Source organism: Saimiri boliviensis, chromosome 1 (genome assembly GCF_048565385.1).
Source record: "Saimiri boliviensis isolate mSaiBol1 chromosome 1, mSaiBol1.pri, whole genome shotgun sequence".
NCBI lineage: Eukaryota > Metazoa > Chordata > Mammalia > Primates > Cebidae > Saimiri > Saimiri boliviensis.
Window position 1 is genome coordinate 170500189 of NC_133449.1, and position 72089 is coordinate 170572277.

At 40.1% G+C, this 72089-nt stretch overlaps 1 protein-coding gene across 2 annotated transcripts; it reads left to right on the forward strand.

Moving 5' to 3' along the window:
• Window positions 1-3133: 3133 nt before the first annotated feature.
• NDFIP1 (Nedd4 family interacting protein 1) lies at window positions 3134-49193 on the forward strand. Of its 2 annotated transcripts, XM_039479783.2 has the most exons (8): window positions 3134-3287; window positions 27535-27622; window positions 27940-28070; window positions 32343-32430; window positions 33986-34110; window positions 36255-36321; window positions 40574-40679; window positions 48149-49193. In XM_039479783.2, the coding sequence occupies exons 1-7, from the start codon at window positions 3225-3227 to the stop codon at window positions 40675-40677; spliced, it is 666 nt and encodes a 221-aa protein (XP_039335717.1). In that variant the 5' UTR covers window positions 3134-3224; the 3' UTR covers window positions 40678-40679; window positions 48149-49193. The 2 variants fall into 2 exon arrangements, with proteins under 2 accessions (XP_039335717.1, XP_074237163.1); XM_074381062.1 differs by lacking the exon at window positions 40574-40679.
• Window positions 49194-72089: the final 22896 nt, after the last annotated feature.

The window sequence follows — 72089 nt, forward strand, 5'->3', positions numbered from 1 at the left end:
GTAACAGTAGTAATCCTCAGTGGATAATTTCTTTATTTGTAATATGAAGATACTACCATTTGCTCTTAATGGATCTTATGGTAATGTAGTGAGAATTAAAAGAAGTAGTAAGTCAGTAGAAATAAAACTTCATAGTTTAATTGAAGCCTTTTAAAGATTAACTGGAGAAGTTCAGGGCTTCAAGTGAGATATTGGACTAATGACGCTTTAGTCTAAATTTAACACATTTAACAAAACCTTTTTGGTTACTTACTGAGCTCTGCACTACCTAGGTCAAGCCTCATGTGGCTATGAAAGGCAGAAGGCCACATTTATCCTGGAGATTTGTATCTGTATTGTGTGGGGAAAGGGATAGGGACATGAGCTATGCTCATACTTGTCCATGTTTCTCTTCTCTCTCAGGAGGGATTATTCAGAGTCAGCCATTTATATACAAAGTACTGCACATGGAAAGTATTACTGTTATTCTGTGGGGAAATAAGTTTCTAAGTGCAGCAATCTGAAATTAATAACTTTCTTTGTGGAAACTCTCTTGACAACATCTCGAGATGAAGCCAAAGAGCACAATTTTTATGGTCTTGGATTATCTTCTCTGTCTGCTTGGCTTGTACCAGGCATGGATCTGTAAGCCAGAAATTCAGTTTTCCCCCTTCATTGTACAATTTGCCTGCCAGCTGGAGGCCTAATATAGCAGTGACTCAATTTCTCAATTCTCCAATGTATCCACCCATCGAATCAAGGCAAATAATCTCAATTTACTTATTAGAGGCTTTGGGGAACTCAAAAAAAAAAGACCAAAATCTTTACCGTGACTATAGAACATTTTGGTTGAGGACATAGGAAAAGGAGATTGGAATTTGGAGATCAATTTTCTTTTACTTTTAATGGAAAATATTTCAGTGATAAGGCCTGTTATTTATATTATGATAAATATTTGTGTCCACATGCAGTGAGTATACAGATATTGAGGGAGAAGGTAATTTAGGAAATAGGAGGGTGGCAACATCTTTTTCACAAAAGCCACAGCACTGCAGACACGCATGAAGGCTGCAGTTGTTGATATAATAGTCATATGTGACAGGTCAACAAATTCTTTTTTTTTTTTTTTAAGAGATTGCATCTCACTATGTTGCCCAGGTTGGTCTCAAACTCCTGGGTTCAAGTGACCCACAAGTCCCAGCCTCTCAAAGTGCTGGGATTACAGCTGTGAGCCATTGTGCCCAGCCGACAAATTCTTTTTTATTCTTTCTTATACGTCAATTTAGACAATCTGAACAAAGAAGTCTGGATTTCTACTTTCCACTGCTGAGATTTTTTTAAGATTTCAAATTAGATTTTTGCACCCTTTATACAAGATTACATGGCAGGACATTATGTTTGATTCACGGTACCTGATGACATTTAAAGGTTGTTTTTCTGGATTGAAGACAACAACCGAGGGACAGAGTAAGGAGCCTCTAAATAGACTTCAGAGCTTGGAATGTTGCTGGATTTGTTCACTCTCCCAGCATGTTAATATGGGAGACTAATACTTGGAAATAGTGACAGATATGGAGGAGTTTGGATACTGAGAGAGAACTCAAAGTGAAGATGGTACACATCTAGAGTTTTTATTGATTATAATTTTCTCATATATGCAGAAACCTCACAGTGTGTTCGAAAACACAACCCTCTTTTAAAATACATAGTTAACTAAACTTCAAAATTAGAAGCTAAGACAATAATCATATTAATACAACCTCAACACTGCCAACTTGGAAAGACAATGAAGAAGAAATGGGAATTGCAACAAGCTTCAGAGATGGATGATTTTTTTTCCTCTGAAGGGCGTATGGGTAGAAGCAATTGCAGATGGCTGGGTGTGAAAGAAACAGACCTTGCAAGCCTGCTATATAGCTATACTGTGCTAGATGCGATTGGGAAGTAATAAGATTTGAAAGACAAATAATCTTGTCTTCACAGAGCTTATAATCTAGTTGCGCAAGACTGGTAAAGAAAGTTGGCTTAATGGAGTTGCATTCCAGCTTCACCCCTTAGTGTCATTGGGTGAGATAGTTAACTTCTTTGCTCTGTGTCATTGGGTAAGATATTTAACTTTTTTGGGCGTAACTTCCTCATCCGTGAAACGCTGATAATTGTATATCCTACTTGGCAGCAACGGCAGCCTCTTTTCTGTTCTTCCGCAAGGCAATCTCTCTTTGGACCCACCTTTGCACCCTGTGGCCGGGAAAGCTTTTAGCATGGCCAACCCCTTCAAGTGTTGACTTCCACGTCACCTGCTCAGGGAGCTTTTTCAGAAAATACTGTTTCTGTATTCTCAGATGAGACTGTTAAAATACTAACGGACTGTATAAACACGAGGGTGCTATTATAATCATCCATCCTAAGTAGGATTTGAGATCCAAGGAGTTCTCAAGGATTTAGGGTTAGCAAACTTCTCATGGAAAATGTCAGATAGCAAGTATTCTAGGGTTTGCAGGCCGTATTAAACAAATGCGTGCTGCTGTGTTCCAATAAAACTTTATTTATGGACACCGAAACTTGAATTTCATATACTTTTCACAGTCACGGTGACAGACCAGATTTGGGCCCCTCCCTGTTGCTGGCTGGCCCCTGGTTTATGAGTACGGCAGATAAAAGAAGGGAGTGACTAAGAACCACGATTCTGCGGCCAGACACCAGGGATCGGGTCACTGCTGTGAAGACTGTCAACCTCTCTGGTGGCCAACACCTAGAGAATGGGGCTGTGGTCCCTGCGTCGGGGCGGTCGTGTTGAAACTGGATAAGGGCACGTCGGTGAAGCCCAGGGCTTGGCACGAGCTGTCATCAGCAGCGTCGCCCTCTCTTTGGGCTGCCCTGTTAGCAGCTAGTTTTCGGTGGAATCGAACACAACACTTGAGCCTCGTACGCTCACGTCGTCGGAGGCACCGCGGGGCCGCGGCGCAGGGCTGGGCCGGCCGGGCAGGGCGGCGCGAGGCGGGGGCGGGGCGGCGGCGCAGCGTCGCCGTCGTCGTCCCCGCCTCTTCCCAGGGGCAGCGTCGGAGTCTCGGAGGCGGCGGCGCTGACGGCCTGAGGAGAGCGTCTCGCTCGGGAGCGGCGGCGGCCATCGAGACCCACCCAAAGGCGCGACCCCACCCCGGCCTCCCAGCGCTCCCAGGCCTCAGCGGCCGCGCGCCTTCGACTAGCTCGCTCTCTCGCTCTCCTTCCCGGCTGCCCGCTGCGCCATGGCGTTGGCGTTGGCGGCGCTGGCGGCGGTCGAGCCGGCCTGCGGCAGCAGGTACCAGCAGGTAAGCGGCGCCCGACTCCCGCCCCGCGTCCCGGACTCCGGCCCCCGGGCTCTGCCCTCTCCGCTGGCCGCCTCAGGCCTCGGTGGCCCGCCCGCGGCCAACTCGGCGCCGGGGCTTGTCAGGCCGCGTTGGGCCTGGACGGGCGGGCCGGGCCCCGGGCTCGGATTCGCGGCCGCCGCGGGCCCGGCCTGCCCCTGCGCGACCCCGGGTGGGACTCGGGCGGCGGAAAGCCTTCCTCTCGGCCTGCTTTCCCGCATTTCCCAGGGCGGGCGGGTCCCTGAGTCAGAACCTGCGACCTAAAGGCGGCATCGATCTGAGGCATTCGATTTTCATGTTTCCACCTTTGGTTTGATGTCATTGGAAAAAAAGAAAAAAAAAAAAAGGCATAAAACGGAAACTGGGTGGAGAGAAAAGATTAAAATCTCTGCTGCTGCCGATAGCTCCCCACAGCGCGATGCTATTGCTCAGGGTTTCGGAACCTAGTTTGTCGAAACCCATCCCCCTCGCCTCCGCTTTAAGACAAAAGTCAAAATACGAAGCGAGAGACAAGCCCGCAGTTTGCAGTAGATTTTGGAAGAGGCGACGTTTGGCTGTGGCGATGCCCCGAAAGGGAGAGCGACGGTGAAGTCTGCAGGGCGTGTGCCGGGTGTATTTTAAATGCTTGGAAATGACGTTTTAAGAGATTCGATGGCATCGCTGGGGAGGAAATGTATAGGGAATAATTGGATCATTTTCTCGGGTCTGATTTATAAATTGAGGCCCCCAGGGAAAAGAGCTGCTTGTTTCACTCCCCGTCTGTAGCTTAGTTCCCCCAGGAAATTTAGAGACCTTCTGCATGGCTTTTAGAAGTCTTATTAATGTAACAAACATCGTAATTGTGGGAATTGAGCCAGATGGTAAACGGATGTTGATTGGAACCGCAAATAACGGCCTGTGTTTGTCATGTTTCAAATGCTTTCGGTGCATACAAATGTCAATCCTGGTCTTATGAAATAAAATGCTCTATCTTAGACTATCTACTATTTTGTATTTTAGAAATAAGGAAAGCCAGTACGATTAAAACGTAGATTAACCCTGGTGCAGCCGGGTTTGTTTTGCTATCATCAACCATGTGTTGCAATCCGCCCCCGCTCAGGCTTGGACTCCCAAAATGACTAGTTAAGAATTTCGCTTCTTGGTTTCATAAACACATCCCAAATTGTGGCAATGCAGTTAATCTTTAGGTCTCTTCAGAGCACATGGATCTAGCACATGCTTTTTTTGTATGACCTTGGGCAGCCTGTGGGTTCCTTACTGCTTTAATAAAATGGGAATAACAGATGTCACTTAACTGTCACCACAGTGTTTGCAAACCTCCCGTGTTTGCATATCACCCCTACTGTATGCTGAGATCTGATTTCATCCTTTTCATCCTGACTTGGATAAGGCTAACAAGCAAAAGAGCTGTGGTTTTTCTTTGTACTGCCATCTTCTTGAGCTATTAGGTAATGCTGATATACAGCTAGAATACAGAAAATTTGCAGGAGTATCAAAATCATGTAGTCCTTATTGTGGCATTTAATATTTTTAAATTATTAGAATTGAAGTGTCAAAAAACGAAAAAAATCTTCTGAGAAAAATTGTAAAAGATGAAAGCCAAAAAACTGTAAAACCCTCCCTAAACAAAAACCAAGTAGATCACCAAAGGTAATATTTTAGTGTACATTCTCGTAAGTTTATAGCTATGTAAATATACATAGTTGTAGATCAGTATACATGTCTATAGATAAGGAATGAAGGAAAGCTAATATTGATTTTTTTATGCAACAGTCATAGTACTAAGTAATTTACATCCATTTTTTCATTTAATCCATACAAAACCCTTATGAACTAGGGTTTGTTCTCATTGTCAAAGACTCAAAGTGGCTCAGTAACTTGCTCAAGGTCACAAGCTGCTAAGTAGTGATTACAAGGATATACACACACTCACCTACTTAAAACACAGGCTCACAGTCCAAATATAGGTGTATGCATTAGCAGTTATATACACAGGGGTATGTATTCTCTTATGTACCCACATATGCATATACAGACATATCTTGGTACATGCATGTGTAGTTTCATGAGCCCCTGATCATACTGGCACATACTTTTGCGGATGTCCCTGTGTATCTTGTTCTCAGGCGTGTGCATTTATACATTTGCATATGTGTGTATTATGCACATGTATATACAAAAGCACACTAGATAAATAATGAAATGGGTTCATATTTCTGTTTTTTAATGTACTTTACACAGTGTTAATGTCTTCTATATAAAATATTTTTAATGTCTACATGGCATATAATTGTATGGCTTAATTTAAGTAACCTAACTTTGGTCACTAAGAATGTTTATAATTTTTTTTCATTCACTGAAATTTATTTTACATACGTCTTCAACCGTTTCCTTAGTATAAATAACTAGACATGGAAATGCCTGGTCAGAGAATATACATATTTAAAAGGCTGTTGAATTATAGAATGATGGTGAATTGTCCAGGCAACTTGATAGGAGCATGATACTCTGGTTGTCACACAGGGTTGTTCGGACTTCTATTTGATCTAGTTAATCAAATTGAGCTAGTTTTCTCACTGAGTAAATGTAATGGAAAACTGTATGATTCATTCATAAATGCAAACAGTTTTGTCTCTATGGTCTTTTTATTGGTAGTGCAATATGTGGATAACTTGAATTTAGCATAGTAGCAAACTATGCAGAAAGGCTAGGCTCAGCTAGGTGAAGTGGCTCACACCTATAATCCCAGCATTTTGGGAGGCCAAGGCAGGCTGATCACCTGAGGTCAGGAATTTGAGACCAGCCTGGCCAACATGGCAAAACCTCATCTCTACTAAAAATACAAAAATTAGCTGGGCGTGGTAGCAGTCGCCTGTAATCCCAGCTACTCGGGAGGCTGAGGCAGGAGAATTGCTTGAACTCAGGAGGCGGTGGTTGCAGTGAGCTGAGATTGTGCCACTGCACTCTGGCCTAGGCGACAGAGCGGGACTCCATCTCAAAAAATAAAAAAAAAATTAGGGGGGCCTGGTGGCACGCACCTGTAATCCCAGCTACATGGGAGGCTGAGGCAGGAAAATCACTTGAACCCAGGAGACAGAGGTTGCAGTGAGCCAAGATTGCACAGCTGTACTCCAACTTGGGTGATGCCGTCTCCAAGAAAAAAAGAAATGGCTAGGCTCATAGGTTCCCTGTGGCATTATTTTTTTTCCTTTTTGCATTTTGAAACTGAAACTGTCTCAGACAGTGGAAGCACTATTTTAGAAAGACCTAGGTAGACCCAACAGTGCTGAGAAACCTGTTGTGTGTTTTTCTCCCTCCAAGGACATTTACTCCTGTTCATTCATTCCAAACCCTCTTTGCCTCACTGCAGTAGATCTGTGCATGAATTTTGCCAATTCATTCCAAGTATTTTGAGATACTTGGATTTGAATTCAATGTAAGTGGGTGATGATGACACTGTCATGTTGATTCAAACAGATTACAGAATGTTTGGTTCTGGACTTGTTTCATTACCTGCTAAAGAAGTTGCCCATTTGTGAGCATCACCAATACTCTGTATTATAGTTTGATGACATTATAGAGCAGCTTTTAGAATGGTACATTTTTTATTACATTCTCTCAGGATTATGGAGGAATATTTTGATGAGTGTAAGAATTTCATCTCTGATGGGTCAAACTATATTCATGTTAAATTATTAGATGAAGTAATGACCATAGAGGAAGGAATGATTAGTGCTCATGTGGCTTTTTTAGTTTTCAGTTTCAAAAGAAGTTATAATTATATCACAGAATGCCTCTTAGAAGAATGTTATGTCAAAGTTTCTTAGGTTATATGCTGTATTTGTGGCCTACATGGTCAGTGATCAAAGAAAATTGATAAAAATATTAGGAAGATGGGTAAATTACTCCTTTGAAAAAAAAATTTTTTTTTTTTGATGATTTTTACTCTTGTTACCCAGGCTGGAGTGCAATGGCACAATCTCGGCTCTCCATAACCTCCTCCTCCTGCGTTCAAGCAATTCTCTTGCCTCAGCCTCCCGAGTAGCTGGGATTATAGGCACCTGTGACCATGCCCAGCTAATTTTATATTTTTAGTAGAAACCGGGTTTCACCATGTTGGTCAGGCTGGTCTCAAACTCTCAACCTCAGGTGAGCTGCCCTCCTCAGCCTCCCAAAGTGTTGGGATTACAAGCGTGAGCCACTGTGCCCGACTAAAAACTCTTAATTGTAGTAAAATACACATGAAATTTACCACATTAACCATTTTTAAGTATATAGTTCAGTGGCATTAAGTACATTCATATTGTTGTGGAACCAATCTATCACCAGAACTTTTTTACCTTGTAAAACTGAAACTCCATATTTATTAAACAATAACTCTCCATTCCCCGCCCCTGCCACCCCCAGCCCCTGGAAACCACCATTCTATTTTTTATGAATTTGACTGCTTTAGATACCTCTCGTAAGTGGAATTAGACAGTATTTGTACTTTTGTGACTGGTGTATATCACTTAGCATAACATCTTCAGAGTTATCCGTGTTGTAGCATGTGTCAGAATGTCCTGCCTCTTTAAGGCTCAATAATAGTCCATTTTATATATGTAGCACATTTTGTTTATGCATTCATTTATTGATGGATGCTTGGTTTGCTTCCACCTTTTGGCCATTATAAGTAATACTTCTGTACAAAATGAATCTACAAATGTCTTTCAAGTCCCACTTTCACTTCTTTTAGATATACCCAGAAATGGAATTGCTGGGTCATAGACTAATTCTATTTTTAAGTTTTCAAGGAACTCTTAAACTGTTTTCCATAGCAGCTGCACCATTTTATATTCCCACCAATAGCGCGTAAGGATTCTAATTTCCTGATGTCCTCAACATATTTGTTGTGTTCTTTTTTTTTTTTTTGATTGTAGCCATCTAATGGGTGTAAAGTGGTATCTCACTGCAGTATTGATCCGTATTTCCCTAATAATTAGTGATGTTGAGCATCTTTTCATGTGCTTATTGGCCATTGATATTTTCTTTAGAGAAAATGTGTATTCAAGTTCTTTGCTCGTTTTTGAGTTGAATTTTTGTTTTGTCGTTGAGTTGTAGGTGTAGAGTCATTTCTTCATGACAATTTGAAGTTATATGCAGTCAAACTACTGGTAGTATCAGCTTAGAACAAAATTCCCTGAACAGCTCAACTGGGCCTTGGTTTCTGCCAAAACCGGGAAGCGCTGCCGTGTTTTCAGGACACAGATAGTATGATTAAGCCAAATAAATCTTGACTAACAAGTGGTCACCCGTGGGATCAGGTAAGAAAACAAAAATAGATTAACAGGAATCTATCATTGCTACAAAAAACAAAGCATGAGGCTTGCCAACGGTGAGCCACATCGATACAAAGGACAGTTAGTTATAGATCCACAGCCCGACATTGACAAATCCTGTTCCAACTCCTCACAGATTACGAGAGCGCTCTCATGATATATTCCTCATGTGATATCTTCTTAAAATATTATACCATTTGTTTTTCTTTTAGACATATACATAGAAATATTTATCAATATATGACTTCTAGGATTTGCTTCAAAATAATGTGGTGAATATAAATGGAATAATACTGGCCATTCATTCACAATTGCTGAAACTGGGCGATGGTGCATTAAGGTTTCTTATACTACTCTATTATTGTATGTGTTTGAAATTTCCGTAGTAAAAGGTTGAAAATGTAAATATTGTGAAGAAATGACTCTACACCTACAACTCAATGACAAAACAAAAAAATTATATTTCATTATTTTATGTTATAAAATAAATCGTACCATGAAAATAACTTCGTATTTTTATTAAGAAAGAAAAAAAAGGCTTGAAGAGATTCAAGTGACATATTCAGATTTTTTTTTTAGTGCTTTAAAATAATTATTTTTTAAAAATACGTTCTTGTATTATCTGAAGAAGTACAACAGCTTACAAGAGTAATATTCTTAACAATAACGGACAATTTAGATAAAGCAACTTTAACACTTTAACGTTCTGTTCGTACTGAAATTGGCTTGATGGTTTATCTTTTTTTCAAGTCATTGTTGTTGACAATAAGCTTGGCAACTGGCAAACGTCAAGTATGAAATTTTTTGGGCTTTACATACTTACCAGTGGTAATTGCTTCTAGTGGTTGGCTAGGTGGGGGTATGAGTCAGAGTAGGCTCTGGGTATCCACAGGTTCCAACCAACTGTGGATTGAAAATAGGGAAAAATAAATACAATAATAAATAATAATACAAGTAAAATATACAGTATAACAGTTATTTTACATAGCATTTACATTGTATTACGTGTTATAAGTGAAGAAGATTTAAAGTACACGAGGTGTGTTTTGTGTAAATACTATACCATTTTATGTCAGAGGCTTGTGCATCATCAGATTTTGGTATCTGTGGGGAGTTGGGGAAACAGTTTCCCTCAAATACCGAGGTATGACTGTATGGTAATGTCTTGTTAATTTCACCAAGTGTGATAGTAAAGCATATGTAACCTGATAACACTTAGCACATCCTGCTGTTACAAAAGACTTACTCATTATTTTTCTGAATAACGTAATTTATATTAAAAGTCATAAATAGTAGATTTACTGATCAAGTTTAAGAGCATTCCTAGTGAAATATTTTCTTATTGATTAATGCAGTTCCCTTCATATGTATGTTTCTCTTTTTTTTTTTTTTTTTTTTTTATTGAGACGGAGTCTTAGTCTGTTGCGCAGGCTGGGGTGCATTGGTGCGATCTCGGCATACTGCAACCTCTGCCTCCTGAGGTTCAAGTGATTCTCCTGCCTTAGCCTCCCAAGTAGCTGGGATTACAGGTACCCGCCACCATGCCTAGCTAATTTTTGTATTTTTAGTAGAGTTGGGGTTTCACCGTGTTGGCCAGGCTAGTCTCGAACTCCTGGCCTTCAGTGATTCACCCTCCTCTGCCTCCCAAAGTCCTGGGATATAAGCCACCTTGCCCAGCCTGTATGTATAATATATTTCTTATCCCCGCCCCCCAGCAATTTAGCATAATCTCTGACAGTTTTTCTGTTTTCGTCTTCTAAATTAGTTTATCTCAGCAATATCAATTAGTAGTTACCATAATCAGAGACTGGACAGTTTATGAGTAGAGATATAAAGGTTTAGGGAATAGTGCCTGTTTAGTAATGGTTTCATTTTCTTTATAATTCAATGCTTAAATGTGGTATTTAAAATTAAACATTTTGTATTATACAGTAATTCATTCTTAATATGCTAGATGCAAACAGTAACTTTCTAAAGGAAAACTTGTTTTCCCTCTCCCTCCTATCTTCTTCCCAGAGCTGTAAACTGCTCCTCAAGTTTGGTGTGCATTCTTCAGGCTTTTTTTTTTTGAGACAAGGTCTCACTCTGTCACCCAGGCTAGAGCGCAATGGTGCAATCTCGGCTTACTGCAACCCTCCATCTTCAGGCTTTCTTCTTAACCTTTCCTTGGCTTTAAATTTTTTTTTTTTTAAATAAATTAATACTTTTAAATAGACTTTACTTTTTGGAACTTCTTTCCCCCCTAAGATGGGTTCCTGCTATGTTGCTATCCAAGCTGGCCTCAAACTTCCTGACTCAAGCAGTCCTTCCACCCCAGTCTCTTGAGTAGCTGGGACCAATAGGCATGTACCACCACACCCAGCTGGAACGTTTTTAACTTTTCAGAAATATTGAGAAGACAGTAGAGAGTTTCTATATGTACTATGCCCAATTTCCCCTATTGGCATCTTGTATCAGTATGGTACGTTTTTCACCATTAATGAACTAATATTAGTACATTTTTATTAACTAAAGTCTGTACTTTTCAGATTTTCTGAGTTTGTACCTAATGTACTTTTCCTGTTCCAGGATCCCATCCAGAATCCAGAATGATATAATGTAGTAACGTTACGTTTAGTCATCCTGTTTCCTTAGGCTCCTCTTGGCTGTGAGTTTCTTAAATTTTCCTTGTTTTTGATGAGCTTGACAGTTTTAAGGAGTACTGGTCAGGTATTTGTAGAATGTCCCTCAATTGGGGTTTGTTTGATGTTGTTCTCATGATTAGACTGGGGTTGTGGATTTGGGGGAAGACCACAGGTAAAGTGCTGTTCTCATCACATATCAAGAACGCATACTGTAAACATGACTTATCACTGTTGACAATGACCTTGATCACCTGGCTGAGGTAGTGTTTGTCAGGTTTCTCTTCTGTAAAAATGCTTTTTACTCCCTTTTCCATACTTACTCTTGGAAAGGAAATCACTGTGCACAGTCTACACGTAATGAGTGGGGAATTACGTAACACCTCACTGAGGGCAAAGTATTGACATGAATTATTTGGAATTTTCCTGCATGGGACATTTGTCTCTTCTCTGATCATTTGTTTAGTATTTATATCTGTATAGACTAATAAATATTTTATTCTTCCAATTATAATCCAATAACTGCTTTATTTTATTGCTTATATTGCATACCTCTGTCATTGTAGATTTTTTTTTAACCACTTCCTTACTTTTTGGCACTAGGCTTGTCTTACATATTTCCTGCACTACCCTAGAATCAGGCATTTCTCCAAGGAGCCTAGCTTCCTTTTATTGAAAAATAATACAACAAACCAAGATATGTGCCCCTTGCTGCTGGGGTGTCATTGCTTTTAGGCCTTCTAAGCTGACAGAGCAAGGAACGATTTGTCTGTATATTAACCTGTGGGTAAACACATCCATAAATATTTCTGTATGTACCATCTATCTGTCTATATTAAGCTAACCATAGGTTCATACTAGTATCTCCACCTCTAATTCATTACCATATGGATCACTGTAGCCTACTCCCCTTATCTATAAACTCTCACTCCAACATTGTGAAACCTGGCACACTTCTATCATCCATTAACCTAATTCTTCAGTTCTAATATACATGTATAAGTTGTATCACAATTGTTAATCTGCACCCCTATAGGAAATAGTATTATTTCCACTAGAGGACAAAGCATATGTACAGTTCCTTTTGCCTTTAATCTTTCAAACTCTACTTATTTGCAAAAGTTACTTAGGTCAGCACCTTTACCTCCACCCACTTGAGTGAGATTGTTTCATACATTTATAATACAATTATATTGTTTTGTCACATTTTGCATACCATCCTGGGATCCTCCAGCCACCTAAGTGGATTTCTAAAATTTGTATACCTTAAGAGTCTTTCTTTGTGCTATGAAGTTCTATAAATTTTCACAAATGCATACTGTCTTATTTTTTCTTTTAAACAACACTTTTTTTTTTTTTTTTTTGGGAAATGGAGTCTCTGTTGCCAGGCTGGAGTGCAATGGCTCAATCTTGGTTTACTGCAACCTCTGCCTCCCGGGTTCAAGCTATTCTCCTGCCTCAGCCTCCCGAGTAGCTGGGACTACAGATGCATGCCACCACACCCAGCTTTTTTTTTTTTTTTTTTTTTTTTTAGTAGAGACAGGGTTTCACCATGTTGGCCAGGATGGTCTAGAGCTCTTGACTTCGTGATCTGCCCACCTTGGCCTCCCAAAGTGCTGGGATTACAGATGTAAGCCACCTCACCCAGCCCTTAACACATTTTAAGAAAAATGATAGAACTGATTTTTCTTAATTTTCCCAATGTTCTGTTAATGATCATGTTTGCTTTCTTTTTAAAGCACCTTTAACACCTTTAAAGAAAATTTTATTTAGAAATAATTTTAGAGAATAATTTAGAAATAACTTAGAGAAGGTTGCAAGAATAGTATAACATAACACCCATATATCTATTACCAAATCCATCTTAGACTCATTGTTAAATTTTAATTAACAATGAATACAATACTGTAAAAACTGAAAGCACTACCTTTTAAAAAGATAAAGCCCAAGTCCCTTTGACCATCACAGTCCTTTCTCTATAGAATTCAGTGTTTATTTAGCTATTTGTTATCAAATTATTACTTTTTTTTTTTTTTTTTTTTTGAGATGGAGTTTTGCTCTTGTTACCCAGGCTGGAGTGCAATGGCGCGATCTCGGCTCACCGCAACCTCCGCCTCCTGGGTTCAGGCAATTCTCCTGCCTCAGCCTCCTGAGTAGCTGGGATTACAGGCATGCGCCACCATGCCCAGCTAATTTTTTGTATTTTTAGTAGAGACGTGGTTTCACCATGTTGACCAGGTTGGTCTCGATCTCTCGACCTCGTGATCCACCCACCTGGGCCTCCCAAAGTGCTGGGATTACAGGCTTGAGCCACCGCACCCGGCCCTTTTTTTTTTTTTTTTTTTTGAGACAGAGTCTTGCTCTGTCACCCAGGCTGGAGTCCAGTGGTACAATCTCAGCTCACTGAAATCTCTGCCTCCCAGGTTGAAATGATTCTCCTGCCTCAGCCTCCCAAGTAGCTGGGATTACAGGCACCCGCCACCATGCCTGGCTAATTTTTGTATTTTTAGTAGAGACAGGGTTTCACCATGTTGGTCAGGCTGGTCTTCAACTCCTGACCTAAGGTGATCCGCCTGCTTTGGCCTCCCAAAGTGCTGGGATTACAGGCATGAGCTACCTTGCCCAGCCCAAACTTTCTTTCTGTTTATAAATCTAGTCTACAGCTGTACCACCCTGGACGTGCCCTATCTCATCTGTTTATAAATGTCAGTTTCACTCCTACATCTACCAGTACCTGGTGCCACCAGTTCCTGAGCTTTTGGGAAATACAAAACAGGTTGTTTTTTGGCTTTCTGGTTTAGGATTCAGTTTTCTTGGGTCTGCTGAGTCAGTTACCACTTGTCATACTGCTTCTAGCTTTCAGAAATTTATTGCTGCTTCCTTTCCTGTTGCTTGTTTTTGTAGGTTTATTTATTTATTTTTTTGCCTTTAAACAAGCAACATTTTACTAGCGTTTATATTTAATAGGGTTTCAGGAAGACTAAGAAGCAACTGTGTATGTTCAGTCTTTAATTGGACATTATACAGTAATTGTAATTACTTCTTTGTCTTTAATTTGCTAAACTGCAGACTTAGTGAGGCCAAAAACACCAGCCATGTGTTCTGTCCCTAGACCCCCCACATCAGTTGTGGCCTGACACATTTAATAAGTGTTGTTAAATTAACCTAGCAGTTAAATACTTATAGAGTGAAACATTCTGCAATGATAGTGTAACAGGAAAGGTATTAAATGCATGATGTACCTACTTTTTGGCTCATTGTCATGAGGTCAGGACTTCATGACCAGCCCTGAATCAAGGTGGACTCTCTTTAATAGAATACCTTTTCCTACCCATAATCTCTGCCTGAGTATGCTCTAATCCAGGCTAATAAGTAAGCATAACTTTTGGAACTTCTCATTATTAGAGCTGAGCAGGCTGCAGTCAAAACACAAGCCTGGGTTCTAGGCATGGCTCTGTCACTGTCTTTCAGTGTCTGTATATTTGATTTCCCTGTCTTTTCAATGTGGTATATTTCTTTCTTGGGATATACCATTTGATTGTTTTTGGAAGAAACAATATTGTAGGAATGACAGTGTGATCAAGATAAGTTTACCTTTACATATAACACAAACTTTAATTGAACACCTTAGCACTTAATGCTAAGTGTTGTAGGTTGAATACTAAGTGTTAAACATTTCTCATTTCTAAAGAGATAAAGGTTGAAGATGTCTGTTTCTCCTTTGTGTTTCTTTTCTGTTATCATTTCTTTTTAAAATTGGTAACTACAGAGCCATACTATTCAATTTTATTATGAAATATTGGATACATATGAAAGGAATGCATAGTATATGTGTACCTTATGCAAAATAATAATACTAAATCAGAGACCTGTGACTACCATCCATATCATAGCAGTCTTTTGAAAGTTCGTTTCACATGTATTCTTTTAGACCAATCAGTAGGAGACAGCTGCTTTTGCCTTAGTTGCTTTGTAAAGCCATACTTCTCCTCAATTCTTCCATGTTTAAAATACACTCCTTGTGCTAACTAGTGATGGGGATACCACCTGCTGCCCTCCACTCCTGAAACCATCATCACTGTCTTCCCTACAGTTATAGCAGTCATCTGTGTATGGCTATGTGCATAGCCTATGAATTTATTTGGGTATTTGTAAAGTAGTATGAATCCTTTTCATAGATGTGAACTGGTAAGTTAAGATGGTATAAAGATTAGCTGCTATTTCTTCAGGTAAGTTTCTGTTAGAAATCCACCTCTCTGCCTGTTTTGACCAACACTGGCTAATGTATCCATGCTGTGCCACTCACTGGTAAGTGCCGGGGTGAACAGAGTAATAAAGAGTGCAAAGGTCTCAGTCTTCAGAGGGCTCACAGTCTGCATCACTAATCCTCAGACAATCTTTTGTTTTTTCCCCATTTCTAAATTGTTAGTGAGGTTTGATTTATGTATAAAAGCAAGTAGAAATCTTAAATGTGCAGCTCACTGAATTTTCACAAACTAAACATGCACAGTTGACTAGTACTTAAATCCAGAAACAGCATTACCAGCACTCCAAAAGGTCCCTTCAGTGCCTTTCCAGTCACCCTCCTTCCAGTGCCCACTCACTGGTATGTTTAAAAAAATCTTTATATGAATCTAATCGTACAGTAAATACTGTTTTGAGTCTGGCTTCTTCTGTTCAACATGATGTTGCAAAATTTACCCACGCGGGTTACAGTTTATTCATGCATACTGCTGTTGCACTACGTGAAAATACCACAATTTAGTTGTCAATTCTACTGTAGATAGGCATTTGAGTAATTTTCAGTTTTATGAATAGTGTTGCTTTGCTCCTTCCTGTGTGTCTTTTAGTATCACGTGTAAATGTTTCTGTTGGACATATAACTAGGAGTGGAATTGCTGGATATGTGTAAATTTATCTTTTGTTGATACTGGCAAACAGTTTTCTAAAGTAGTTGTACAGGTTTATATCCCATCAGTAGTGTAGTGTGAGAGTTCTTGTTATTATATATCCTCAACAATATTTGGCATTTTCTGCTTTTTATTTTGTTCATTATCTGTGGTTTTAATTTTCATTTCTATAATGACTAATAAAATAGAGTACCTTTTTATAAGTTTATTGGCCATTTAGATATCTTTTTTTGTGAAATGTTTATTCAAGTCTTGCCCATTTCTTTAATTGAATGGCTTCCTCATTGATTTTAAGAAGTTCTTTATATATTTTGGATATAAGTCCATTGTCTGAAAAATACATTTTCTATTGCTCTTGGATTTTCTTTTTATTTTCTTTTGAATGAATAGTAGAGTTCTTGTATGTGTTTTTTGGTTTTGTTTTGTTTTTTTAGGCAGAGTCTCACTCTGTTGCCCAGGCTGGAATGCAGTGGGGTGATCTTGACTCACTGCAACCTCTACCTCCCAGTTTAAAGTGATTCTTATGCCTCAGCCTTTCAAGTAGCTGGGACTATATGGGCATGCCACCACATCTGGCTAATTTTTCTATTTTTAATAGAGATGGGGTTTTACCATGTTAGCCAGGCTGATCTCAAACTCCCAACCTCAAGTGATTCTTCTCCCACCTCAGCCTCCCAAAGTGCTGGGATTGCAGGCATAAGCCACTGTGCCGGTCCAAACAAATGACTTTTTAAAATTGTTCTTGAAATCTAAAAGAACCTTTTTTTTTTTTTTTTTTTTTTGAAGAGGCAGGGTCTTGCTATGTTGCCAAGGCTGGCCTTGAATTCCTGGGCTCAAGCAGTCCTTCCACCTCAGCCTCCCAAAGTGCTGGGATTACAGGTGTGAGCTACCACACCTAGGCATAAAATAATTCTTGAATAGATGCCAGTTGTAGTCCATGGTCTGTTGTGACTTTTTTTCCCCTTTGGAAGGGGCTGTTTAATGTATCATTTTAAATAACGAATAATTAGGAGCTTGTTTTTGCTTCCATGTTTCTATTTTAGAGCTTTAACATATTTTAGATGAAATCTGTATACGGTGGTTGTAGGGGGTTAAAACACCGAATGTATTTACCACCTTTGCATTTAAATTCTTGACTAGATTCTGTATAAATTATTTTTAAATGAGTCTGATCTAGCCACTATTTTTAGTATCTGTAAACAAAAGATGACCAGTTCCTGCTATTCTTTCAAAGTCAGAGAGTCAGGTGCTTAGTCTCCTTTTCAACTTGTCTTTCCCTAGGGTTTATGGGCCCTGGAGCTCTGAACTAAGCCTGAATTTTCTTATGGAACCAAGAAGTGAAGAAAAGGAAGAACTCACATTACTGAGGACATGGGCTGGTTATAAATAGTGTAGATGCTACTTCTTAAAAATGCTAAGTGTGAGCAGAGAGACTTGCAATTAACTATTTGAAAATATTGAACATTTGTCCGTCCTTATTTCCCTAGTCTTTGTAAGATCATGACCCATCAGGGGCCTACCATTAACCTCAAAGGCTCTTGGCTGTAAGTTTTCCTGAAGCTGGGTGCCAGATTTATTTGCTTGGTGATGTCTTAGAACCATCAGTACTGGAAACATTTGTATGTCAGACACAGATCCCAGAGGTTGGCAGGTTGATGATAATTTTCTGGTGCCACCCCAAAACTTCACAATGCTACTACCATAGCCATGGTTGGTTAATTAGTGCTTTCAGGGATGAGGGGTGATTTCTCCTAGTTCCTTGCCTTTCTCTTTGGATTGCATGCCTTCACTTGTTACTTGGACCTAAGTAAAGAATAGAAAGATCAGAAGAAAACCCATAAAATTGATGACCATAGGTCACAGTATTTGCACTTTGATTTCTAAGGACTAATTCTAACATAAATAATTTTCTCTTTCCAAAGCAAGTTGTACTCATCAGTTGTATTGATACATATTAACAGTGATGATAACCACAATTTTTTTTTTTTTTTTTGAGACAGTCTCGCACTGTCACCCAGGCTGTAGTACAGTGGCACGATCTCAGCTCACTGCAATCTCCACCTCCTGGGTTCAAGCAATTCTCCTGCCTCAGCCTCCCGAGTAGCTAGGATTACAGGTGTGTGCTACCACACCCAGCTGATGTTTTTGTATTTTTTAGCAGAGACAGGGTTTTACCATGTTGGCCAGGATGGTCTCAATCTCCTGACCTTGTGATCCGCCCACTTCGGCCTCCCAGAGTGTTGTGATTACAGGCGTGAGCCATCATGCCCAGCCCACAAAAATTTTAAATAGAAAGCTTGACAAACTGTTAGCTTTTATAAGGGGATTTACTACAAAATTGGGGTATTCTTTTCATCTGTTACTGTATTGACTTTTTAAAGCATTATTCTGATGACTTCGTTTTTCCTTTGGCAAATTTTGATTTTTAAATATGTTTTCATTTTGATATTAAGAGGATTTGCATTTACCTTTCCATGAGAGATGCTGAGGATAGTCTAAATCTGGTGATTGATTTGGTGGGTTTTTCTTTTTTCTTTCTTTTTTTTTTTTTTTTTAGAGATGAGGTTTCGCCATGTTGGTCAAGCTGTTCTCTAACTCCTGACCTCAGGTGATTCACCACCCACATCAGCCCCCTGAAATGCTGGGATTACAGGTGTGAGCCATTGCACCTGTCCACGGTTTGTTTTTTAGAAGTTATCTTGTAAAGTGCTGTAATCCCAGCACTTTGGGAGGCCAAGGCAGGTGGATAGCTTGAGGTCAGGAGTTAGAGAACAGCCTGACCAACACGGTGAAACCCGTCTCTACTAAAAATAAATTGGCTGGGCATGGCGGCCGGTGCCTGTAATCCTAGCTACTCAGGAGGCTGAGGCAGGAGAATTGCCTGAACCCAGGAAATGGAGGTTGCAGTGAGCCGAGATTGCGCCATTGCACTCCAGCCTGGGTAACAAGAGTGAAACTCCTTCTCAAAAGAAAAAGAAAAAGTTACCTTTTCAAACTCTTGAACTGCCTTTGATCTCTTGATCCTAATATTCTTCTCTTCAGGAAAGGAGAACATTAAGGTTTTTTTTTGTTGTTGTTATTTTTTACTATAATTAGTTTATAATTCATTGTGCTGTTTGTTGTTTTTATTCAGTCACAAATATGTGTACTGTATTAAGCTTTGGGTATATTGGTATGATCAGGACCCATTTTTTCCCGTTGAGGGTCATGGACATTTATTTAGCTAGAGAATAATGACTTGGAGTAATGTTTTGTTTTAGATAAAATTTATGTTTATATAGGTTTGCTTTTAAAAATTAGAAAATACTTTTAAAGTATATGATTCAGTGGTTTTTACTATATTCACAAGGTTGTATAACCATTATCACTGCCTAATTCTAAAACGTTTTTATCACCCCAAAAAGAAACCCAGACAGTCCCGCCCCCTTCTCTAACCCCTGGCAACCACTAATACACTTTTTGTCTCTATGGATTTTGCCTTTTCTGGACATTTCATAATAAATGGAAGCATTCAATATATGGCCTTTTGTGACTGGCTTCTTTGTTGTACTGTAATGTTTTTAAGGTTCATCCATGGTTCAGCATGTGTCAGTACCTCATTTTTTCTGGATTAATAATATTTCATTGTACAGATATACCACATTTTGTTGATCCATTCGTAAGTTGATGAACATTATTGGCCATTATGGATAATGCTACTGTGAACATTCACATACAAGTTTCTATGTGAACACGTTTTCAGTTATCTTGGATGTATACATTGGAGTGGAATTGCATGAACTTAGTATAAATCTATGTTGTTGTTTGAGACAGGCTCTCACTCTGTTGCTCAGACTGAGCAACAGACTGGACTGGACTCACTGCAGCCTCGAATTCCTTGGCTAAAGTGATCCTCTTGTCTCAGCTTCCTGAGTACCTGGACCACAGATGTCCCACCATGCCTGGCTAATTTTTAAATTTTTAGTAGAGACAGAATCTCAGTGTGTTGCCCAGGGTGGTCTCAAACTCCTGACCTCAAGTGATTCTCCTGCCTCAGCCTCCCAAAGTGCTGGGATTGCAGGCTGAGCCACTGTGTTTTCAGCCTATGTTTTCTTTTGAGGAACTGCCAAACTTTTCCACAGCAGCTGTACCATTTTACATTCCCACCAGCAGTGTATTAAGAGTTCTATTTTCTCTACATACTCTATTGTCTGTCTTTTTGATTATAGCCATCCTAGTAAGCATGAGGTAGTATTGAGTCTCGGTTTTGATTTGCATTTTCCTGATGACTTGATGATGTTGAGCATTTTGTGTCTTTTGGCTTTCTGTATATCTTCTTTGGAGAAATGCCTTTTCAAGTTATTTGCCCAATTTATAATTGGGCCTTTTTATTGTTTAGTCTCTCTTGTCAGAATTATTTAAAATATCTTATCCTAAGCCGGGCACGGTGGCTCAAGCCTGTAATCCCAGCACTTTGGGAGGCCGAGGCGGGTGGATCACGAGGTCAAGAGATCGAGACCATCCTGGTCAACATGGTGAAACCCCGTCTCTACTAAAAATACAAAAAATTAGCTGGGCATCGTGGTGCATGCCTGTAATCCCAGCTACTCAGGAGGCTGAGGCAGGAGAATTGCCTGAACCCAGGAGGCCGAGGTTGCAGTGAGCTGAGATCGTGCCATTGCACTCCAGCCTGGGTAACAAGAGCGAAACTCCGTCTCAAAAAAAAAAAAAATATATATATATATATATATATATATATATATATCTTATCCTAATCAATAACAATTAAATAGAGAATTTCTCTTGAATGTACATAATTTGGTAATGTTAGAATAACAGAGTTTATATTTACAATATATAAAATAAATCTACAGGCCACACAAACTTAATGATTATCTCTGAACAACAGTAAAGCAGCATACTCAGTTCTTTACGAAAAGAAATGTGCTTGTTTAATTTTGTAATATACTGTCTTGTTTTGGTAGGATTTAGGGACTCTGTCACCCAGGCTGGAGTGCAGTGGTACGATCTTTGCTACCTCTGCCTCCTGGGTTCAAGTGATTTTTCTGCCTCCTGGGTTTAAGCAATTCTTCTGCCTCCTGGGTTCAAGCAATTCTTCTGCCTCAGCCTCCCAAATAGCTGGGACTACAGGTGTGTGCCACCACACCTGGCTAATTTTTGTATTTTTAGTAGAGATGGGGTTGTGCCATGTTGGCCAGGCTGGTCTCAAACTTCTGACCTCAAGTGATCCGTCCACCTCAGCCTCCCAAAGTTCTGGGAAATAGGCATGGGCCACCATGCCCAGCTGAAATACGATTTAAATGGCATTTTTTTCCAAATAGAGCTATACAATTACCTACACATGCCATATAAAGTAGAGTTTAATAGAGTACTACCTAAAACTACTTATGCCTCCATCACTAAATAATCCAATCACCTGATAATTCAGGTGGCTTTTCTCTTTCTCACACCCAGAACATGTCCTTACTCTTTCCTGATTACCTTTGCTTCCATCTATATGCTGAGCAAACTAGAATGGCTCTCCAGAAGAACTCTAAAACTCTTCGATTGTTGCCACTTCAGATATATCACAATCTGCTGTGGTACCTTTGGCCTTAATGACCCTCAATTTTAAGAAACATTGCTACTAAGGTTTTGTTCTCAAGATTAAAACTGTAAAATGTAGCATGTCTAAAGTACAGGGTTTTGGCCATGCACAGTGGCTCACACCTGTAATCCCAGCACTTTGGGAGGCTGAAGTGGGTGGATCACTTGAGGTCAGGAGTTTGAGACCAGCCTGGCCAACATGGTGAAACCCCATCTCTACTGAAAATACAAAAATCAGCTAGGTGTGATGGTGCACACCTTTAGTCCCAACTACTCGGGAGGCTGAGGCACGAGAATCTCTTGATCCTGGGAGGCGGAGTTTGCAGTTAGTTGAGATCAAGCCACTGCACTCCAGGCTGTGTGCAAGAGAGAGATTCTGTCTCAAAAATAAATAAATAAATAATATAATAAAATAGATGGTTTTTTCCCTTCTTATCACCTTCCTCTATATCTAGGTACTATTGTTATTAAAAATAAATAGGACATTTTAATGAATCTCCAACCCAGAAATCAGATATAGTTATAATTCTAATAGAAACAAACTTGAATTTAACAAGTTTAAAGACATTAAACCCTACAGATGTAAACTATTATTTGAGTTCCCAACCAGCAAGAAAGTTTCATCACTACCCTCCTCACCAAGTAGTCCTAAAGATGATCTTCAATTTAGAAATGAGTTGTTTTTAAGCAATAGCAGAGCTGGGGCTAGGATTAGGGCTAAGTAAGGGGCAACATTTGTAACTTTACCAAATGGCAGGACCTAAAGCCACTTAAAAGTCATTCTTAGATTCTCTGTATTTACTAAGAATGGAAGAACAACAAAAAACCCTACACTGAACAATATATATGAGAAAAGGTATCAACATATACCTCAGAATTCATACAAACAAACAAAAGCATACGAGAAATAATGTTGAACTATCCAATAAGTCCGTAAAGTTGGCCAGGCACAGTGGCTCACGCCTGTAATGGCACAATTTTGGGAGGCCGAGATGGGTGGATCATGAGGTCAAGAAATCAGGTCCATTCTGGCCAACATGAGGAAACCCCATCTCTACTAAAAATGCAAAAAATTCAATGTCCAACAGCAATTGTTTTAACTATCGCAGTCAATCAAAGGATATCCCCCCTAAACTTACCCAACATCTCTGTGCACTGAGAGCCGAAGTTCCCAAATCTGTCCCAGTTTTCAGATCTGTCTCTGAGTTTCCCCTGCAACCCAGATTCTGTGACAGTTACGTTGGACTCAGGCTCCCACTGACACCGTTGTAGAAGAGACTGAGAGTCTTTCCAACTCTAACCCCAACGTGTCAATGCCGCGTATTCTTTCAGAGAGCAGCAGGAAAGAGCCTGAAGATTCTTGAGCTCCAGGGACATGGCAGAGAGGCTGCACAGAAGGGTTCCCAGGGACAGAAAAGGGGAATCTTAAAAATAAATTTTGGAACCAAGTAACCAATTTTATAGCACATTCTAGTTCTAATGCACATGTTCCTCCACTTGTTACTGAATGCCTGACTTGGTGCCCCCAAAGTGTAAAAAGATGTTGAATGCCTGACTTGTTGCCCCAAAGTGCAATAAGATGTATATATAAGGACTCCACTGTTCAGCAAGTCATTATTTATGCAGATGGTAGTCACTAAATACCTCTTTTTGAAGGTGATTGCCTCTCCCCCAATCCCCTTACGTTGCAGTGTTTTGTTTTAAACAGCTTTCTTGATGAAACCTAATCTTACCACCAGCATTATAGAAATAAGCCAGAGTGGGATAGCTGTACGATGAGGTCTTAAGATTATCCCATAGTCATAATGGTGTTTTAAAATGTTTTTATTTTTTTAATTGGATAAAAGTACATTATTCTAAAGTAATGAATCTTAATGGAACAAACTCTTCATCTAGAAGTGTTTCTTTTTTCCTTAACAAATTGAAAATTGGCGTTTCTAAGAAGGCTAGAATTTATTTGCACTGGCATCTTTTACTATGGTGGGGGATGATCGAATATAACATTTCTAAGTTGCCAGGAGACAGGCAGCCTATCTTATAAATACTGTCATAGAAGACCTCTTAACCTCTTTATTCTTTGGATTTCTATATTTCTTAGAATTGCCATGCTTTTCTGAGACCTAAATTATGCAGAGGTAATGTGATTACCTTGATACAAAGCTCAGGAAATATAAAACGGGTTAGAAATACCAAGCTAGGTTTAAATAAAGGTGTTACAGTATATTAAGGAACATTTTCGAAAGGTCCATATTTGCCTCTCTTCTTGCTGGTAACTCTTCTGCTTCTTTTGGTGACCTTCCCACAGCACAGGAGTGGTTAGGTGTGAGGAGGCTAAGAATACCTTGCCAAGAGCTTCAAATAATGTTAAAACCAGTATTTTAGGTGAACTGTGGTCCCAAGAACTCTCTTTAAATTATTCACCAATTTGGTGTCCCAGGAGCATTTGGCTTTACTGCAGCTATTTTGGCCTCATGTCTTTGTTCTTAGGTTACAATACAGTTATTTTGGGAGTACCTTAAATTTAACATTAGATTACTAGGTTTCAAAAAAATGTACCCAGATGGTAGATGCTGATGAGAATTTGACACAAGAATTCATTTGAAATTGAATGCTTTTGAAGTACTAATAAGAAAAATTTATTGACATCTGGTTTTGAATAGCATAGTGAGTAGAGATTGAGATGATCAGTTAAAATTTAATGAGTTATGGCCGGGTGTGGTGGCTCACGCCTGTAATTCCAGCACTTTGGGAGGCCAAGGCAGGCAGGTCACCTGGGGTTGGGAGTTTGAGCCCAGTCTGGCCAACATCTAATACAAATACAAAAATTAGCCGGATGTGGTGGCACATACTTGTAGTCCCAGCTACTCGGGAGGCTGAGGCAGGAGAATTGCTTGAACCTGGGAAGCAGAGGTTGCAGTGAGCTGAGATTCTGCCTTTATACTCCAGCCTGGGCAACAAAAGAGAAAATCCATCTAAAAAAAAAAAAAGTTAATGGATTATGGAGCTCTACTTCATATTAGTACACCTCAGCCTCTCTGTTTTACTGTCTCAATTCAAGATAGAATTCTAGGCCGGGTGCGGTGGCTCACTCCTGTAATCTCAGCACTTTGGGAGGCCAAGGCAGGTGGATCCTAGGTCAGGAGTTCAAGACCAGCCTGGCCAAGGTGGTGAAACCCCGTCTTTACTAAAAAAAAAAAAAAAAAACAATTAGCTGGGCACCTGTAGTCCCAACTACTCAGGAGACTGAGGCAGAGAATTCCTTGAACCTGTGAGGCAGAGGTTGTAGTGAGCCGAGATTGCGGCACTACACTCCAGCCTGGGCAACAAAGCGAGACTCCATATCAATAAGAAAGAAAGAGAGAGAGAGAGAGAGGAGAAAGGGGAGAGAGAGAAAGAAAGAAAGAATAAAGAAAGAAAGAAAGAGTTCTTTGTAGCGGTTTGGTTTAGAAGTGGTATGTATTTTACAAGTGTATCAGTTGGCTCTGTATATCCTGATGCTACTCAAGACAGGACCAGACCCCCAAGTCAATATTCTGTTATTACTTTCCAGATTGACTCCAGTCCCAGCCAGCTCATCTTTTAAATTAATATAGTTCATTGTCACACTGGACTGGACAAATCAAATGGAATGTCTTTATTTTATGAAGATGACTTGTGTAGACCATACAGATTAGCAACAGCAAACACTTTCAGTGCGAGTTATTTAAAGTAATTGAAGATTTGGCTGGCAGGAAAATTGCTAGATAGGGAAAAGGGATATCTATTGACGGATATATATAGAATTAGGAAGAATTTATGTTTTCATAAATGTCTCAAGCAAGATTTAATTTGGTGTGCATGCTGAATATAATGGTAACATGGTTTGCCTGTGATTTGTCTTTGTCTTAACAGATTATTTTTCTAACTTTAAAAAAGTGTCAGAAATGACAGATACAGGTGAAGGGAAGGAAGGCAGCAAACCACACTGCCATGAGTGTACCTATGCAACAATCTTGCATGTTCTTCACATGTACCCCAAAACCTAAAATGCCAAAAAAAAAAAAAAGTGTCATCACTTGAGGTCAGGAGTTCGAGACCAGCCTGGGCAATACAGGGAGATCCCATTTCTACAAAAAACAAAAGGCTAATTAAAAAAAAGTTAGGGTCGCAGTGTTCCATGATTGTGCCACTGCACTCCTGCTGAGCAACAAGAGTGAGATACTATCTCCAAAAAAAAAAAGTCTACAAGTGATAAATGTTTGCTACAAAAAATTTGAACATAGAGATGTACAACAATAAGGAAAAATTTCCCTTTACTCCTATTACCTAGAAATAACAGTGTTGAACTGTAAATGTCTGTCATTCTAGACCTCCTTTCCATTATATGCCTGTATTTTTAAAAAGGATTATATGAGGCCAGGCACAGTGGCTCAGCCCCGTAATCCCAGCATTTTGGGAGGCTGAGGTGGGCGGATCACAAGGTCAAGAGATTGAGACCATCCTGGCCAACATGGTGAAACCCCATCTCTACCAAAAATACAAAAATTAGCTGGGTGTGGTGGCACATGCCTGTAATCTCAGCTACTCGGGAGGCTGAGCCAGGAGAATCACTTGAATCCGGGAGGCGGAGGTTGCAGTGAGCTGAGATTACACCTCTGAACTCCAGCCTGGCGACAGAGTGAGACTCTGTCTCAAAAAAATGATTATATGATACATGTTGTTTGGCAAATTTAGCTTTTTTCATGTAATAATACTACACCATAAATATCTATTTCAGTAATGAAATTTAATTTATTATTAAATTTTTAAAGATAGGGTCTTGCTCTCTGTCACCCAGGCTGGAGGGCAGTGGCACTGTCTCAGCTTACTGCAGCCTCAACCTTCTGGGCTCAAGCCATCCTGCTGTCTCAGCCTCCTAAGTAGCTAGGATTACAGGTCCATGCCACTACGCCAGGCTAATTTTTGTATTTTTTGTAGAAACAGGGTTTTGCTGTGTTGCCCAGGTTAGTCTTGAACTCCTGGGCTCTCCTAAGCTCAAGCGATCCACCCACCTCGGCCTCCCAGAGTGCCAGGATTACAGGTGTGAGCCACCATACCCAGCTGAAATTTAATATATGTATTTTGTGACACAGAGTTTCACTCTGTCACCTAGGCTGGAGTGCAGTGGCACAATCTCAGCTCACTGTAACTTCTGCCTCTCAGTTTAAAACAATTCTTGGGCCTCAGCCTCCTGAGTAGCTGGGACTACAGGAGTGTGCCACCATGCCTGGCTAACATTTTTATTTTTAGTAGAGATGAAGTTTTGTCATGTTGGCCAGGAAGGCGAAATTTAATTTCTAATGGCCACTTATTAGTCCTTCATGAGGTGTACTATAATTTACTTGTCTCCTATGATTGGAATTTAGGTTGTTTCTAATTTTTGCTGACACAACATTTGTATGTACCCTTTTTGCCTCTTTGAATATTTCCATAGAATAACTTCCTGGAAGTAGAATACTTTTCTTGAAAGAGTTGTGCATTTCAAGGCTTTGATTTGAAATATGTTGCCAAATTGCTTTCTTTTTTTTGTATTTTTTTTTAGTAGAGACAGGGTTTCACCATGTTGACCAGGATGGTCTCGATCTCCTGACCTCGTGATCCACCCGCCTCGGCCTCCCAAAGTGCTGGGATTACAGGCGTGAGCCACTGCGCCCGGCCCGCCAAATTGCTTTCTAGAAACGCTATTTATTTCAGTTTTTGGGTTCTTAGTTTTCTAATTGGCTTTATGCTTGCTTTAAAATACGAAATTTTTATTTAGTTGCAGAATGAAGAAGAGTCTGGAGAACCTGAACAGGCTGCAGGTGATGCTCCACCACCTTACAGCAGCATTTCTGCAGAAAGCGCAGGTAGGTAACAAGGCCAGGTGATTATGGAATCCTTAAAAACACTCGGTGCTTTGACATTACAGTAAAGAAAAAAAAAAGTGTTTCAGAAGCAGTTGGAAGAAAGATTATAAAGCGAGTCTGGATTTTAAATAATTGAGAAGTGGATACATTTAAAATTTAACATCAGTCTCTTAACAATTCATCTATAAATGTCTTTTGGTTCAATTGTTATATATGTACTCTTAGGGGAATGACTCGATTTTGTCTGCTAGAGTTAATGGAAATCCTTTTATTTCAATTCAGCTAATCATCAATAAATTGTACTTAAAATTCTGCAGCATATTTTGACTACAAGGATGAGTCTGGGTTTCCAAAGCCCCCATCTTACAATGTGGCTACAACACTGCCCAGTTACGATGAAGCGGAGAGGACCAAGGCTGAAGCTACTATCCCTTTGGTTCCTGGAAGAGTGAGTATAATTTGCAACGTTACTTGATGGCTGCTCTATGGGAATTAAGTTATTTTCATTATCCAATTTTTATTCATTACTTACGATTGTATTGATTAGTGAAAGTTCAGCTAATTTAAAAAATCAGGTACATTTGCTTTGGGGATAATAAACTCATCTCTTCCTAAAAATGAGGAGTTAAAGAGATATAAATAAGCAAAAAAATACTGGTCAAACCTGCTCATTTTTCCTATATCTCTCCTACTACCACCGCTTTTTCAAGTTTCCTGGGATGGCTGAAGTATCTTGAAGCAAGAGCACACTGACATTTTCTTGATTCTGCATGCTTAATATTTTGCTATTGAGTAGACAGTTGCTAGGGAGATCTAGGAAGAGAATAAATATGTGCAAATTTATACAATTAAACTCATAAAAGGGATCTTCACATTGACTTAGATGAACTCTGTTCCTCTAGCAGTCCAGATCATATCATTTGTGGGGACATAGTGAGTACAGATTCCATCTGGCCTGATGCTGATTCATGGAGGTGGAGATCGGGATGGCGTTTAAACCAGTGGAGATTATTGGGCACTCTTGGTTCTTGATGTCAGATATATAAGTGCTATATTTGTAGTTTTGTAAATATTTATACAGATTGAAGTTGATGCAGGTAGGGCACTGGACCAGGTGTTGGGAGAATGGAAGCAGGGTAAGTCCCTAGAAATGTGCGGACTGTAAGGCCTGTAGGTTCTAGTCTGGCAAGAAACGAGTGAGTGATGAGCAAGAACAGAAGCCTAATCTGGGCAGTATGATGGAATAGGCCCAAAGGTTCCCCTCTTGGCTTTAAGATAGTAGACTGTTTACAGACCACACCTACTGTGAGGAGCAGAGCTCCTAAAATCATTGGTTGGCAGAAGTAGTTTATGAGCCCAATCTAGGATGATCCTAAATGGCAGTAATATGCATTCAATTCTTATTGGTGACAGAGAGAAACTAAGAACCCTAGTGTCTAAGGGCAAGACAGTCATAATGTAGCTGCCATGTATTGGAAGCAAACAACATGCTTGGTACTGTGCTTGATGCTTTTATATATTTTGTATGTTGTTTCCAATCTTCATAGTAACCTTGAAAGATCCATTGTACAGATGTGATAATTTAGATCCAAAGAAATAAAGTAATTTTTCTAAAGTCATATGATTCATGTAGAAGTGAGAGTCAAACCCAGATATTTCTAGAATCCAAAGTTCTTGTTTATTTCACTGTACTCTGCAGACCTGTTGCAATATGTGGTAAATGGATCAATATGGAAATTAGCTCTGATTAATCACAGAACTCTTCAGCCTACTTTCATTTGATACAGGTACATATTTAGGAACTTCTTAAAGGGCTTTAATATTTAGCAGACATGTATAAAGCACTTTTTAAATAAAAGATGCAGCATATTTTGCAGTGGATAGGTAAAAAGCTTTGTATAAGGCAGTGTTCTTATTGTTATTCGAAAGCCTAAAATCCAACTAGGGTTAAGGGCCCAGAAATACTGATAGCTAAGACACATAAGAGCAGTGGGCATCAAAACTGAAACTTTTTACTGGATGATCATAACGGAAGATGAGATTTGATGTGGGCCCAGAGTTTTGATAGATAAGAACATTTCAGAGAGAGAAAGCCCAGGAAGCAGGTGTGAATTCAGCCAGGTGCAGGGCAGTTCTGTGGATGTAGTAATTGGCTTTGTATGAGCAAAGAGTTTTGTGAAGGGAGGTAGAATGTTGTAACCAGAACTGTTGTTTATAGAATCCCTGGAATAGACTGGGGTACTTAAATTTCCTATGTAGCTCTTAGAGAATCCTTCAGAGTTTTTGAGCAGGGGTATGAGAGGACTTGTGTGGTGTTTTGGAAACATTAACTTGGCAACAACTTCTAGGAGGAATCATGGTAGAAGAGATACCAAGAAGACAGGAAGAACAGTTAGAAGGCATTTGTAATTTTATTAGATGTTACTTCCATGGATTTTTTTGGACTATATCTTTGAGTAGTTATGCAAAAAAAACTAGAATTAGCTTTTAATTTTGGCAAAACCTTATTCTGCTAATGTGAAGTAAGAATACCAGATATTGGCCGGGCGCGGTGGCTCAAGCCTGTAATCCCAGCACTTTGGGAGGCCGAGGCGGGTGGATCACGAGGTCAAGAGATCGAGACCATCCTGGTCAACATAGTGAAACCCCGTCTCTACTAAAAATACAAAAAATTAGCTGGGCATGGTGGCACGTGCCTGTAATCCCAGCTACTCAGGAGGCTGAGGCAGGAGAATTGCCTGAACCCAGGTTGCGGAGGTTGCGGTGAGCTGAGATCGCGCCATTGCACTCCAACCTGGGTAACAGGAGCGAAACTCCGTCTCAAAAAAAAAAAAAAAAAAAAAAAAAGAATACCAGATATTTAATGCTTTAAAAAATTATAAAACAATGCATTTTTATAGAAATTTCAAATAGTAGAGGAAGTATATTAAGTTAGAAAAGGAAGCTGCCATTGCCACTGACTTCCCTTTCTCTAGTTTCCACTCCCTGGGGAACCACTGTTAACAGTTTGGATGTTGCAGACCCTTTTCTGTGTACAGCAAGTTTCGATATTTCCTAAAATATTTTTCATTTGAGGAACCCTCATTGAACTGTGTACAGATGTATCACATTTAAGTATATATTCAATTATTTAAAAATATCTCAACACATACCTACATCAGTTAAAAAGATAGACCACGTGTTGGTATTGTTCAGGATCATGTTCTTTTTTCTTTTTCTTTTTTTTTTTTTTTTTGAGATACAATCTCATTCTGTTGCCCAGGCTGGAGTACAATGACATGATCTTGGCTCGCTGCAACCTCCTCCCAGGTTCAAGCAATTCTCCTATCTCAACCTTCCAAGTAGCTGGGATTACAGGCGTGTGCTGCCACACCGGCTAATTTTTTGTATTTTAGTAGAGATGAAGTTTTACCGTGTTGCCCAGGCTGGTCTCAAACTCCTGAGCCCAGGCAATCCACCTGCCTGGGCCTCCTCCCAAAGTGCTCGGAGTACAGGCGTGAGCCATGGCACCCAGTCCAACGGATCATGTTATTTCTAGATCTGCAATATTATGTTATCAAGTTAGGGTGAAGGAGTTCCTATCTGCTGATGAGAGTAGAGGTGAGATTGTTTTAGATCTGTACACCAGTACAAATACATGCTTATGGAGTTGAGCAGCAGGCAGTTCTGTAGACTATTCATGTATGATCATGCTATTCTTTTTTCCCCCGTATATGCCTCAAAAAGTACTTGAGCTGGTTGTTTTATCTCTATTAGACCCTGGATTACTAATATTTTAGGCCCTAAACAGGTCCTGGATTACTGATAATTTTAGAATTTAAACCAAATGTGTTAGTAAATTTTGTCTTTTTTCTTGAGGTATATATATATATATATATATATTTGTTGTTGATGTTTTGTTGTTGTTTTTGTTGCTGTTAGACTGAGTCTCACTTTTGTTGCCCAGGCTGGAGTGCGGTGGTGCAATCTTGGCTCACTGCAAGTTCTGCCTCCTGGATTTGGATTCAAGTGATTCTCCTGCCTCAACTTCCTGAGTAGCTGGAATTACAGGCATGTGCCACCATGCCTGGCTAATTTTTGTATTTTTATCAGAGTCAATGTTTTGCCATGTTGGTCAGGCTGATCTCAAACTCCTGACCTCGTGATCCGCCCGCCTCAGCCTTCCAAAGTGCTGGGATTACAGGCATGAGCCACCACGCCTGGCCCTCTTGAAATATATATATATAGAGAGAGAAATATATATATATATATATATATATATAGAGAGAGAGAGAGAGAGAGAGAGAGAGGTGTATATATATATATATTTTTTGAGAGGGGTAAGAATATATATTTTATGTATTTTTATATATTTTTATATTATATTTAAAATATGTATATATATATATATATATATATATATATATATATCCACCTGAGGTATATAGTTTTTTAAGTTCTTTGTGAACTTTTACATTTTTGAAGTGTATTGTTAAAGAACTTGGGTTATAAGATGAAAATTTCATTTAGAACACTATGGGAATAGAAGAAAGATTTGTTTCTTTTCTAATTATATACTAATAATGCAAAATGGAATTTTAAACATACACTGAGCCTTTAATGTCATAATTTTAAACTGAGTCAAAACAATAACTTTTTTCATTGCTACTCACATTTGTCCCTTTATGTTTTCTTTATATCTTCCTTTTGCCTAAACATAATTCTTTTTCTTTTCATTTAGGATGAGGATTTTGTGGGTCGGGATGATTTTGATGATGCTGATCAGCTGAGGATAGGAAACGATGGGATTTTCATGTTAACTTTTTTCAGTAAGTATATATGCATAGCAGAACTGACCCCCACAAACCAGAGTGCTTTGGATTATGGGCAAATCTGACAGAATTAAAATAACTAATTGAGCTAATATATTAATACATTACATTTATTTGATGTCTTTTACTGGAATGTATATTAATGCCTTTGTTTTAACATACTTTCTCTTTGCCTTCTATTTTCATAAATATCTATAGAAGATATAGTTAAAGCAGTTATGAGGATGCTGCATTTTTACATGAGCTAAGCCCTGTCTTTCAGGTCTATGGGGTCCTTGTGCATTGCTTCTACTCATACTTAAGTCTGTAGAATAGGAATTAAATGCCTTTGTGTGATGAATTTTGCTCTGAAAGCTTCTTTTTTTTTTTTTTTTCCGACAGATGAAAGTCAACCTGACTTTCTTCCTTGAGATTATTTTGCATTTATCTTTTCATGTGCCTCACATAGAAGTGAGCAACTATTTCCTTTATTTGTTGTATTAGAAAGATAAGAAAATGCAGTGCTTTTAGAGGTGATTATGTAAGTTGTCAAAATTCAGAGAACAGGAGGATGAGTGACTTGAACCAGATTATTTGGGGGCACTTAATGTTGAAGGCATTTATTTTGTTTGCTGGAATATATAAGCAGAGGTCAAAGGCTGGGCACAGTGGCTCACGGCTATAATCCCAACACTTTGGGAGGCCTCGGTGGGCGGATCACCTGAGGTCAGGCGTTCAAGACCAGCCTGGCCAACATGGCAGACGCCATCTACTAAAAACACAAAATTAGCTAGGCATGGTGGCACACATCTGTAGTCCCAGCCTCTCAGGAGGCTGAGGCAGGAGAATCACTTGAATCTGGGAGGCAGAGGCTACAGTGAGTTAAGATTGTGCCACTGCACTCCAGCCTGAGTGGCAGAGCAAGACTCCGTCCACAAAAAAAAAAAGCAGAGGTCCTAAGTGTACAGTTTGTTGAGTGTTAAGGTTTGCTTTTAGTTCGTTTTTGTTTGTTTTTTCCTTTTGAGACAAGGTTTTGCTCTGTCACCCAGGCTGGATTTGGAATTCAGTGGTGTGATGACTCTTGACACTGTACTCTTGACCTCTTGGGCTCAAGTGATCCCCCCATCTCAGCCTCCCAAGTAGCTGGGACTGCAGGTGTGCACCACTGTGCCTGGCTAATTTTTTTTTTTTTTAAGTTTTTGTAGAGATGAGTCTCACTGTGTTGCTCAGGGTGGTCTCAAACTCCTGGGCTCAGGGGATCCTCCCACGTTGGCTTCCTAAAGTGCTAGGATTACAGGTGTGAGCTACTGGCTACTGTGCTCAGCCTGTTAAGGCATTTTTGAAAGTGACATAATTGTGTAAAACTGTAGACATAGTTGTGTAAAATCTGATAGGGAAGATTTTTTTCTTGTTTGCTTTTTGGGGAAAGACAGAAGAATGGATGTATGGTGAGGGTTGTGGAGGACAGGCTTTTATCCTTAGGAAAGTCATTTAAGCAGAGGCAGGTGTAAGGCACTCTTGTTCTTGGGTAACAGGACATGTCTAACATCTTTCCCCTCCTCTGCTTTTGCAGTGGCATTCCTCTTTAACTGGATTGGGTTTTTCCTGTCTTTTTGCCTGACTACTTCAGCTGCAGGAAGGTATGGGGCCATTTCAGGATTTGGTCTCTCTCTAATTAAATGGATCCTGATTGTCAGGGTAAGTTGTGTAACAGAAAAGGTAGACTCTACAGAGAGATAATAATTAGAATATTTTTGAATATTTGATTTTTCATTTGCTTTTTTAAAAGTTATTTCAACGTGTTAAATGATTTTTGGTTTGTCTTTGGTTTCATGATGAAGCTGAACCAAAATCAATTGCAAATGATTCATGCACACAAGTTTTGTTGTCAAATCTATTGAATACTAGTCTATCATCAGTATTGTTCACCAGCTGCTTTCTTTGTTTTTAATGTTTATAATGTGATAATGTATGTGTTCTGAAATTAGTTGTTTTAGTGATAAAAGGAAGGTTATTACCTCTTTGATATCTCATCAAAAGCAGCCATTCCTCTCATTAATTCTGTTACAGTTTTAGTCTAGCTCTCAGCTTCCTTCTTGTCTTTTCTCCTTCTCTTTCTGTCTCCCTTCCAGGACTGGTTATGCCAAAATGTTTGGGGAGCCAAAACTGTTTAACAAGCACTGCTCCATTAGGAGCCTGTTTCTGAAGTAAATTAAAGAGACGTATATCTTTAGTGACTTAAGAGTTACCAGTTAGTTAAATTTGCATGAAGTAATTTAAAGTTGTAAAAGATTAGGCAATTAAGCTTTTAAAGTATCCTGTGATTTCAGATAAATATATTGCTATTGTCAACTTTATAGACCAAACCAGTTTATCTATCATCAATTGACATACTTAACTAACTGATGGATATTGCTTGACCACAAATGCTTTATAACAAATAAGGTAGTTTTTCAAAGTAGTGCTACCTTATTTGTTATAAAGCATTTGTTAACATTTTTAGGGTTACAGAATCCTTTGAGAATCTGATGAAAGTTGTAAGCTTTTCCCCAACATACCTAATATGTACTCATCTAAAATAATGGACTTTAGGTTAAGAGCTGGAGCCCTAAAGAGGTTTTCTTTCCTTCCCTAAATCTTAAGTGTTACTTTATTAACAAATAAAATACTATATTTTAATTTTCAAACTATATTAAACTCTTGGACACCAAAGCCTGCAAGGAAAACGGAAATAAAATTAATTCCAGTGTTGTTTGTTTTTCCCCAAACTAAATTTTCAACTGTATTTAAAAAGTAAATCAAATGAATTAACTTATATGAGGTGGGATGCTTTTGACTGTAACAAAAAACTAGCTCAGAATGGTTTAGAAAAAAATTTTTAATTTTTTTTTTTAATGGGGAAAGTTCATTTCCCCTGAAAACAAGTCCCTGACAAGGAGATTAGTTAAATCAGTGATTCATTGACATCATCAAGGACAGCTGACATATCAGCATATTAGCATAGTTCCCTGCCCCACCACCTCTGGGTTAAAAGATGGCAGTTTCACGTATTAGTATCACACCGAAACACAACGGTGCTCAAGGGAAGAAAAAGAACTATTAAAAAAATTTTTTTTCTACCACCTTTAGAGAGAACTATTTTTTCTCTTCCTTTTTTCTCAAAGAGCAAGGAATCCTTCTCAGAAGCCCTCAATTTCCATTGGTCAGAATGATATCCTGTGCTCATTCCTAAACCAGTTGCCAGCAAGGGAAGGGGATTACCCTGGTATACATGATAAAGCTTCCAAAGTCAAGACAAGGCTAGGGGAGTTGGAACAAAATCAGTCCTCATTAGAAAGAAGGCAATGATATCAGCTTGTAGTCCCATCTACTCAGGAGGCTGAGGTGGGAGGATTGCTTGATTGAGCCCAGGAGTTCAGTAAAGCCTGGGCAACATAGTGAGATTCTCTCTCTTAATAATAATAGCAATTGCTTTTGGCACTGAATAAACAAAGTAAAACAATCATTATTGAAACATGCTTCTAGAAGGGTAAATATTATGTGGACAAAAAAATGTTTTCTAAAAAACAAATTTTTGTATACTTTCAAAATAAGGAGTTTATAAAGCTAAAAGCTATCATATTTATTGATTGCTTTTCCATGAAAGGAAATAGATTTGCATTTACTATAGCCATTTCAAGTCAGTAATATATAAAATACTTTCACTTATATTTTAAAATTATTGGAAAGGCTAAGTAGTGGCATTGGTAGAGCAAAGAAGTCTTGCATTTTGCATATCCTTAAGTTAAAATGAGAAATTGTGTCTGTTAAGCTGCTATAAAGTATTTTGCCTTATTTTTCAGTTTTCCACCTATTTCCCTGGATATTTTGATGGTCAGTACTGGCTCTGGTGGGTGTTCCTGGTTTTAGGTAAGTGTTTTTAGTGTAAGAAAAGGTGAGAAAACATTACATTAAGTTTTACAAGTAAAATTACTTTTAGTAAACACTCATCTTGATCACTGTAGAGTAATATATTAACCAGCTGTAGTAAAGATTTTTAAAATGTTGCTTTCTTGAAGAATAGACTTTCATTAACATCAGAGTAACATCCACGTTAATGAAAAGTTTCTTTGTGGTTGTAGGTTTTTCCTAACCTGTAAATATATTCATCTCCCCCATATGATCAATGGAGTATACTGATAACTCTGTAGTCTGTCAGCATTTTTCACCTTGTAAGTTATTACCACACAGCATTCGCAAACTCAAACCCAAATTGCTTATAGGCATACTGCAGCCAGTTGAACTAACTCATAAATGCACGTGGCCTATCTTTGTTAGGTCTGTCAGTAGAAAATAGAAAATATATAACCTCACTAGATAGAACTTCTGAAAGAACTACTATTGGGTTTCCAGAATTCTTTAGTTTACCACTGGTGAGAATAAGAATTGTTTCACAATAGGCAAGAGAACCTTTTTCTTTCTTTTTTCTTTTTTTTTTGGACAGAGTCTCATTCTGTCGCCCAGGCTGGAGAGTAATAGCGCGATCTTGGCTCACTGCAACCTCTGCCTCCTGGGCTCAAGCAATTCTTCTGTCTCAGCCTCCCAAGTGCCCACCACCATGCCCAGCTAATTTTTTGTGTTTTTAGTAGAGACAGGATTTCACCATGTTGGCCAGGCTGGTCTCAAACTCCTGACCTCAGGTGATCCACCTGACTGGGCCTTCCAAAAGTACTGGGATTATAGCCGTGAGCCACCATGCCCAGCCAGACTTTTTTTTTTTTTTTTTTTTTAATATATATACCAGGTATTTCAGGTTTTTGGTCTTCGGATTCTATTTTTTACTCTAAATGTTTATTTTAAAATCTTTTTTTCCTAGACATTAAAACAAAGAGATGAAGTTTGGGGTAAATTATTTCAATGTTGGTGTCTTCATTATTTGTAAAGAAAATATATATGATACAGTAAGAGAGACCACCATCACTTCTGTCATTTCTATAAAATAATAACAAGGCCATCTTGTTGCTTGTAAAGATGATGTGATTGCCTCACTGTGCTTCCATGACATCAGTTTCTCCTGTCTCCTATTTTGCTTCTTGTTGCCTCCTTAAGATTCTTGGTGGTACTGCTGCTAATGGGTCTGGCTGGCACATCCTGGCACCCATGCCCAATAGGTGCTTAATAAATTCAGGACCTGGACCAGTTGTGGTGGCTGACGCCTGCAATCCCAGCACTTTGGGAGACTGAGGCAGGAGGATTTCACCTTGAGGCCAGGATTTCAAGACCAGCTTGGGCGACATAGTGAGACCTTGTCTCTGTGAAAAATTTTTAAAAATTAACAAAATGGTGATTTGTGCCTATGGTCCTAGCTAGTTGGGAGACTGAGGCAGGAAGACCCCTTGAGCACAGGAGTTGGAGGCTGCAATGAGTTGTGATGGCACCACTGCAAGACACTGTCTCTAAAAACAAAACAAAACAAAGTAATTCAGGACCTGCTTTGCCAAGACTGACATTGCTGACCCTATGCTTTACTTAGAAAATATAAGTCATTCATTGCACCATCTACCACCTCCCCACAGCATCATCTACTCTATGACTGGTCATTAGAATTCTAAGGAAAGAGAAATAGTCATTTTCTTTCCTCTCTTTATTGTTGAGAACTTTAATAATAAAAATGACCAACGGAGAATAATTTAGAAGAAATAGTTCCTTGGCTTGCTTATTTTCTAAACTGTACCTTTAAGAGAAAAGCTGACCACCCTTCTTTTCCCAAGTCAAATCCTGAATGAACCAAAGAGAGCCCTTCAGCATGTGTTCAGATTGATTGTTTATGGCATAAATAAAGAAATTTAATGGATTGATTTCCTTTCTATATTAAAGTTTCATGGAAGATGAATTTGTAATACTTTATAATTGATCCTTCTTGCTTTGTACCATTTGCTTGTAAGCAAAAAATAAGCGTTTGGATACACTTACGAACAATTGATACTCAATGGTCGGGTCATTTTGGAAACTTTTTTTTTTTTTTAAAAGAACCAGTTTTGGCCGGGAGCGGTGGCTCACGCCTGTAATCCCAGCACTTTGGGAGGCCGAGGCGGGTGGATCACGAGGTCAAGAGATCGAGACCATCCTGGTCAACATGGTTAAACCCCACCTCTACTAAAAATACAAAAAATTAGCTGGGCATGGTGGCGCGTGCCTGTAATCCCAGCTCCTCAGGAGGCTGAGGCAGGAGAATTGCCTGAACCCAGGAGGCGGAGGTTGCAGTGAGCCGAGATTGCGCCATTGCACTCCAGCCTGGGTAATGAGAGCAAAACTCCGTCTCAAAAAAAAAAAATTAAAAAAAAAAAAAAAAAAAAAAGAGAGAGAACCAGTTTTGTGGCATTTCTCTTGCAGAGCTCCCAAGCTGGCCACTCTTCAGCTACAGTTAACCTATAGTTTATTTGTTTCACAGTTATTGTTAGTTTCTTTTTTTAAAATTAGTTACCAACATGTTAAAAATCAAAATTATTTCACATAAAACATCTGAATATTTTTATTTTTCTTAAAAGTTGGAATATCAAGCAAAGCTAGCCTGCATTCCACGTGGCATCCTTTGGCTGGAGCCGAGTTGTAGCTATCTCCTCCATACAGGTCGTGTGCCTTCCAGTTCAGGAAGATCCCACCACCGTTCCCCAATTTAGCATTTGAAAGGGTGACCCCTGCTGTATAGTCACATGTTGCTTTGAGTACCAAACAGAATGATGTTCCCCAAGCTCAGAGCCAACAGCTCTTGGTTACTGCCAAAAATCAGTTCAACTGTCCATGTACAGTTTTCTACCACTGAGCATCCCAGTAAAAGTGTTTTTTTAAAAATGTGCTAAAGGCTCAGAGACCATCTCTGAAAGAGGAAGGCCAGGAGGAGTATCTGAGTTCCCAATGAGGAGCATATCACCTCTTTGCTGACAGTTTTGAGAGGTACAAACTTTCATGAATGTATAGATTATGGTGTAGTCACACAAAAGGAGTCTTATATAAATAGAGAAATAGGCTGGGTACAGTGGTTCACACCTATAATTCCAACTCTTTGGGAGGGTGAGACAGGAGAATCACTTGAGCCTAGGATTTCAGGGCCAGCCTGGGCAACATAGTGAGACCCCCATCTCTACAGAAAATTTAAAAACAGGCCGGGTGTGGTGGCTCAAGCCTGTAATCCCAGCACTTTGGGAGGCCGAGGCGGGTGGATCACGAGGTCATGAGATCGAGACCATCCTGGTCAACAGGATGAAACCCCGTCTCTACTAAAAATACAAAAAATTAGCTGGGCATGGTGGCACATGCCTGTAATCCCAGCTACTTAGGAGGCTGAGGCAGGAGAATTGCCTGAACCCAGGAGGCGGAGGTTGCGGTGAGCCGAGATCGCGCCATTGCACTCCAGCCTGGGTAACGAGCGAAACTCTGTCTCAAAAAAAAAAAAAAAGAAAGAAAGAAAATTTAAAAACTAGCTGGTCATGGTGGTGTAAACCTGTTTTCCTAGCTACTTGGGAGGCAAAGGTAGAAAGATCATCTGGGCCCAGGAGTTCAAGCTTGCAGAGCTGTGATTGTACCACTGCACTCCAGCCTGGGCAACAGAGCAAGACCCTGTCTGTTGAGAGAGAGAGAGAGAGAGAAAGGAACTAGATTTTCAAGTTGTGACAGAATTGCTGTAATAGATGAGGGGATCCTGACATCTAGTGGACAATGTTATATACTGTCGACAGAGAAAACAGTCCATGACAAGGAAGGTTACATTTTTTTTTTCTTTTTACTTGAGAAAAGCACAGTTACAACCTCTTTTTGGTTGTTGTTGTTGTTTGGAGTTAATTATCTTGGAATGCTTTTTTGGAACTCAATAGGTAGATTTTGATATGTTTCTCAGTGAAGCTTTCATATGTAAATGTTTGGCCCCATATTATTTTTTATCTCCTTTAGACCAATTCAATTCTGAATGTGCAAAAGACACTATTGACTCTTGGATTATACCTTCTCATTGAAGGATGGATAATTTGGTATGAAAATCCTTTCCAGATTCCAGAGGAAATTGCTCATGTTTTGTTTACTTTTAGCAGAAAAATAACAATGTATTGCTATCAGGAGAAGGATTTCTGGGGAGGGGACTTAACATGGAAAATATAAATTCATTCATGACTTTTCTTTTTTAAATTAGGCTTTCTCCTGTTTCTCAGAGGATTTATCAATTATGCAAAAGTTCGGAAGATGCCAGAAACTTTATCAAATCTCCCCAGGACCAGAGTTCTCTTTATTTATTAAAGGTATTAAAGGAAAAAAATGTATTCTAGTCTCAGTGCAACCATGTGCTACATTGTAGAGGTCTATTCGGTTTTAGAGTAAGTATCTGTGGTAAGGGAATATAGAGAAGGTAAGAAAGGCACAGTCCCTATCTTTTAGCAGTTTCTTGTCTAATAACAGGGATTTTTACAAAAAACTATTGATAAAGTCAAATTAGAAAAACTACCATAGGAGAAATTGTTACTTCCTGCTTTGACAGTGTGAAAGAGGCAGGGGCCTTAGCAGTCATCAGAAAGCTAGGATATTTGGCTGCTTGACTGAATCCAACATCCTGAAGCCACTGCTTACTATGGCTTCAGTTCCAGAGGATGACATTCAGAAGGAACCCTTCAAGCCTAATCACTCGCCTCTGCCCCTAAACCCCTGAACTGTGTAGTACTTTAGGAACTTTTTTGTCTGGGCTGCTGACAAGCCCACCAAGTCTTCCATCTCTTAAAATTGTCATTGAGGCTTTCCTGGTGGCTTTCTTCAGATTGACATCTTGATATCACTCTAATGTGAGGAAGGTCAAACCCAAGAAAAGGAAGAGGAGAAAGGACCTTTTCCCTTGCCTAGAACTGGAGGACTAAGCCCTGTCAAGGCTCTTTGATTCACACGTGATTTTCTGCAGAGGCTGATACTCCGTCTTCCATCAGTGGCTGCCTAGAGGAAGAGGTGGAGAATCTTGAGAAAAGAGTACACCAGAGAGAGCCCCTCTCTGCTAACAAGTTCTAATAGACCTTGGACTTGACTGTTTGTTCCTTGGGACTTTCGGGGACTGTGTTGATCATAGAGTAGAACCTTGAGCACCATCTAGAGGCCAGTCCAGTTGAAGGCCTTAGGCAAAGCATTGTAAAGGGTAGGTGTAGTAGTTTAGACAAACCTTACATAATAGTGGAGAGTGTGGGGAAGAATTTCAGAATCATCTGAGGCAGAGTGAAGAGCAAAAATAGGGGAATACGGAGCTTGTTTAAAGGACAGCAGCTTGATTGGGGCATAAAGGAGTATTGAGGATCAAGGCTAAAAAGTCAGGTTGAAACAGATTTCACAGATACCTTGAGCACCAAGCCTATTTGTAGTAGAACCATCAAATTGATAGAGCCAGTGACATGTTGGGTCAATGCAAGACTAAGCCCATGTGGAACATTAATTTTTTTCTGTACTTGCAGAGTATCAGTTTATATGGGCAATCATATGCTAAGAGTGGGGTTCTCAATTTTGAAGACTTGTGGTGGTCTCAGGAGGTATGCTTCAGGAAACTAAAACATCTACTATAGTTGATTTTCCAGGTGATGGAACAGCATTGAAAGCTTTTAGGCAACAGGATAGTATAATGAGACCATCTTGAATATAACACATTTTTTGAAGCACAGTATAGTAAACTAAAATTAACATACATGGCGTTTTCCATGTGTCAGTTAATACAGTAAGCATTTTTCCTGGACATAATTAAATGTACTTACGTAAGTAAAGAAGGCTTGGGCTGCTTGAAATGTATACTAGTATTTATTATTACAAAACAGGAATCTTTGATTGCATGTTTAAAAATGTGTAGCATGTCAGGTTGGACATGGTGGCTCACACCTATAATCCAGCACTTTGGGAGGTTGAGGCAGGCAGATCACAAGGTCAGGAGATTGAGACCATCCTGGCCAACATGGTGAAACCCCGTCTCCATCCACTAAAATACAAAAACTTAGCTGGGTGTGGTGGTGGCAGACACCTGTAGTCCCAGCTACTCAGGAGGCTGAGGCAGGAGAATCGCTTGAACCCAGGAAGCAGAGGTTGCAGTGAGCTGAGATCGTGCCACTGCACTCCGCACGCTAGCCTGGAGACAGAGCGAGGCTCTGTCTCAAAAAAAAAAAAAAGGTGTAGCATGTCATGAATTTGAATTCAGTCACACAGTCTGGACACAAATGAACATTGACACCACTGGCCTGGGCCTTAATGCCTATGATGTGTATTTGTTTATGTCTAGAACATAAGAGGCTTACTGGATGTTTGCAGTTTTATTTAATTACCATTGTCATCTTTCATCTGTATGTCTGATTGGAATTTATAGTTAGTCAGGTTTAACTCTTACCTATGAAGGATTCAAAACTTAGTACTATTGGGTTGCTACAAGTCCTCCTTAGGAAGGGTGCGGAGATCGCCTAATATTTTCCCCTAATACATCTACACCCAAAATATCCTGAGGGGACAGATTTCTTCCTCTTTTTAAAAAAGTAATGGATTGATGTTAGCTCTGAATTTCTAAATGGACTGAGATCACACCTCTGTCTATTCTCTTCATTATTCAGTTAGAAGAAAATGTGAATCTTTATAAGAGGATCACATACCTTCTTCATCTTGGTTCTAAGCATAAAAAATAGCAGCCAGGTTGAGAGAAAGCCTGAACTTCTCAGTTTTCCTGTGGTTTTTGGTGCTTTACTGAAAATTTTGTTGTTTTTGTTTGGATTTTCTAAAATTTCTGAAATGGTTTTCGATGTTCTAAATTTAAAACAACGCAGTCCTTAGTAATAATAATGCTGTAGGAGCTGCTAAAGGAGATTGAAGTGATGAGCCTGCTGGTGCTTCAGGAATGTACATTAAGAGTTGTTGCCAGCCTGTAATCCCAGCACTCTGGGAGGCCGAGGCGGGTAGATCACGAGGTCAAGAGATCGAGACCATCCTGGTCAACATGGTGAAACCCCGTCTCTACTAAAAATACAAAAAGTTAGCTGGGCATGGTGGCACGTGCCTGTAATCCCAGCTACTCAGGAGGCTGAGGCAGGAGAATTGCCTGAGCCCAGGAGGCGGAGGTTGCGGTGAGCCGAGATCGCGCCATTGCACTCCAGCCTGGGTAACGAGCGAAACTCCTCCTCAAAAAAAAAAAAAAAGGAGTTGTCAGAAATGTACTCAGAGGTAAATGAATGCACTCCATTGGAGGGCATAATAGAGTTTATTTGCTTTTCTATTCACCTGTGATACCCTGGTTTATTTGAAATTGTTCCTGACACACCCAGAGAATTCAGAGGTCTAAATTAAGAATTTGGGGGGCTTACAGCAGAATTTAGAGTTCTAATTACTTAACTAATTTTCCAGGGATTCCCCAGAGGGAACCTGAAAAGCTGTAATATCCTATGGGACTGAGTTCCTTTTGTCCATTGAAAGGGTAAGAACTCTGTCCAGATCCAAAATGTACAATCCTTTCTTCTCTAGTTTGGAGGACATTTAGTTTAGTTTTGTTAGATATACTAGAAAACCATCATGTATTTAGTATGAAAGTTTTATTTCTTTTTCCCTTCCTATTGATTCTTTATTATATTTATCACAGTTTTTTAAAAGTCATTATCTGCTCATTCCAACATCAAGATTGTCTGTAAGTCTATTTGTATTGATGACTTTTTCTTTTGACTCTGGGTTACATTTTCCTGTTTTTACACATCTGGCCAATCATTTGTTTGTTGCAGCAGTGTTGATTATCATGTTGTAGAGATTATGATTCTTAATTTTATCAGAAGTTTTTGCCTAGCAGACACAGATTACTAGACGATAACTTTGATCTTATTTCTAACTGTCATATACAGTGATTCTTCTAGGGAGATCAGGATAGGGGAGAGGAAAAATGCAGTTTTAAAAAACTTAAGCTGACTCCTGCTGAGGAAAATCACTGGTAAACTAGTGACTACTCTGCTAAATTGCCTTTCTTGACATTGTCAACCTGAAGTAATCAAAAAGGATCAGAATACAGAGTTTATGCAAGCAGAAAGCTACGAGTGGCCAATCAGAGAACACAAACTTTAGGAAATGGGGTCAGTGTTCCCAAAAGCTTCATTTTATTTTATGGACCTCTCCTTCTTTGATGGAGATGTCACTAATTAAAAGCTAGCTGAAGAAAGACACAAGTAGGGAATTTTTAAAATGACTTTGCCAGAAAGATATAGGTAGAGAATTTTTAAAATAACTCCGCTGTAACATAAAAGTAACATACTTTCCGTATTGTACTAAGATTTGGCATTTTGCTAGAAAAGGGTATAAGAACCGTGACTTTTCTAGTCAGCATACCTAAAACATAGTACAAATAAACCAATCTTGAAGTGATCCCCGAACACCTCTTTCTAACCAGCCAAAGTAGATGTTACAAAAGCTCAACACTAAAACTCATGTTTTACATTACTATCATAGGGGCAGCTCTCAGGTTCCCTTTCAGAGTCCATTTAAGCTTAATGGAGGGAAAATGCATTAATTAGCTATTATCTGGTTTCCTACTTCATAACAAAACGCCAAAAGGAATTGCTGAAGGTGTGCACGGTGGCCATCAAGAAGCATGTGACTAGGCCAGGTGCAGTGGCTCACACCTGTAATCCCAGCATTTTGGGAGGTCGAGGTAGGCAGGTCACCTGAGTTTAGAAATTCGAGACCAGCATGGCCAATATGGTGAAACCCTTTCTCTGCTAAAAAGGACAAAAATTAGCTGGGCGTGGTAGTGTATGCCTGTAATCCCAGCTATTCAGGAGGCTGCTGAGGCAGGAGAATCGCTTGAATCCAGACGGCAGAGGTTGCGGAGAGCCAAGATCATGCCCCTGCACTTTAGCCTGGGTCACAGAGCAAGACTCTGTCTCAAAAAATAAATAAATAAAATATATGACTGGGGAAGTAATAGAAACATGTATCTTTTAGAAACAGCCGGGCGTGGTGGCTCACGCCTATAATCCAAGCACTTTGGAGACATCTATTCCTGAACTGGTGAAAAATGTAGTGTTTATACTTTTTCTGATTTACCAGTTCACTGGAAAATACATTTTTATGGGTTACCACCTCCTCTGATGCTGCCAGGTGAATGAAGAGTGAGCTACAGTGACCAGTGGTAACACAGTTGATTGGTTCTAACACTATTTGTGTGGTACCAAAAGTACTTGTACATATATTTAAAAATTATTTTAACCACATCTGAAACAGAAGGAAAAAAGAGGTTTTTGAGCCCTAGCATTAATGAGCTAGGGCCTTCATAATTTAAAAAGTGATGTAGTGAGCCATACCTGTTAGGCATCAAATATTTTAATTTTTTTCCATGTGACAATAGACATTTTCATTTCTCCCTTTACATCATTTTCCTCCTGTTCCTTAATACCTCTTTTATTTTATTAAAGGAAATTCATCTCAAGGTAAAGATTTACTTATTGGACTGTGTTATAAGATAGCAAGATAATAGAAATGGTGTTTTCAGTAGAATTTTTGCTAAACAAAATCTACATAATGTCTTCAAAAAGAACTGATTGTCTTCCTCTTGGAGTTAAATGATCTGTAGGCTATTGGATTCCTTTTTCTTTCGCAAAGTGATCTGATCTACAATCTAGTAACGCAGTCCAGAATCCCTAATATCTGTTTGTTCTTTAGTTTGTGTACTATCAGTGTTTCTGTAACACTGCCAGTCAAGCCTCCAGGTCTCAGCAATGCCCTCTGGCAGTCTTTCATTTGGAGATTATATGGTGATTGTATGGTGACCTATCTAGGTCCTCTTGAGAGATTTTAATTTAATTTTTACTTTTCTTGCTGAACAAGTAAAGGGATTTTTAATGTTTGTTGGGTGGCAGCCTTTGACTTTGAGGGATCTATTAAAGCTGTTTACCAATGCAAAAGCATCATAAACTAAGGAAGTGGCCAGGTGATTGTCTGTACCACATTGTATATTCTTGCAAACTCTGTTTTGACCTAATAGTCATTGTTTCATCAATTTTCATCTATTAATAGAAACTGATAAAGCAGAAATTACTTATGTTTATAATGAGTCTGGTCTCATTGCAAAAACTTTCATTTAATATTCGTCTGCCAGTTTTCTTTCTGCTTCTGCTTGGCTTTTAGAGTTCCTTATATTCTTGCTGGGCGCAGGGGCTCACGCCTGTAATCCTAGCACTGGGAGGCAGAGGTGGGTGGATCACCTGAGGTCAGGAGTTCGAGACCAGCCTGGCCATCATGGAGAAACCACATATTTTAAAAAAAGAAAAAGAAATAGAGTTTCTTATATTCTTGAGTCTCCATCTCAGTGCTTTCTGAGGTCTTTCAATCTCTTATGTCTCTCAATCTAAAGAAAAGATGTCCTTGTATCCATTTCAGTGGTTTACTTCAAATCACAACACACCTGAATTTATAGTTTAGAAAAATGTTGATAATATTAAAATATGTTAATTTCCTCCACTGTGTTTATAGTCTGTATTTTGGCAGCCTTTTAAATATTTATGCAGTAATCTAATCAGAAATGATACAGAAGATACTGGGCATAGTCCCAGTTAGTGTTAGTCCCAGTTACTTGAGGGGCTGAGGCAGAATGATCACTTAAGCCCTGGGGGTGGAGGTTGCAGTGAGCAGAGCTCATGCCACTGCACTCCAGCCTGAGCGACAGACTCTGTCTCCAAAAAAAAAGGGCACAGAAGAGTTTCTTGTGGCTTTTACAGTAATTTAGAGGATAGAAAAGTAAGTTATGGGTCTATATGTGAGCTCATCCAACTCTCACTTGTTGGGTACCACAAATAGTTTCTTAATAAATATTCGTTAAGCAGTAAATGTATCTCTTTAGTGCTTCTTCTTTTATTGTTAATATAGGGAATTACCTGTAATTTTCCCAAGTTATTTTCATGAGAACCAAAACAATATACTAGTACAGAAATGCCACAAAGTATTAGATGAAAACTGCATTTAGTAAAATGCATAGGCATTATTTTGACAGCATTTATTTTACTCATGTATATTCTTTTCTTTTTTCTTTTTTTAATAAAAAACTTTTTACTCTAAGAAAATTATTTTTCTTTTAATTCATATTCTTTTTAATGAACAAATGGCTCCAGAATGTATATTCCTTTCTTAAAATTAGTTTGAAACTACATATTTTAAGACAAATATGCCCCTAAAATACAATGACTTTTTAAGAAAACTTTTTTTTTTTTTTTTAAGTATTTGTGGTACCTATAAGTTTACCCTTGTTTTCTAATTTTGCCATGCTCAATTGAGGGTATAGCATGACATTGCTGTCATCCTTACTGGAAATCTTCCTTGTGCAATATCTAGTGGAATTGTTAGAGCAAACAGTAGCTTCAGGTATATTAGGAAAATTACCTGTGCACTTGGATGATGCTCTGTGTCCCAAGTTTCAGTCATTGCTGACAGGGTTAAGTATGGGATGCAGTAGCACTGCTTCCATTCTATTTTGTTCAGAGGTTTGGAAAGAGAGACTCCTGACCTCAGGAATTTTTAGAAAAAGCATTCCAGCTTTTTCTAGTTCTAGAGGCCTTGATAACTTTGAATTGAAATTGTAATGTTTATTGAATACCAAGATGTCAGTATACAGTAATCTTAAAACTATGTTAAAATGCACTTGTGTCTCCAAACATCCTGCCTTCTTTTGTGACTACATCCTTCTCTTAGCCAAAATAACAAGCTAACTAGAGTTTCAATATTCAATATCCTTCTCTGGCAGATGTTTTCTGGCAAAGGCCTTCCTGCATTTATGAATTCTCTCTCAAGAAGCAAGAGAGCACCTGCAGGAAGTGAATCAAGATGCAGAACAGAGGAAGAATCACCTGCTTTAAAAAAAATAAAGTACTGTTGAAAAGATCATTTCTCTCTATTTGTTCCTAGGTGTAAAATTTTAATAGTTAATGCAGATTCTGTAATCATTGAATCATTAGTGGTTAATGTTTGAAAAAGCTCTTGCAATCAAGTCTGTGATGTATTAATAATGCCTTATATATTGTTTGTAGTCATTTTAAGTAGCATGAGCCATGTCCCTGTAGTCAGTAGGGGGCAGTCTTGCTTTATTCATCCTCCATCTCAAAATGAACTTGGAATTAAATATTTTATTGTAAGATATGTATAATGCTGGCCATTTCAAAGGGATTTTCTCAAAAGTTAAACTTTTGTTTTGACTGCGTTTCTGCACATAATGCATATTTGCTGTTCCAGTTAATCTGGAAATTTATTCCATTGTACTGTGTGAACACCTGGAAGCAAAATCATAGTGCAAAAATACATTTAAGGTGTGGTCAAAATATGTCTTTAATTGGTAAATAATAAGCATTAATTTTTTATAGTCTGTATCCACAATTTTGCAGTACCTTATTGTACCTGAGGGATTCTAAAGGTGTTGTCACTATATAAAATAGAAAGGACTAGGATATAAATGAAGCTTAGTTACTAAAATGTAATTCTTGGCACTCTTTCTATAATTAGAGTCCCCCACCCCCACCCCCCTTTTTTTTTCCTTTTGTCTCCTGATGATTAGTCCAAAGGCTGGGAGTAAGGAGAGGATTAGGTACTTAGGAGCAAAGAAAGAATTAGCTTGGAACTTTTGAGATGATCCCTAACAAACTGTACTACTTGCTTTTACAATGTGTTAGCAGAAACCAGTGGGTTATAATGTAGAATGATGTGCTTTCTGCCCAGGTGGTAATTCACCTTGGTTTGCTATGTTAAAACTGTAAATACAACAGAACATTAATAAATATCTCTTGTGTAGCACCTTTTACTGTAGATTAGTGCTTTCTTGGCTTGTATTTGTTGATTGCTAAGGCACTTTTTTCTAATCTTAGAGAATCATTCAGTAGATGTGATTAAACAACTAATGTTGGGTCAATTATTTTTCTTCATTTTCAGCACAAGAAGTCCCCTTCTTTCATATCCTACTCAATACATTCTTAAAAATGTATATGAACATTGATTCTGCAAACGATAATGGACTAATAAAAGTAGAGAGGAGGCCGGGCGTGGTGGCACACGCCTGTAATCCCAGCACTTTGGGAGGCCAGGGGGGGTAGATCATGAGGTCAAGAGATCAAGACCATACTGGCCAACATGGTGAAACCCCATCTCTACTAAAAATACAAAATAAGTAGCTGGGCATGGTGGTGTAGTCCTCAAGTAGTCCCAGCTACTTGGGAGGCTGAGGCAGGAGAACAGCCTGAAACTGGAAAACGGAAGTTGCAGTGAGCTGGATCTCACTACTTCACTCCAGCCTGGCGACAGAGCGAGACTCCGTCTCAAAAAAAAAAGGAGTTGTAGAGATATTAAATCATTCTGGAATTTCTAATTATACTTTAATTTTTTGACATAATTTTAGATAATTTCTTTCCAGTGTTTTGTGCATGTTCTCATTTGTTCTTTTTCTCAGTTGAATGCACCAACTGGTTTGCATCCTATGAGCATCCAGTCAGTTGAAATTAAAGATTCCTCATTTCTCCTGATTTCCATTCTTGTCTTGGTCTTAAATTTAGAGACTGATGGTTTTTATGATATCAGCCATTTGATTTTTTTCATTTTCTATTTAAGAAATATAAAGAAAAAAATACATCAAGATGGCCAAATTACTACACAGTGAGCACCAGCACAGTCTGATAGCTGCAAATGTCTATTCTTCTGCTGCGTATGAATATCCAGAATCAGCATAGGAAGTTGTTTAGGGTGTCAGAATATAATGCACAGAAGTGTGGGTTGTTTGAAAGCCAAACAGGAAAATTAAAAGCCTACTGGATTGATATTTCATAATAATTTACATTGATCCTTCTAACAAATTAATTGATTACTATGAACATTAGTATAGTGTGTTCTTGTTCAGAAGTTATATTTGACAATATAGAAGGAGGTAGTTTTATGAAAGTTTCTTTGAAGATTTTTCTTCTTAATTTTGAATCAGATTATACCAACAATAAATTTTGGAAGTTTTTATGGCCTATAATGTTGTAAGTTCCAGAATGAAAAAGTCTCTAATAATCTGAATAAATGTAGACATGTATAGCAGAGAGAACTATGTAAATTATCTTGCAGAATAAAATAGAAGGGTCCTAAATCACGTTAACTCAAACATTGTAGACTAGCTTTGTGTTTATTCTTCAGGTCCTTGTGCCTTATTTGGTTTTGTGTATTCAACGAACTGAAATATTTGGAATTCCTATTTCTGTGCATTTGGTGGTCCATAAGATTTTGTCAAATGTAAACCTACAGTTTAATATACTTTAAAATACTTAGTCTAGAGAATGATTTCTCTTTAGTCATTTTAAATGTTCTGAAAATTCAAATCTTTTGAGGCACATAAAGTTGGCACCATGTATCATCTAGAGTCCTTACTGGTATTCAGGATGAAAATTTTCATGCTGCAGTGTTAATTATCATTTTTCTCTCCCATTTTCTTTCTCACTTTGATATGTTAATACTGATAATGGATAAAGGGTCAGTTTTTATAATAAATGGTTTGGGAAAGGTATTCAGAGGAACTGCTGTTAGGTTACCTAAGGTTATGGAGTAAACTAGTTTGGACCTTGGGCTACAGGGCAACTAGGATTCACTCATAACAACACCGTGCCCTGTATTTCTTAACTTCTTGTTGCCGTTTGAAACTCTGCACTCTTATGTTTAAAGGGTTCTTTATAGCCTGGTTTTTTTTGTTTTGTTTTGTTTTGTTTTTGTTTTTTGAGACGGAGTTTCGCTCTTGTTACCCAGGCTGGAGTGCAATGGCGCGATCTTGGCTCACCGTAACCTCCGCCTCTGGGGTTCAGGCAATTCTCCTGCCTCAGCCTCCTGAGTAGCTGGGATTATAGGCATGCACCACCATGCCCAGCTAATTTTTGTATTTTTAGTAGAGACGGGGTTTCACCATGTTGACCACGATGGTCTCGATCTCTTGACCTTGTGATCCACCCGCCTTGGCCTCCCAAAGAGCTGGGATTACAGGTGTGAGCCATTGCGCCCGGCCTTTTTTTGTTTTTGTTTTTGTTTTTTGTTTTTTCTTGTTTGTTTGTTTCTTCAGAAAGTTACATCGCTTTGTATAGATAAAAGGCATTGAAATTTGCTTGTTAAAAAAATAAGAATGAATTTTTTTTTTTTTTTTTTTTTTTTTGAGATGGTGTCTCGCTCTGTCACCCAGGCTGGAGTGCAATGGGATGATCTCGGCTCACTGCAACCTCTGCCTCCTGGGTTCGATCCAGTTCTCCTGCCTCAGCCTCCCCAGTAGCTGGGATTAGAGGCAGAAGCTACCACGCCCAGTCAATTTTTTGTATTTTTAGTAGAGACGGGGTTTCACCATGTCGGCCAGGTTGGTCTCGAACTCCTGACCTCAGGTGATCCACCCACCTCAGCCTCCCGGAGTGCTGGGATTATAGGCATGAGCCACTGCGCCCAGCCAAGAATGAATGTCTTTACTAATAGGATCAATTTTGTTTAGAGTTTTTAAAAAACAAAATTTTTGGTGAGGTAAATTACATTTTTTTTTTTTTTTTTTTTTTTTTTTGCTTTCTTTTTGCATATCTGACTTGAGCTCTGGCCCACCATGAGTCATTAGTAACACAGATTAAATTTTGATTGGTCTTCACTGTGTTCTTATACTAAAATAACCTCTACTTAGCTATAAATGGTTTACATTCAAAAGAAGAAATAAATCACTACTGAAGTAGAGTATCGGGATTAATAGAAGTGATACTTCAATTTGAGTGATTGCCTGAGGTGGCAAGATTGTGGAGTGAGAGTCAACAAAACTAGACCATAACAATGGAGCCCTGGCCTCAGGCTTTACATTCAGTCCAATGCCCTCTTCCCATTGTCCCAGCCTTCTGGAGGGTTGGCATGTAAACATTGACATAAAATGAAAAAAATCATTTGGCCCTGCTTCTTGTAAACATCAGTAATCTAATTTTAACTTAAAACATGCTAAGAACTATATATTTATGTAAAATAGGAGAATGCGTATATGTATGTATGTATAAATAGATGGATAGATGTTTTGTTTCGTTTTGTTTTGAGACAGGGTCTCCCTCTGTCACCCAGACTTAAGTGCAGGGGCGTGATTTCGGCTCACTGCAACCTCCACCTTCCAGGCTCAAGCCATCCTACCTCAGCCTCCCAAGTAGCTGGGACTATAGGCATATGCCACCACACCCAGCTAATTTTTACATTTTTAGTAGAGACAGGGTTTTGTCATGTTGCCCAGGCTGGCTTGAACTCCTCAGTTCAAGCAATCCACCTCCTCGGCCTCCCAAAGTGCTGGAATTACAGGTGTGAGCCACCTCACCTGGCCAGTAGGAGGGTGTATTTTACGAAAAATTAATTATGACCCCTATTGCCTACTTGAATCTGATTCATGGTTAAACTTCAGTGGTAAATATAGGTTAATCATGCAAAGTGTGGTGTAATAATTTTCAGATTCTGTGAGTGGTTCAGCTATTTAGAAGATTTTCACCTCTTAGGCTTTTAGAAGATGATTTGAGGAATGATGAGTATCATAACAGAAGGTAATTTATGCTTTCATAAATGGTTGGTATATTTAAATTTTTTTTTGCATATTTTAAAGCCTAAATCGTATTTCTAGCCTATAAGATGGATAAGGTGGATTGGGTGAGAGCGTTTGTTAAGCCAGTAGTACAGTACTCTTGCATATCCTTTTCCCTTTTGCATATACCTGTACACATTTGTGTATGTGTATAGTTGTGTTCTTTTAGACTACCTATAGAAGGTGGTCTTCGACAAGTAGCCTCTGCATGTTGGTTCTTTGTATTAGGCTCTACTATTAACAAGGAAGGTATCTCAAAGAAATACACTGGGAATTCCCAAAGGGGAGAGTTAAGTTTAGGTTGAGAGTTAAAGAGGTTTTCAGGAGGAAATGATGGTTGTAGAAATTGATTTTGTATCATCTCCGTTCTAAAAAGAAGCTATTTTATAACCCGGTTTATTGTATCACCTACAACTTTATGGCCTATGGAAAGAAGTGCTCTTATGTAAAGTATATGAATTGGGAGCTGTCCTCCCGAGGCCGGTTTTCCTGACTATAAAATCCGAAGTAGTCCATCTACTGCATGGCGTTTTAATCCCCTCAGTCCGCCAGTTATTCTCAGAATTTTCTGTTTGTAGGATAAACATTAGTCAAAGGTTTTGTGTTAATTTTCATACCTGTTTTTACTTAAAGCTTGTTTCTTTTTTTCTTTACATCGAAGAAGCATTGTCTTCTGATTTTGGTAGTTTTAATTCTTTATCAGTTGATGAGTTAATAAAATGTAAATGTAAATGCACATCTCTTAAACCTGAATACAGAACATATGAATATAGAGGATTCTCTTGCATTTCTGCAGGATTTTCCCCAGTTGAGATGCAGTTGTGTGAAATAGAGGTCAACCTGCTTTATGTGTTCATTCTGTTCTAAAAGCAGCTAATTTGAATCATTTATGTAGGAAATACATGTTTCACAGACTTTTTCCTATCCATTAGTGATTGCAGATCTGTAGATATCAAAACCGAGAAAAGTGGTTTCCTCTAAGTCTTAACAAAGATTAGTGCTGGAGCTCTGGGAAGATGGCAGTATTCATTGTTATTCTTTAGTTGTCTGGAAGGTTTGTGAGTGATATATGCAGCCTGGGAAACAAGAAAATAGGTCAAAAATCTAAAAGAAATCTCTAAAATAGATGATTTCCCTGGCAAAGCATTATTAGAAAAAGTACACAACTAAGGAAATTCTGCCTTCTGGTTATGAAACCCAGCCTGATTCAAATGAAATTCATCCAAAATGCCAAAGCTAGAGTGATTTTCACCTTGCATAGTTAGGTTGCATTCGTGTCCCCTGCTGAGAGCTGCTTTGCCGCTCCCTCCCCCTCCCCCATTTAAGCTAGTTACTTCCTGAGCCAAGTTGGAGAGGATTGGAGCAACCTATCATCATAACTGGGCTAGAGTTACTCTTGATGAAACGTCCCTCTTTTCATTTGCAGAACAGTCAGAAATGCCTAAAATGCTCCTTAAGAGAGGTTTTAGGGTTTTGCCATCTGCTTCCTGATTCCACATCTTTATTTTGACAGAACATTTCTTAGGCCATATTTGGCGCTTGCTGTGTTTGGATGTCATGTTAATATGTTGCTTTTTTTCTCTGATTATCAACACTGCGGATTTTCATGTATATGATTTATTTCCAGTTTATATTTTAACAGATTGCAGATAAATCAGTGATTGCAGAGAAATCAGATGGATCAACATTTCACCAACTATTTTTTACTTTTTATTTATTGCTATTTATTTATTACTATCATGCTTCAGTACTATATAGTTGATGAAAATAGTGAGCACTGGTGACCTGAAGAAGCAAAATTAGCAGTCCATATTTTTCTAGGTTTGACTCAGTGGCTCTGAAGCCCTAGATCTGTCTACACATGGTCATGTGTAGGACAAAATCTTTTTTCTTCTTTTTGGTTAATTATATATTTTGTCCCTGAGGCTGTGTATGAAGTGAGTTTAATCTGTAGAACCTGTTTTTGTCTTTAAGCTCTTCTGTCATTCAGTGGTTCTGTAGATTTAGGTATTGGAATTACGTATTTTTAAATTTTGTTCCAATATTCACCTCATTGAATTATAAATAGACTTAGTTCCTATAGCAGTTCCATAGAGCTTCCAAATAAGGGTAAGGATAATGGGTAAGTAAATACTCATCTCTCATCTTCACTTCCATAGTAGAAGGTTGAGTAGAACAAATTTGCAGTACATTTGTATCTATACTTTATAAATTATAAACTAGTTTTTTAATTTAAAAATTTCATGAATGCTGGGCACAGTGGCTCTCAACTGTAATCCCAGCACTTTGGGAGGCGGGCGGATCACCTAAGGTCAGGAGTTCGAGACCAGCTTGGCAAGCATAGTAAAACCCCATCTCTACTAAAAATACAAAAATTAGCCAGGTGTGGTGGTGCATACCTATAGTCCCAGCTACCTGGGAGGCTGAGACAGGAGGATCACTTGAACCTGGGAGGTGGAGGTTGCAGTGAGCCAAGGTTGTGCCACTGCACTCCAGCCTGGCTAACAGAGTGAGACTCTATTTAAAAAAAAAAAAAAAAAAATCATGGCATTGATGGTTGGGTAAGATTAAGAACTATTTTGTCTTTATATAGGTCTCAAAGCTCAGGGCCACAATATTTTCCTCTTCCTATAGTCCTTCCTATATGGCAGGACTATGGGAAGGAATGTGCACTCAGAGCAATGGGGAAAGGCCATAGGGAAATTCATTTCTAAATATTTGGCTAAGTGATTGTGGACTCTTCTTGGAGGTCTTTAAGCACAGGATAGGTCCTCCTGTTTGGAATGGCTTAAGGGTAAAGGAAAGGAATGGATTAGCAGGCCCCTTAAAGACCCCAAGAGCTCTAGAGATTTGTATGTGGCCCACGTCAGTGACAGATGGAACAGTAAGTTCAACAAATGTCATGTCTGCCATTCCCAGGCTATGCTTCCTTTAATGTGGTGACCTTCTGGGAGCATTGTCCTCAATTGTCTGCAAGAAGGAAGGGAGTATATCTAAACTTCTGGTAAACTTAATTTGGATGGCTTATTACCTACTGCTACTTATTTTTTAAAGATCCAGTGATCCAAAAAAGCTGTGCTTTGCCCAGAATTCCAAAATGAGAACGTCCTAAAAACCACCCTGTAGTTTCTGGAGCCATTTTCAAACCTGTGTCAATTCTGGAGGAATTTTATTTATGTAGCTTTTTCTCATGTTAACGGTCCTTCCCCTAAGGGACTATGGGTAGGGGAAAGAAGATGAGGTTGGTAAGGGGACACCGGAGGAGATGAAGTCTGATTTGTTCGGAAAGGACTGATGGAGAAGTGTAGCAGATCAGTTCCTTTTGTTCTTTGCTCCTGCTTTAATCCTTCAGACCCACAGGATATAATTGCCGGCTAATTGCAGGGAGACCCCTGTAAAAGAGAATTGGCCTACATTGAAGAATAAGAATGATTATGTATGTGGTTTTTTTTTTTAATTCCTCCTTTATTTGGGTCAGTTTGCTTTTCATGTGTTTATGTCTCCAAAAAGTGGTTGGATACCCTCTTGAGAGGTTTTCTTTTCAAAAAAGAAAGAAGAAAAAATTCTGAAATTCCAAAGACTCTTTCCCTGCCATTGTAGCACTTAGGCAAAAGCATGAAGAACTAAATCCACTAGACTGTAGTTTAAATGAAAAAAACAAACAAAAAAACCCAAAAAGACTATAATGTGCTTTATAGTGGCATTTTTATACAAGTGACTCATTGCTAGAAGTATATTGACCATTTTAAAGTACAATCTGATCTTTCATGGGTAGACATTTAAATTCTCTGAGTACAGACACTGTACTTAGGACAAATTATTATATTTGTACCTTGGTACCAATCTTAATCATGTCCTCATTGGGTGCTTATTTTCAAATACCTGATCCTTCCAAAAACAGTATACTAAAACCTGTCGTTAAAAATATATCAAGTTTAATAGCAAGCCATGGATACGTTTTACTACCTTTTATTGCTGGGTATATTTTATAGGGGAAAGAAAGGTAAATAAATGTGTTTTGCAGAAAATATGTAGTATAAGTCAGCTTCAGTAGCAGTTATTATTTTTTAACTAGATAGTGGAGCATTTACACACTTAGTTTATTAGTGACCTTCCCATAAAATTTTTAGGAACACAGGGCCAAACAGAGGTCATAAGCTTTTCCAAGCCAGCCCACTTCTTTGGTGACATCAGACAGCTAAAGAGAAGCCAAGAAACGTTCCCTACATCTTCAAATTATATGTGCCCTTGGCTTTGCCTCCATCCATGGTATTTTATTCCCCTCAAAAAGAATTACAGATGGAATTTGTATAATCACCTGTGTTAGAAGCAATACTCTACTTTGGAAAATACGATTTCTACATACTATAAATGTGCTCTGCCTTCTTGCATATAGTTGCTTTGGCTCTTTATTTGATAAATACTCATTTTTATTAGCCAATTAGGAAGTACATGACCTTATGCTGGATGTAGTATGTACAAAGGCTTGTACGAGACAACCCCTGAACACAAGGAGGTTGTAGTCTGGGAGGAGTTTGGGTAGGACATGAGACAAAGTGCTTTTGTGTCCAAGAAGTCTTAATATGTAATGTTTTTCTTTTTTATTTGCATAGTGATGGAAGAAGCTTTTTATACTTTTCAAGCTTGCTGCTAATTTAATTTTCACCAGAAGGACACTTTTAAAGATGTTCATAAAACCAAATGCCCTCAAAGGAGAAATTATTGCCACCTAAAGAGGCCACCCCCAAAAGGGCCAAAAGGATGGAGGGGGTCCATCTCAGGGTGCTATGCAGACAGGACCTAGAAAACTAGCTACCAAGGGGACTTGGGACTGTGGGCCTGGGGCTTGAGCCCCACTTACTGTCTGTGTGATCTTGGGTCATTTGCATCCATCCATCCAAGCTTTGGTTTTCTAATCTGTGTGCTGGAATATTTTCTTAAAGGGCTCTTTTTAGGGAGGTGAAGTGCCCAGCATCTAGTAAACAGCCCTCCACACCTCTGATCAGCTGTAGTATTGGGTCTAAGGGCAGGACGTGAAAAGGCCAAACCTATCATTCAAACCAAGGGAATTCATTTCCTTCTTAGGACCATATAGCTGTCATAAACCCTGCCTTTCCTCATTCCTTCTTTGCAAAGGCTGTCATTAGGCCATCCCTGATAAATCAGACCATTCTTTTCTTCCTAAATTCCTGCAGCCCAGATGAATATGACTTACTCTTGCTCTTCTGGTAATACCATCATGTGTTTATGTAGGAACTTATATACACGTTCGTTTGATCCTCACAGATTACTATAAAAGGGATTATTTTGTGTTCTTTACCACCAAGCAACCAAAGCCTCCCTCCCCCGGCAAATAATTTTTCAACGCTCAGTAACATCAAAACACTCTAAAAATTCAATAAACTTTGATTCTCATTTCCTTTCCTGAGTTCTATAGGCTGAGATTCTGGCCTCTTTTTTGCTTAGTCCGTTTGTATTACATTACAAGACTTGCCATACACTATCTTTGTATGGATTTAGGTCTTCAAAGCAGCCTTTGAACTTCTTATCCTTGCTTTGTTTCTTTCTGCACTGCTCTTTCCATGTCTTCTTTGCCTGCCTCTCCATGCCTCCCCCCGCCCCATGTTTCCAGTGCTGCTTAGACCACTCTTGTTATTTCTCTGTCCGAAATTCCTACACAGCTGTATATAGAGCCATTTTCTCAGTGGCCACTTTCCCTTTCTCCAAATCTTGTTTTAGGCCATTTGAACCCTAGTTACTTTTTTTTTTTTTGAGACAGAGTCTCGCTTTGTCTCCAGGCTGGAGTACACTGGCACAGTCTTGGCTCACTGCAGCCTCTGCCTCCCAGGTTCAAGCAATTCTCCTGCCTCAGCCTCCCAAGTAGCTGGGACTACAGGTGTGTGCCACCACGCCCAGCTAATTTTTGTATTTTAGTAGAGATAGGGTTTCACCATGTTGGCCAGGATGTCTCGATCTCTTGACCTCATGATCCACCGGCCTTGGCATCCCAAAGTGCTGGGATTACAAGCGTGAGCCCTTGCGCCCGGCCTGAACCCTAGTTACTTTCTATCTTCCCATTCCATCTAGCTGCATCCAACAAGAAAACCACATGCCTGCTTTCTCTTCCTGAAGCTCTCCAGGTAGCATTCCTGAATGCCCCTGGATAGATGGTTCCATCTGTTTCTCTGCCCCGCACCCAGCCCTGCCAATCAAAGCCTGCCCAGGTAGGGCCTGCCTGTTTTCCCCTTTATTGGGGGATCTGGGGGGCTTTTCACAGATGTGGCCTTTGTCATACTGTTAATCTCTTCATGCCCCTTCTAGTTTGGCTTGGCCATTAAACAGAAAGCATTGGGTACCCTCTGCTCTTTGTTCTCTCTCACTATATATATTACCTCCGATGGCATCTGCATGAATCCGTGACAACCCGCATCAGGCCTCCATGGAGAAGCACCTGGCTAGCCCCAAATTTCATAATCCTTCCGATGCTTCTGAATTATCTTCCACAAAACATTAGGATTCCGTAAGCTCTTTTTTTTTTTTTTTTTTTTTTTTTTTTGAGACAGACTTTCGCTCTTGTTACCCAGGCTGGAGTGCAATGGCGCGATCTCGGCTCACCGCAACCTCCGCCTCCTGGGTTCAGGCAATTCTCCTGCCTCAGCCTCCTGAGTAGCTGGGATTACAGGCACGTGCCACCACGCCCAGCTAGTTTTTTTATTTTTAGTAGAGATGGAGTTTCACCAGGTTGGTCTTGAACTCCTCACCTCAGTTATCTGCTCTCCTTGGCCTCTCAAGGTTCTGGGAATACAGGTGTGAGCCACCTCAACTGGCCTTGATGATGGGGTTTTTAAAGCCAACTTCTAATACCTCCTTTTTTCCATTGCTTCATTGCTAAGAAGAAGAATTCAACTTTTGCAACAATTATGACAAAGACTTCCTACACCCTTGGTCTTCTTTCATCCATAGGGCATCCAAAAGAGACCTCGTTTCTCTGTTGATTGGAAGTTCACATCAAATTCCTTGACAGTAAATATGTATATTTTTGTGTTGCAGATGCTTATCATAGATGGACAGTAATGGATACCGTTTATTGAGCATTTAGTTTGTGTGAAGTACTCTGCTTTATTCTTCATGATACGTTTAATCATCTCCCAACCCTTTAAGGTAGGGAGTTCTATGATCCTTATTTTATACTTAAAAAAACGGAGACTCGTGTTACTGACTTGCCCCTTACCGTTCTTAAGTGGGGAGGCTGGGACTAATTTGGTTTGTGTTGTTAGAGCATGAACTCTTAACAACAATAGGATACTCATGATCTTTCCTGTGCATGCACCTGCTTCGGTTTCTTTTTATTCTCCTGTCTTTTCTTGATCCACTCTTTGACATTTATTCCTTTCTTTTCTCACGGGGTTCCCTTTATTGAAGGTTGGAATATGGGGGATTCTGGACTACAGACCCAGGACATCTGCCCTCCCACAGCAGCCTGAGAGGTTTTCTTCCTTGTGTGTGTTCCCCATGAGGTGGGTCATACCCCTCTGGCAGTGTTCCTCCCCACCTCGCCTGGAGTGTGGCTTCAGTGCCCCCACCCCCACCCCCAGCTTCTACTGCAGGGGTATTTTAAACCTTCCTCTAAGCCAGTGAGACAGGCACAGCTGGTAAGAGGAATCTTTCTAGCTAAGAGCCAGATGAAGTGCTGGACAGAGACAGGACTAGGTCACCCAATTAAGCAAAATGGTATCTCAAGACAGGATTTCAATTCTAAGTTTATATTAATAGCTTACATTTATTCCACATTTATTGCGTTCAAGTGCTGCTACAGTCCTTTTCACACAGAATCTCTTAGCTGTCCAGAATTTACCAGCAACAATGCTATTATCCCTATTTTACACTAAAGGAGCTAGCTCCCAGAGATGTGCATGGGTCAGGTCACGTGGTAGATAGAGCAAGAATTCAAATCCAGGCACTCTTGACCACTAACCAATACTTCTCCCCATACCACCACCCCTGTTCCTCCCCTTTTTATTTACGAAGTTAACCCACGTTTATTACGAAACATCTTAACTCTGATTTTTAGAAATCTGCCTTCTGTCAATAGCGCAAAATAGAGTGCTTTATTAGTCTCTTAAAATGCCAGCAATTGTAATGTATACAGACATGAACCTTCATGGGAAGATCATGTCTTTATGTCAGAGAAGAGTGTCTAAAGCTGCCCAGTTGAGGTCATATATTGAGTTATCTGTAGGAAATATTCATTTAGATTTGAGAAGTCATGATTGTTATTAGTCTCATTTTTTAAATTGAACTTTATTTTTATTTATTTATTTGTTTTTGAGATGGAGTCTCACTCTGCCGCCCAGGCTGAAGTGCAGTGGCACAATCTCGGATTACTACAACCTCTGCCTCCCAGGTTCAAGCAGTTCTTCTGCCTCAGCCTCCTGAGTAGCTGGGATTACAGGCACTCAACACCATGCCCAGCTAGTTTTTGTATTTTTAGCAGAGACAGGTTTTCACCATGTTGGTCAGGCTGATCTCGAACTCCTGACCTCATGATCCGCATACCTCGGCCTCCCAAAGTGCTGGGATTACAGGCATAAGCCACTGTGCCTGGCTGTATTTTATTTTATTTCGTTTATTTATTTATTTTATTTTTGAGACGGAGTTTTGCGCTTGTTGCCCAGGCTGGAATGCAATGGCGCGATCTCGGCTCACCGCAACATCTACCTTTCAGGTCCAAGCGACTCTCCTGCCCCAGCCTCCCTAGCAGTTGGGATTGCAGGCATGCACGACCACACCCAGCTAATTTTCTGTATTTTCAGTAGAGATGGGGTTTCTTCATGTTGGTCAGGCTAGTCTTGAAATACCGACCTCAGGTGATCTGTCTGCCTTGACCTCCCAAAGTGCTGGGATTACAGGAGTGAGCCACCATGCCCGGCCATGAACTTTATTTTTTATACTCAATATTTAGGCCAAAAAATGTTGAAATCTGAAAGGACTCTATAATCATTTACTCTATTATTCAATATACCTTTCTAGTAGCTTTATAGATAAATGCTCAGATCTAGCCCTTCTCACACTTTAATATACATACAAACTACCTGGGAATCTTGTTAAAATGCAGGATCTAGTTTAGGAGGTCTAAGCTGGGGCTTGTAATTCTGCATTTGTAACAACCTCCCAGGGGATAACTAAACTGCCTGGTCAGAATCAAATTTTGATGAGCAAGTCTCTAGTCCACATTAATATTCAGGAAAAAAATTTAAATTCAAAAGTGCAACTTTACAGGCTGGGCCTGGTGGCTCACTCCTATAATCCCAGCACTTTGGGAGGCCAAGGTGGGTGGACCACCTGAGGTCAGGAGTTTGAGACCAGCCTGGACAAAAAGGCAAAACCCCATCTCTACTAAAAATACAAAACTTAGCTGGGCCTGGTGGCAGCTACTTGGGAGACTCAGGCAGGAGAATCTTGAACCCAGGAGGCGGAGGTTGCAGTGAGTGGAGATCACGCCACTGCACTCCAGAGCGAGACTCCATCTCAAAAAAAAAAAGGAAAAAAAAAGTATAACTTTACAAAAGCTACTTACAGAATAAGCCAAAATTCAAATGGTCATGTAAAACTAAAAATAAAAAACCTTGTCCTCAGGCTCCAAAGCAGTCTGATTTTCTTGGAGTTTCTTTGAGCTTGATCTTAATTTCCTTTCTGATGGCAGTGGCACATGCAGGAAAACACATCAGATTTCCCCTCCCTTTGTGAGTTGAGTCCTCTGTCTCTTGATAGTATGACGGGTGGGTCGTGGCTTTAGTTAGTCCACATGTCCTCCTTGAACGATCAGCAGTGCATTTTCTAGAAAATTTTTCCAAATCTCCATTGTTAAGAGATCACTGTGAGATGGGGTAGGGGGTGTGGGGAGAGATTCGGATCCCCAGGGTTGAAGATCAGTTTGGTCTTGCCTCTGTGCATGTATCTGATAAAGTGCAGGAAAAGTTTCTCTTCCCCACCCTCACTTTCACCCACCGTGAGCTTTGCTCATGTCCAGATTGGACTCAGGATGGCAGTTGTGGATGCTCAGAGCACAAAAGGCTTCTTGTTTGCCCAAGGGTCTATCAGAGTTTAAATAGAACTGGCGGAAGCACAGGTACGACATATCAGCAGCTTATCAGGGACCATGGTTTTCCATGTACATTTGTAAGGCACTTGAGTTTACCCAACTCCACCAGCACTGAGTTAAATTGCAAGGCTGGGCTGTTCTATGCTGAGCCAGGGCAGGGAAAACAAGCCAGTTTCTGGGTATGGGGGTGTCAGGGGAGTCCTCAAGACCTTATTTGCATTCTGCCCACATAGAGAATAAAGCTATGATAGCCTGTGTACTAAGATGCACCCAGAGAGAACCAGTCTGGCTTAGGAATGTACCCAGAAGGTGGGATGATTCCAGGCCTCCCTATGATGGAAGCAGTTGGAGATACCTCTTGTTACCCTGGTTCTCTATCTTAGTTTACTAGGTCTATAGTCAGTGCCAGGTATAGTTAAAGGAGGGGTCAGTTGGGGGCTTAGCATTGTCTTAAAATTGTATGCAATTTTGGGGGTTGCAAATGTGTCTGCATGCATATTTCTCTGGGAGCAGACCTATGAACTAAAAGACTAAATGTTCTTTTACTATTTGGGCTGCATCTTCTTTGAGGGTAATCTTCAGGGCAGATACATGGGTAGCGTACTTTAGAAATGAGGCCTTTGCATTTATAATCACTCTGACTTTCTAAGCACTTGCTATATGCCAGGTACTGTGCTAAATACTTTATAAATATTATCACATTTAGTCTTCAGAAAATCTTTCATTTCTAAAAGAGTTGTAATTTGCCCATGATCACAGAGCTAAATACTTTATAAATATTATCACGTTTAATTTTCAGAAAATCTTTTATTTCTAAAAGAGTTGTAATTTGCCCATGATCACAGAGCTAAATGTTTTATAAATATTATCACATTTAATTTTCAGAAAATCTTTTATTTCTAAAAGAGTTGTAATTTGCCCATGATCACAGAGCTAAGTAAATGCTAGAGCCATGACTGGAACTTCGACTTTCTGATTCCATATCTCTTAGCACCATGGAAGGCTATCTTTGGCATTTTAATATAAGTATTCAACCGTTTCATATACATTAGTTAATTTGTCTAACTGGCACAGAGTGGGATAGGTGGCTCTTTTTCCCAAACTGTAGCTGTCTTTTCCCCAAAGGGTGGACTTCATGATTTGCCCTATTTATGTATCGCCTATGCTATTAAGTTACCCATCATTTAAAATTTTTTATTAAATGTGTTATTTCTTACCCTCATTCCTAAATAATAGCCATGGAATAACCATTGATGTGCTACTTTTTTTCTCAAAGCTACACTAAAATAACTAGATAACCATTAAGGTGAAAAATGTATTAGCCGGTTGTGGTAGTGCATGCCTGTAGCCTCAGCTGCTCAGTGGCTGAGGAGGAGAATCGCTTGAACCTAGAAGGCAGACGTTTCAGTCAGTTGAGATTGTGCCACTGCATTCCAGCCTGGGTGACAAAGCTAGACTCCACCTCAAAAAAAAAAAAAAAAAAAAATGCTGTGTATTAATACTACTTAATATCATTTAACATGCCATCAGTGTATGGGTGCCATGCTTTAAAAAAAAAAAAAAAAAACCCGGCTGGGCATAGTGGCTCATGCCTGTAATCCAACCATTTTGGAGGCCAAGGCGGGTGGATCACCTGAGATCGGGAGTTCAAGACCAGCCTAACCAACATGGTGAAACCCCGTCTTTTAAAAAAAAAAAAAAAAACCGCCAGGCTCGGTGGCTCATACCTATAATCCCAGCACTTTGGGATGCCGAGGCGGGCAGATCACGAAGTCAGGAGTTCAAGACCAGCCTGGCCAACATAGTGAAACCCCGTCTCTACAAAAAAAGAAAAAAAAAAATCCCTAATATATGATTTAAAGGCTACATGTCTACAATGCAGCAGAATTGTGGGTAAACTAAAATACCCCCTCATGCCACCCACCCCAGGAAGCCTTCTGGCACAGGGACAGAAGAGGGTCATGGAGAGTGGTGCCAAGAGTATCAGAGAGGAGGCTGGGTGGACTCCGGAAGGCGCTCTTACAGCAGAGGCCACGCCCTGTATCTTTCAGGACCTCTTTAAGTTGTTCTAATGAGGCAATGATGCCAAGAAAAAAAATGTTACCTAGCTGTCCTTGAGGGGGTTCCAGGGACTGGGGCAAGAATCTGTACTCTTGTGCTCTTGCTGAAAGGCTATTGCTAGGACATTGAGGGTTATGGAGGAAATAACCTTCCAGGGACAGAATTGTGCAGTGAGGTTTCCCAACCTAGGATGAAAGAGGTCTCTAATGAAAAGCCCACTGGTTCTTGTTTCCACTTGAACTAAATGTTCCTCTCTAAATCTCTTACCATCGGAGGCTTAAGCTGAAGGAAAATTTGGAGTTTTATTGTCTGAAATTGTGTGTGCATTTGACCTACATTGCTATGTCTTTAATAAAAGCAGCTAAGGAATAGTTCCTAATTTCTTGACCTCACTGTTACTCCAAAATACGCTAAGACCCTCAGTAACAAAGCACCCTCATTTTCCTCCCCAGTAAAGTTGCATTTTACGTATTAAACTTTTTAGTCTTGGACCTTAACCAACTTTATAGTTTGGCAACCCCTCTAACCAGCAAGTTAGATAAAGAAGAGCAACATACTCATGCTCTGGGGAATAGAACCCTGGAGTCTGTCTTATTTCACTTGCCTAGGTAAATCAGAGAGTGGGAAAGGTTATTTTTGAGCACCAGCTGTAGTAGGGTCTCTCTGATTAGGGCCGCCTGTATCAGAAAAATGACATTTGTCTGCTGCACAGCTGAGCTGGTGTCTTGTTAGTCCTAGAGACAGCTATTGACTCCATATAGTCTGTTACTATTTAAGAAAAAATGAGCCGGGCGCGGTGGCTCAAGCCTGTAATCCCAGCACTTTGGGAGGCCGAGGCGGGTGGATCACAAGGTCGAGAGTTCGAGACCATCCTGGTCGACATGGTGAAACCCCGTCTCTACTAAAAATACAAAAAATCAGCTGGGCATGGTGGCGTGTGCCTGTAATCCCAGCTACTCAGGAGGCTGAGGCAGGAGAATTGCCTGAACCCAGGAGGCGGAGGTTGCGGTGAGCCGAGATCGCGCCATTGCACTCCAGCCTGGGTAACAAGAGCGAAACTCCGTCTCAAAAAAAAAAAAAAAAAAAATGTCTCTTGTCCGGGCGTGGTGGCTCATGCTTGTAATCCCAGCACTTTGGGAGGCCGAGGCGGGAGATCACCTGAGGTCAAGAGTTGGAGACCAGCCTGACCAACATGGAGAAACCCCATCTCTCCTACAAATACAAAATTAACCAGGCGTGGTGGCACATGCCTGTAATCCCAGCTACTCGGGAGGCTGAGGCAGGACAATCACTTGAACCTGGGAGGTGGAGGTTGCAGTGAGCCAAGATGGCACCATTGTACTCCAGCCTGGGCAACAAGAGTGAAACTCCGTCTCAAAAAAAAAGTGTCTCTCGCCAGCTTTCAAATTCATATCCCATTCTCCACGACAGCCCCTCCTCCCTGCAGGAGCCTGTGGCTGGAGTTTACAGGAACATCAGGCACAAATGGAATGCCGCCAGTCGCAGGAGATTCCTAGGGAGATAAAAAGCACATCTTTGACCACTTCTTTACCAAACAGACCCAAGATGTGTAATTAAAGGCCCTGGGACTCTGCTGGAAATAGGTTTAAACTTGAGGTAATCCCTTCTGGCACTTCCTCTTCCTAATAACCATCAACAAAAATCAAACAAATCCACCTGGCTCCAGTCGGTAAGTCTGCAACCAGCAAAGGTCACAGGAGGAGCGATAAGAGAAGAAAGCGGCCACAAACAGCGTTACTGGAAACACATGTTGTGACGTGTTAGAGAATGATTCCTGCCAGGACCATCCTGGCCCTGAGAAGGGCTCGCTCTGCTGTCTAGAAACTCACTCTCTTTCTCTGAAAAAGAATGCCAGCATGACATAGGAGGGGAAGCATGACTTCGGGGAGCTCATTGGTGCAGCATACCTTGGTCTTTCTCTCTGTGAGATGTGACTCAAGCCAAAGAGGATGCGGGAAGTGAGGCAAGGCTTAACGTTCTTCTAGTTATTCCCCCATCTCCAAAAGTAATGCATGGACATTATTAAAACTAATTAATTAGCAAAATGAAGGATAGAATAATTATCCCTGGCCATGGCAGAGTGAGGTGGCTCACGCCTGTAATCCCAGTACTTTGGGACGCTGAGGTGGGTGGATCACATGGGGTCAGGAGTTCGAGAACAGCCTGGCCAACATGGTGAAACCCCATCTCTACTAAAAACACAAAATTTACCTGGGCATGGTGGCAGACACCTGTAATCCCAGCTACTCGGGAGGCTGAGGCAGGAGAATTGCTTGAACCAGGGAGGCAGATGTTGCAGTGAGCCGAGATCATGGCACTGCACTCCAGCCTGGGTGACACAGTGAGACTCCCTCTCAATAATAATAATAATAATTATTATTATTATTATCCCTAACTCCACCATGCACTGGTTACCTGTGAACGTTTTGGTTTGTCTAATTCTAGTCTGTCTTCAGTGCATGCATATGTACACAGGTGTAAAATAAATACACATATGCAGCGAAAAAAAATTTTTTAACTTTTAAATTGCATCTCACTGTTTCATTAGTCAGTTTGGGCTGCTGCAACAAAATACCACAGACTGGGTGCCTTAAGCAACAGAAAGTTATTTTCTCACAGTTCTGGAGGCTGAGAAGTCCAAGATCAAGGTGCCAGTTGATTTGGCTCCTGGTGAGGCCTCTCTTCCTGACTTGCAGATGGCGGCCTTCTCACATGGCAGAGAGAGAGCTCTGATGTGTCTTGCTCTCCTCATAAGGGCACTAGCCCTGTAGGATTAGGATCCCAGCTCGTTTAACCTTAATCACCTTCTCACAGGCCCTGTCTCCAATTACAGTCACGTTGAGGGGGCCTGGCCTTCAACACATGAATTTGGGGGGATGCAATTTAGTCCAGAGCACCTGTGCAAACTCTTCCGACTCTTTTTTGCTTCATTTGTCTTGAGCATCTTTTTCAGTCTCTAGCCACATTGTTTTAAGTGGCTGAGTCATATTCCATCACCTGACTGTACCATCATTTAATAATCTGTGATTAATGTCCCAATCCCATCCCCATTAAGTTATGCTGTGGAAATATCTTGATTATTGGGGCAAATGGGTTTTTAGCTGAAAGGGCAGATGTCAGCTGGTTTGAGCCTGCTCAGGTGAGCTCAGCAGCCTTCAAGGGGAGAAGACTGAGTTTCTAGGTGACAGCTGAATCCTCACTGGGTGAGTCCTTACTGGTGGCCCATGCCCAAGGCACCTTGAGGACAACATGGAGAACAACCCATCAGTAAGGGCAAATTAGGTTCCTCCCCTGTGCTGAGAAGATGTTGGTTGTGGAAGCAGAGAAGGTGAATCAGGATGATATGGCTGTGGAATGGCAGCTTGCTGAGGGCAGTGAAGTGTAGACAGAAGGACAGCTTTAAAGAACGGGAAGTCTAGGCCGTGTGCGGTGGCTCATACCTGTAATCCCAGCACTTTGGGAGGCCGAGGCAGGCAGATCACCTGAGGTCAGGAGTTCAAGACCAGCCTGACCAACATGGTGAAACTCCATCTCTACTGAAAATACAAAAATTAGCCAGGCGTGGTGGTACACACCTGTAATCCCATCTACTCAGGAGAATTGAGAGGCAGGAGAATTGCTTGAATCCCTGGGAGGCAGAGGTTGCAGTGAGCTGAAATTGCACCACTGCACTCCAGCCTGGGTGACAGAGCTGGACTCTGTCTCAAAAAAAAAAAAGGCTGGGTGCAGTGGCTCATGTCTGTAATCCCAGTACTTTGGAAGACCAAGGTGGGTGGATCACGAAGTCAGGAGTTCAAGACCAGCCTGACCAACATGGTGAAACCCCATCTCTACTAAAAATACAAAAATTAGCTGGGCGTGGTGGCACATGCCTGTAGTCTCAGCTGCTTGGGAGGCTGAGGCAGCAGAATTGCTTAAACTGGGGAGGTGGAGGTTGCAGTGGGCAGAGATTTGCAGTCCAGCCTAGAAGACAGAGCAAGACTCCATCTCAAAAAAAAAAATAAAAATAAAAATAGAGAATAGGAAGTTTTCCTTCCCTTCCTGGGTGTCTTTGGTCATCTGGGCTCTGATGGTGGAGCCATGCCAGATAGGGGGGTTACGGTGCTAAAATCTAGTAGAGTTACCGGTGAACTAGGGTTCAGCAGGCTACTTACCATTTGTTCCTTCCTTGTGTTCTCCATCTGTGACATCTGTAGCAGGGGATTGCAATTAGAGAAAGCTGCAGAGTCAGGACAAACGGAAGAAACCTAGCAGTGAGCATGAAATGAGCGCCTCCTAGGTGTGAGGCTGGTACCTGTTACCATCTCCATTTTCCAGTGGGGGCCGCCATGTGTAGACGTGTTGAGTCACTTGATCAGGGCCATACAGCTGAGCCAAGTAGAGCTGGGATTCCATCCCACATTTAACTACAGAAACTGCCCCAAACCACTGGGCAACACCGCCGCATTATGAAGCATGTGTAAAAGGGCAGGTCTATATATAAGACTTACTTAAAGTTAAAAGACAAAATAAGGTCATTGTAAAAAAAAAAAAAAAAAAAAAAAAAAAAAAAAAAAAAAAGGGCCACTATTTAGTGGTATGTAGAAAACTATGTGCCAAAAGCTGGTAGGGGTGAGGGAAGGTGTGAGAGCAGGTCCTGGAAGCATCCTTGATCGTTGTCAGAATAGTTTTGTATGAATTTGTACAATAAAAAATAGAACTAATGGGGGTACATTAAGTGTTTGTATCTTGGGGTAAGACACAATTTCAAAAGTTTATTATTTTGTACTGACTTTCTCAGTTTGAATGTCTCTTTTTTTGAGACGGAGTCTCGCTCTGTTGCCAGGCTGGAGTGCAGTGGTAGGATCTCGGCTCACTGCAACCTCCAGCTCCCAGGTTCAAGCAATTCTCCCGCATCAGCCTCCGGAGTAGCTGGGATTACAGATGCGCGCCACCACGCCTGGCTAATTTTTGTATTTTAATAGAGATGGGTTTTCACCTTGTTGGTCAGGATGGTCTCAAACTCCTAATCTCATGATCCTCCTGCCTCAGCCTCTTAAAATGCTGGGATTATAGGCATGAGCCACCATCCCTGGCCAGTTTGAGTATGTTGAATGACTATTGTAGTGAAGAAAAGGGATAAGGGAAGAAAAGGGTTACATGTTCCTCACCTATCTCACAGTTTATGGCTGACACTCCTATAACAAAAAACAGATTAACAACAGAAAATGACAAATGTGTTAAACCAAAGTTTTACATGACACAGGAACCTTCAGAAATGCAGACCCAAAGACCCAGGGAAAACTATTTTTATTTTATTTTGTTATTTTTTCTTTTCTTTTTGAGATGGAGTCTCTCTGTCGCCCAGGCTGGAGTGCAGTGGTGCAATCTCGGCTCACTGCAACCTCCACCTCCCAGGTTGAAGTGATTCTCCTGCCTCAGCCTCCTGAGTAGCCGGGAATACAGGCGTGCACCACTAGGGCCAGCTAATTTTTGTATTTTTATTAGAGACGGGGTTTCACTATGTTGGCCAGGCTGGTCTCAAACTCCTGACTTCAAATGCTATGCCCATCTTGGCCTCCCACAGAGCTGGGATTACAGGTGTGAGCCACTGCACCTGGCTAAAAACTGTATTTTTATGGACAGTTGTGCAGAAGTATGATTGGAGGTCAAAAGGGTATGATCTAACGGTAACAAACTGGCCTGTTTATTCCGATTTCTCTCAGCCTCTCTGTGTAATAGTCCTTCCTTCCAGGTATAGGGCAGAACACTTGTCAAATAAGGTTCTTCAAGAGAAAAAATCAGAAAGAACTTCTGCTTCTGAGCTTTTCTCAATGTCTTTCTTAAAATACTCAGTATGCCAAAGTGCCATATTTTGGGGTAGCATTTCATACACCCCCATCAATATAACTGTGTAACCTCATATGTCCATTCTCACGTAGCTATAAAGAAATCCTTGAGATTGGTTAATTTATAAAGAAAAGAGGTTTAATTGGCTCACAGTTCTGCGGGCTGTACAGGAAGCATAGCAGCCTCTGCTTCTAGGAAGGCCTCAGGAGGCTTCTAATCATGGTAGAAGGCAAAGGGGGAGCAGATATCTTAACAGGGCAGGAACAGGAGCAAGGTGCAGGGGAGGAGGAGTGGGGGGTAGCAGGGAGGAGAGGTGCTGTACATTTTTGAACAACTAGCTCTTTCGAGAACTCACCATCAGGAGAACAGCACCAAGGGGATGGTGCCAACCCATTCATGAGAAATGCACCCCCGTGATCCAACCACCTCCCACCAGGTCTCACCTTCAACATTGGGGACCACAATTCAACGTGAGATTTTGTGGGGAAGCACATCCAAACCTTATCACTTCAGAATTGTTCAGCCTGAAACTTAAAAACACATTCCAGAAAGTTGGAGTACAGCTTTAGGCTGGGTGCAGTGACTCATGCTTACAATCCCAGCACTTCAGGAGGCTGAGATGGGAGGATAGCTTGAGCCCAGGGGTTCAAGAGCAGCCTGGGCAACCTAGTGAGACCCCATCTCTACAAAAATTATTTTAAAAGTCAGTGGGGCATGGTGGTGCACACCTCTAATTCCAGTTACTTGGGAGGCTGAGATGGGAGGATTGCCTGAGCCCAGAAGATCAAGGCTGCAGTGAGCCATGATTGTGCCACTACACTCCAGCCTGGACAACAGAGTGAGATCCTATTTTGTTTAAAAAAAAAAAAAAAAAACAAAAAACAAAAACAACAAAAAACAAAAATACCAGAAGGTTGTAGTATAGTTTTTTTTTTGTTTGTTTTTTGTTTTTTTTGAGATGGAGTTTCGCTCTTGTTACCCAGGCTGAAGTGCAATGGCGCGATCTCAGCTCACTGCAACCTCTGCCTCCTGGGTTCAGGCAATTCTCCTGCCTCAGCCTCCTGAGTAGCTGGGATTACAGGCATGTGCCAC

Bases quoted from the DNA above. Each gene is read 5' to 3' on its own strand.
- NDFIP1 (XM_039479783.2), top strand. From the start codon at position 3,225: ATGGCGTTGGCGTTGGCGGCGCTGGCGGCGGTCGAGCCGGCCTGCGGC. The intron at 28,071-32,342 runs GTGAGTATAATT...CTTTTCATTTAG, and splicing joins TCCCTTTGGTTCCTGGAAGA to GATGAGGATTTTGTGGGTCG. The intron at 34,111-36,254 runs GTAAGTTGTGTA...CTTATTTTTCAG, and splicing joins AATGGATCCTGATTGTCAGG to TTTTCCACCTATTTCCCTGG.